At 47.5% G+C, this 57065-nt stretch overlaps 1 protein-coding gene across 1 annotated transcript; it reads right to left on the bottom strand.

The window, feature by feature from the left end:
• Positions 1 to 1674: 1674 nt before the first annotated feature.
• Positions 1675 to 32503, bottom strand: GRHL3 (grainyhead like transcription factor 3). The gene is made up of 18 exons (XM_037382332.1): positions 32427 to 32503; positions 31194 to 31338; positions 30423 to 30521; positions 19584 to 19770; positions 18815 to 18876; positions 16850 to 17186; positions 16473 to 16552; positions 14488 to 14641; positions 13593 to 13704; positions 12754 to 12848; positions 10948 to 11106; positions 10265 to 10343; positions 9738 to 9871; positions 8859 to 8893; positions 8061 to 8149; positions 7831 to 7916; positions 6628 to 6692; positions 1675 to 2314 (listed from the first exon to the last, which is right to left on the bottom strand). Exons 3-18 carry the CDS (start codon positions 30437 to 30439, stop codon positions 2200 to 2202), a joined length of 1806 nt encoding a protein of 601 aa, XP_037238229.1. The 5' UTR covers positions 30440 to 30521; positions 31194 to 31338; positions 32427 to 32503; the 3' UTR covers positions 1675 to 2199.
• Between the last annotated feature and the right edge of the window lie 24562 nt (positions 32504 to 57065).

The following is a 57065-nucleotide window of genomic DNA, read 5'->3' on the forward strand; positions in this document are numbered from 1 at the left end:
CCATAAAATCACACACACAAAACACCCCCCAGCTGCCTGCAGCCCCCCGAGACCAGCACAGCATCCCGCCTCCGCCACCAGGGGCTTTCCCCGGTGCCCCAGCCTCCGCCAGGGCACGGCAGCTCCTTGAGGAGAGCACCAGCACCCTGCAGAAACCTTGAGCGAGCCACCACGGTGCTGCCAGCACTGCCCGTCTGCTCTTTGTACCGATCCCTGGCGTTCAGGCCTCTCCAATGGCGCGGAGGACGCGGTGCTTGCCCTGAGCCACCTGCCCCCTCGCCTCGAAGGGGCTGGGCGCTCCCTCTGCCACAGGCAGTGGGAAGTGTCTGCTTTCACCTGAGCAGCGAGTGCTCTTCACCCTCCGCAGGATGAGCCCTGTGCGCAGAGTCCTGCTGCTGCACGGAGCCCCTGCGCCCACCTGATGCATCAGGGAGATGAGGGGATTCCCGGGTGTCACAGCCATCGATGCTCAGCAGCGGGAGCTCCTGGTGTGCCCACGTTTAACTGGGACTGAAATCCTGCTGTAGCAAAGCTGCAGGTGCAGCCTCACAGCGTGAACGCTGCAGCGGAGAAATCCTGCTGAAAGAGTTTGTGATACGAAGACGAAGGAGCACAGAGTGCCGAGAGATCATCAGAGGTTGATAAGCCTTCAGACTTATCTGAGAGGCCTTCCTCATCGTGATAACGACACTGAAGTGATCCAAAATTCACCAGCCTGATGTGTTTCCACATTGTGAAAACCCCTTCCCAGTGGGAGCGGTGCTGCTCCTTCCCAGTCACGGGACTCAGGTGCAGCTCTGACATGGGCAGAAAAAGCAGAGGATGAAGAGGAAGGAGGAGGAAAGGCCCCGCTTCTCACTGGTCAGAGGGTTAATTAGAAAATCAGTGCTCCCCTTGGTGTTTTTTTAACCTAAATGGGAAGCAGCTGCAAAGCTTTTAGCACAGGGTGAGGGACTGGTGTGAGAGCGAGCCGGTGTGAGGAGGAGCAGCACGTGGAGGGCAGCACGGCTGAGCTGCGCCTCCTGCCAGCAGCAGCAAACCAGGGCATTTTTGACTCACTGAAAATTTCACCAAATCTGTGTAATCCCTCCACCAAAGGGATGTGCCTAGAACCACTCAGGAACCTCCAGCCACCCACAGCACCGTGCCGGCACGTCTGTGGCGGAACGGGGAGAGCCCTGGCTGGGCTGCGTGCGCTGGTGGAAGCAGAGGCGCAGAGGCGAGCAGGTCGGCAGCACTTGCCGTCTCTCAGCCCTTCACAGCTCAGAGGGACAAACCCCTCGTGCTTGGGCAGCATGCGGTGCTCCACCAGCCTCGAGTCCTTTCTGTGCCTCTGAGGTCACCTCCCTGCCTGGCTCCTGCCCGGCCCTTCCCGACTCCGGCCTCCGGAGCTGGGGGAAAACAGGTCACTTTCCGTCTTTGAACCTTTATTACTACGGAATATCCAAAACAACAAAACCAACAACACAGTTACAAAAGGAGTTCACAGAGAAATGTGAAGCAGCCTGTGTTTGAAATGCTGTGTCACCATACTGAGTCAAATATAAAACGATGCATATTTATCCGTATATAAAATATAAAAGGAACAATACATCAGAAATGTATAAACAAGGGCTATGGAGGCCTTTGTGGTATTTACAACCAGAAATACGGCGGGGGGGGGGGGGGGGGGGGGGGGCGGGGGAGCAGGCAGTGTCCGTTTAACAGGGAGTTTTAAAAGCATCTGTGAAAGTCTCTGTGGACAGAGAGAAGCTCAGTGCCGGGCTCAGCCCAGCTGGAAATGGTTTGAAGGTTCTGCGTGACTGGTGGGGTGGGAGAAAGCCAAAGCCCGGGGTGGCAGCAGCCCCGGGCCAAGGCAGACAGCACGCAGCGGCCGTCCCTGCCTCTGCCCAGCTCTGCCAGCCGTGTTAGTGTAGCTTCGCGTTCCCAGCTGTGAAACAGGAGGTCAGGCCCATCGCCAGAAGGGAATAAAATAAAATAAAATAAAAAATAATAATAATAATAAACTCAACAGAGAGAAGTTCCACGTTCACATCGATAACAGATCTTCCAAGCAGTCTCCGGCCTGGCCCGAGGCGGGTCCCTCCCCAGAGGCCGGGGATTCAAGTAAAAGCAACCAGTTGAGGCACGAGGCTGAGTTCTGTTGGGTCAAACTTGCCGGCTTTGAGAGAAGTCCCAGTAAGTGCTGCCTGCGGCTCTTTATAGCTCCTTGAGGATGATCTGGAACTTGTTCTCTGCTTCCACCATGTCCAGGAGAAAGGCCATGTGGTTGCTGTAGTGCTGGATGATGTTGTTGTCCATGTTCACCAGGATCCTACGGGAGAGGGAGGACGGCTGGGTCAGACAAGGCATGTGGAAAGGTTTGCGGAGTGGCTTGCTCGGGAGGGCTGGGTGTCACCGCACACCCGGGATCCCCTGTCACGAGTGGGAAATCACATCACCGGCAAAGCCTCATGGCATGGGGGTGGCCCTCTTTGAAATGCCTCCGCACAAAATTCCCATTAAAACCCGCCGTTAGCACCCTGCTATCGATCAGCGTGGCGTTACCGCAGCCGCGCTCCCTGCTGCCTGCCCACCGGGCAGGTTGGCCGCTGCCAGGCTGCTCCGGGAGTCATGGCCCCGGGGAGGAAGAAGAAAGCCCTGCAGCATCCACCCTCCCCAATTTGAGGGGCTCAGCCACGATTAATTAATTAAAGCCACAATACAACACAAAAGGAACATCCTGCAGAGCTTTTCGCAATTCTACCCTCGACATGCCTAGGCCCAGCGTTTGCTCCACAGGCAAATTAGTCTGGATTATGGCAGGGTGTGAATTTAGAGCAGAATTGCTCACTCCTCGCTTCTTGCCTGGATGCTTGTAGGGCTGCGTTATTCGGAACAAGCTGAGACTGCTTTGGGAATGGCTGGAAGTGGTTTGGAATGGAATATCCAGAACAACCTCCCATGCAGACGTGCCCTGAGCCTTGCCTGGGAGCCCTTTCCGCGAGGAACACACGCAGGCAGGCTGAACTCCTGAATTCCCAAGGGCACACCTCCAGCCCTGCTGCGGATCACACCGCTTCTGGAACCAACTACACGGGAGATGCGGGGAGAAGGAAACATTTCAACAGCTGATTTCAACCTGAGGCTGCAGTTCTGTGCCAGGCAAGAGCCCCTCATCACTGTGATGGGAGTAACGGGGCAGCTTTGCGTCGCCCCACTGTGTTCCCATAAATCAGACGTGAAATTTGTAACTGTTTGGAGGAAACAAAGAGAACAAATTATCTTTCTTTGCAGAAAGCACATCCCCTCCAGGTTCCTGCTGGGGTCATTAATGGGGCAATAGCATTAATTGTGCAATGCTCCACAAGCCAAGATTAAAAACAGAAAAAGAAAAGGCTGAGCATCTAACAAACCTAACGGCTTAACAAGCACAAACACGGGGCCCCGCTGTCCCCCCGAGCAACGCCTCGGAGGTCAGCGCAGCCACACCGGGCTCAGCGACCGGCACCTGCCCGTGTGATCCCAGCGTGCGCGGGCAGGCGCAGGGCAGCCCTGCCCCAGCGTGCCCAACTTCAGGGGGGAAGGTGGGAGCTGTGTCCTCGTGTCCAGCCTGTTCTGGTGTGAGCCACGTCCCAGGGCTTGACGCTGAGACACAAACCCCTTCACCAACAGGCTAGCAGTTCTGTCACGGCGCGGCTGGGGAAGGGCATCGCACCCAGCGCAGGGGGAGGCTGGCACAGGTGCTGACACCAGCCACGGAGCTCCCTGGTGAATCATCTCACCCCCGGCACCGGCCAGCAGCGGTGCTGGGGCTGCTGCGGGGCGAGGGGCCCAGGTCCCCGAGCCGGGGATCCCAGGGATGCCAGCCTCTGACAGTGCGGATTCCCAAGGGTGGGCTGTCACAAAAAGCCTTGCAACAGAGCGGCTCCAGTCATCGCTGGCTAGCTTAGAGCAGGAAGCCGGAGAAGTCACCTGTACCTCCTGCCACCGCACTTCCATCTGATTTCTCAACCACAAAAGATTCAAGGGAGCGTTGATGAGGAATCCGAGCCCTGTATTGTTTTTCTAGACCAAACCTCACCAAGATACGAAATTACTTATTATTGCTCTTGAGTCACCCTGAGACTAAGTTCATCTGAATGAGCTCATCACACGAAGGAGGCCCATGGCTGACAGCAGGTCCTCACCTCTGAAATCCAGGTAGCACCGGTGAGCTTCACTAGCTTACACCAGATGAAGATCTGACCCTCAAGCTGTAATTACCAAGAGAGGATTGTTTAGGGTGGAGCAAGAGGATAAGATATTCAAAGGAAAATGAAATCTGGGGGAGCAGGAAACAGCATCTGACCCCACCATCTAGCAGACTAGAGAAAATCTTGTATGACTCCCACCTTCAGCCATAAGCTGTGGCATCAGTCACGTCCAGCTTTCATTAAACTAGGTGTCAAATTTATTCTTTTTTTTCATCTTCATTTCCAGGTGTTGCCTTTTCTTTGCATTAGACACCTCTCTGCTCCTCCGTTTTGGGAAAGAGATGGAAAGGACATCTGTTTGTTTTCCTTCCCGATCGTTATTAAATAACATTCACTACTTATCAGATCGAGTAATGAACCAAACCAAAGCAAAACAAAGTAGAGGTGGCCTCTCCCCTGAAGCGCTGCCATTTCCTGGTCCACCTGCAAACTCATCCCTGCTTGGATCTCTTGCCATGCAGATGCTCACAATCAGCTGGCTCAGAAAACTGCAGCCCAGCTGGAGTTACGCGAGGAGTTGCCCGCTGACAGCCTGATGACCTGTGATGGTCACATCACACGCCACGCCACAGCTGACACACCGGAGTTTTGGCTCAATCCTGAACCTGTGATAATAAACCATCCACCACCCCCGTCCTCTGCAGTTGTGCTCCGCCACCAGCTGCCCGAGGTGCTCCGCAGCTGGAGGTCTGGGGGCAACCCCTCTCCTCAGGCTGCCAGTGTTGCTTTTTTTCTTTGGGGAGAAAATTTCCATTTCTGGGGCTAGTGGATGAGCAGCATCTGACAACGCTGAGCAGTTCAGGAGCAGGTGGAAGAGCCTCCTGACAAAGTTGGGTACCTCCCTATAGCTCATCCATCATCTTAAAATTAGGACCATATCTAGAACCCCTCCTAAACGGGGGAAGGTTGCTCAGTTGTGGATTTAGAGGCGGGGGGGGGGGGGGTGTTACAGCTTCCCAGTTCAGTGGCACCACATCAAGGCGTGGAGGAGAAGCCACGGCCTCGTCTGCTCCCACCCGGCAGCTGCCCCCAGCCTCACTTTAGCTCCGCTCCACTCCAGGCACACAGGCTGAGTCCCGTGGGGACCGAGTTATGGTGGCACCAAATGAGCTGGAAGATGCCACCCAAGGAGCTTTAGGACCTTCTCACTGCACTGTCACCAGAAAGCAGAGGCAGAAGCAGAACTTTGGACTAACCCTCGGCTCCCAGGGGCTCTGTTCCCTCGTCCCGTTACGCAGGGGACCCCTCGGGGCCGGGGGGCCCAGCTAGTGAGAACAGCAGGGCTTCCCAACGCGGGACGGCACCAGCCCTGCTCTTCTTCTGTCTCAGACTCAAACCCTGGACCGGGGCCAGCAACAACAATGAGTTCATCTCCCAGGCAGTCACCGCTGCTGGCAGAGCCCGATCACATCGCGCTCGCTCTGCAAGAAAGGCTCCAGGTTCAGCTTTATGAAAATAAGCTTGAGAGTTGATGAGTCGTTCGTTCCCTTTCTGTCAGCTGAAGGGAGAACTCGCTGCCAGAGATGGGGAGAACCAGAGGGAGTTCTTACTCCAGAAAACGTTTCTGAAAGTAGCACTTGGCCCCACATCTGGACTACTGCCCTCCGCGGAAGACCAGCAGCTGGTTCTCAGCTCACGCAGACCCGCACCATTCCCTGTCAGCCACGGGGGAGATGCACGTGGATCCTTCGCTGATCAACACCACGAGGAAGCTGAGAAGCCATTTCACATTTGCTGCAGACCTCAGTCACCCCCCAGAGCTGTGCTGGTCTCAGCAGCGCCTGGCAGGCGCCTCAAGCAGGACCTGCATTTCTGTACTGGGGCCGCGCGGGAGCCACCAGTGCCCAGAAGGGTCTGATCCAGCACCTCCCAAAGGGAGTGTGAGGTTTCCTATTGACCTCCCTGGGCTGGGGCTGGGATGGCAAAGCTGGGGACAGACGCCCCCCTTTCAGCAATCCCCTCTCCTCCACCAAGGCCACCCATGCTGCTGTTTAGCTGGTACAGTCTGTTTCTGAGCCAGGGACATTTAGGCACTCGATTTGGAGAAGCAAACATTTATACCTCTCTGATGGCAGTAAGATAAGTTCTCCATAACCTCAGGCTTTTAGACTGAGGCACAAAAGATCACCCATTAAACTACCCAAACAATTCCTCCTTCATCCAACTTCCTTTCCTTGGGAGACTTTACACTCCAAACATATAATACAAACAAGCATTATCCCAAATCTTTAAAGCCCAGAAAGATCTGAGTTTTATATGCTCCAAATAGCACAGAGTCACATGGCTTCACTTTTTATTATCTTGTTAAAAGTCTATTTCAGCCTATGGCAGGGTACCAAAGAGAATGGGGGTTTAGAGGCACAGCATTAAAGCAGATGAGAGATTAGCTTACCCTCTTTTGCATTTTTTGTAGACTTTGTAAATGCTTTCTTCAGGAAGCCCATATTTTTCTGAAATCTGTAAGAGAAAACATGGCAATTCTTTGTACTTGTAACATGAAATTCCTATGATAAAAATCAAAGATAACACCAAGCCAGGGGTATTTGGCAGCAAAGGATTCCCCGTCCCTTTTATTTGAGAAAACCGGGCCGAAGCAATGGCCTGAATGGGCCGATTTGAACATGGCTGTGGCTGGCAGTGGGCGGACAGACGGATGGGCTGCGGCTTGGCCTCAGTTCTCTTTCTGATGGCTACTGCCAGGCCAGGAACCCTGGGAACAATCCTCATTTTCTTCCTCTCATTCCCTGGCCTGTTTGGGCCTTGATGCTTCGCCCTGCTGGGCAAAGAGCCTGCTGAGCTCCTCCTCTGCTGATGCATCCAAAGGTGAGAGAAACTGCAGGAGGTGTTTGGCCGTGGCTGCTGTGGCTGCTCTGACGGCAGCTTTTGCTTTGGCTGATGGCAAAGCTTTCCAGAACTCTCTCAGGCAAGCACAGCTACGGCCTTAGGGTGACAGGAGTTCTGAAGCTTTTTCACACGCATTTTCTGTAGAGGTTTTTTGATTCTTTGTGGTGAGGGATGGGGGAGGGAGAAGATGGCAAAGAATCCTCCGTGCTGACATTTTTCAAACTCTCTATTTTTAAAAGTTTGTAAAACAACAGAGCTTAAAGTGCAGCCATAAAGCCACCCCAAATCTGGGAGGTTTATTGTTTGTTTCCTTCCCAGCAATCTCCAAAGACAGGGGGGTTATCAGAGATGCTGCTGATAATCATCACAGAAATATGTCAGTGTGCTCCTCAAACACAGCACAGGGAATTCCAGCATGAGGCCAGAATCGGCTTCAGATTGCACATCTACAGCCTTGAGAATGGAAAGGATGTTTTACAATGGAAAACATGAATGTGTTTTCACAAGAGGAGACTTACAGTGTGATCTGAACAAAACATCTTGCCATGAGGTGTGTTCTTCTAGCAACACACAGCCTGTGCCAGGAGCTGTGGGCAGAATTCACCTGCTGCTCACAATTTCCATTTCCATTCTCAAGAGAAAGCAGGCACGAGATATAAGCAGACTTATGTCCAGCTTCCTATATACCACGTGGCATTGCCCTTTTATCTGCCATTTGTTCATGTGCCACGAGTGTTTTGATAACACTTACAGCTGTTCTGAGGCCCTGGAGATCTGGTGTCTTCAACATGAGAGCATCAAACACTTCCTCTGACTCCCTCCGCACGTACAACAGGACTGCAAGAGACAAAGCACAGCACTGAACCAGGGCTCCTCACAGCGTGCGCTCAGAGCCACGTGGCCTCACGTCATTCCAGATCCAAGGTTACTTGAATCAAATGGGCCACCGCATTCAAGAAGAGCTCCCATCCCAAGGGCTACCTCTCTGAGGATCTTCTTCCTTGGTCTGTTTTGGAGGTATCGGGTCAAACTCGTCCGTGAATGAGGCCCCACTCCGTTTTAAGGGCAGCCTACGCAAAAGGAATACAGTGCTCTCAAGAAGACTGAACAATAGTAACAAACAAAACAATTCCAGCAATTGAACTTTTGATTGAACAACCAATTACTCCAACAAACATTCAGCAATTAAATATCGGGTTTGTAATTACAGCAACTCTACCAGAGTTGCAACTTCCTGCCTAACACATACAGGGACGTCAGTGCGCACAGGCAGTGGTTTTGGGATCACATCATAATCAAAAGCCTTTTGCACCTTCATGTCATTGTTTCTGTGTTGATATCACCGGACAGCGGATCAAGCCCAGGGCAACTACTGGTTCTCCCCACTCCAGACACATTACAAGTGTGATTTCTGCTTCATTCCAGTTTATTTTACAGCAGTATCTGTCTCTGGTTACTCAAATCCTTCAGTGATCTTCCTCCCCTGCCCTTTCCAACATTGTCTCAATAAGAACAGCGGGACGGTCATGGCCACACTCATGCTGGAGTGGCTCACCGATAGGGAAAGGAATGTATCCGTGTTTCTGCATCCCTTGAGTCCATTCTAGGCCAAAGTTTAACACATATTTTGACACTCAGGGGCATCAGGGAGACACCATGCTATGTTACTTTACACCTGTAGATATATACTGCCCGTGGATGTATATATCCCACATATATCCCATACCCAAAGAACCAAAGCAGCTGGTGGATGGGCAATACAACCTGCTGCATCCTTACCTGTTTGCAGAGTTGGGAACAGCAGGAGGGAGAACCTTGAAATGGAAAGGAAACATCAATCTTTCAGTTTGCACAGTATCATTGTGTGCCAGTGAAGCTGGGGAAGGCAACACGGGCACATTTTAAACATGATTTCCCACCTCCCAGTCCATCAGTTTTCCTATGCAATTAAACCCAAACATCCCTATGTGTTTCTTAGATTAAATTAAACCTGATATAAAGAACCTCCACTGCCTGGAAGAGGCCTAACACATCTAGCTAGACCCAAAAGCAGGTCAAATCTCACAACCTGCTTGGGATCTGGGACCAAGTTCTTTGGTTGTAAACCAGAATTCTTCTAGTCCCTGGTTTTGATGCCGATACCTCAGTACAGCGGCCACTACAACAGGATGCTACAGTGTTGTCAGAGGTGGCTTTTCCCCCCTTTTTGATAAACTGAGACAGTTGTTGCTTGCAGGAATACTGCTGAGCTCTGAAGGACGCTGGGTCTGGGTTTCCTTAGGCTCAAGGGGACAGACTGGGGCAGAGGACAAGTGAGAGATGTCCCACACATGCAGGGACTGAAACAGTCACATTTTTCTATAGTTTACTTTCTGCTACCACTCCAGTCCTCTGGAAGCTGCAGGTGATTCCTGTAAACCACAGGAATATCGGGCTGGAAGGAACCTGGAAGGGTTATCTTGCCCATCACTGTTGCATGACTATCTAGGCCACTCCTGACAGCTACATCTTCAAGTTCACCACATTTCCACAGAAGAATTGTGGTTTGGTTTGGTTTTTTTACATAACACAAGTCATGTCTGGGGGACCGATCAGTTTGAAAATGACAGGGGTGACAGATGAGGGCAAGAGGTTGGTTGTTTTTTTGAAGGGACTTACCGTGCCACACCTCTGCAGGTTTGAAAAATGGACGTTGGGGATAAACAGGACTGGCTGGGTTTCGAGGTCAGTCTCTGGCCTCAGGAACGTGATTTCATTCCCTCTGAAGCCAGAGAGCAAACAGCCTTTCAGACCTACAGATGGAAAGTCCAGTTCATCTCAGTTCAGATGGCATGTTAAGAGGCAACTACATGCAGAGAGGGGAAAGCACCTGCCCAAGGCCGCCCAACAGAAGTATTAAAAAAAAGATGGGACCCTGCAGAACCAGGTCTCAAGGGCTCGCCCAGTGCCATCTCCCCTCGGGAAGGCTCCCTGCCAAGACCCCGGGACAATTCGGCAAGGTTGATTAGTGTTAATGAAGGGCTTTGGTAGGAGCCCAGGCACAGACCTGACTGACAAGCTATTTCTGAATGGTGCTGATTTCATCAGGCTTGGAAATACCCAGGGCCAGATCTTGTGGAAGTTAACGGACAAGCCTACATGGATTTCAACACCCTTCTGATCAGGTAACAAACACTAGCACTGACCATTGTTATTGGAGTCCAGGCATTTTCCTTTCCTTCTGAACTGTTTCCTTTCGTCATCCCGCATTTTCCTCTCTGCTCCCTGCGGGGAAGATAAGGCAAAAATCAGGACGTTGTTCTGACATTGTCAAGAAAAAATCAGTTCTGACATTGGCAAGAGAGGGTGTACTGACCATCTCTGGGAGGTAAGCACGCTAAGGTAAAGGCAGCCTTTATTCAAAACTGCTCATCTCAGAAACCTACAGGCCACCCAGAACTTTCTGATACTTAGAAATGAAAAAAAAACCAACCCAACAACAAAAATGAAACTTGCTTTTAAAAATGAAAGGTGCAGACAAAAATAGCTGAGAGAAATTTTTCTGTGGGAACATATCTGAGGGGAAGAAGCTCTAATGAGATTCTCATCTCTTCTGCTGCTTAAAGACTTGTCAAAAATAGAGTTTATTATGAAGCACAATCCCATGTAGGTCTGATGTGGGGAAAACTTTCTAATGAGACTGTTCTACAAAGCCTCAGCAGTGCAGACACATCCTTGCTGTGCTTACTCAGCCGAGGTGGCTAACCACCTCTGTTCCTCAGCCCTGACTGTTCCAGACTCTCACAACCTTTCTTTTTTTTCTCCTGGAGTCACCACACAGCAGTTTAAAATTCCTCTTGGACAACCTGGTGGAAAAGCGGCGTTCTACCTTATCACAGAATATCTTGATCTGGCAGACGGCGCGGTGCACCAGCTGGCTGGTCCCATTGCCGTAGTCGTAAGTGTCTATCTGGAGGTTGAGCGGGACGCCCTTCACCCCCTTCTGAGAGGAGAAGTCAGTGCTCAAGCAATTCACCCCAATAAATACCTGCAAGTAGGAACAGATTGATACAGCTTGTTGGGGCTGCAAATATTCCTGTCCAACAGCGATGACAGCAGCGGGTAGGGGCAAAAGCAGCTACTGAAACGTCCTCCCAACCCTCACAGCGTCAGCCAAGCGTATGAGCTGTGGGTTTCCCACCCGAGCGCAGCCACCAGCCCTTCCCAGCCACAGGCTCCCCCCACACCGGTTGCAGCTCTCCATCTCTTTATTTTAGGCTATCCACCCCCATCTGCCTGGGGATGTTCTTGCTGATATTTCTGATCTTTCATTTGAACAAGGGACCCTCAGACAGCAACACCCTGGAGGAAGGGAGGAGGGCTAGACTACAGCTTCAGGAATTACAAATCATTGCTGCTGGTGAAATAAATATTCATCACGCACCGGTCTCCTTTATGATTAGGATGGAGTTACCTCCAGTGGAAACTTCTGAAAAAATGCTGAGCACAGATATAATCCCACATTGTATCTCCAAATTATAAATTCATTTGTGTGACCTTGAAATTTCCCCTGGACTCTGGGGACAGATTTGCAGCTGGAGAAGCTCCCACAGCTCCCTCAGCAGGGCTCTGGCTGAGGATTTCAGCCCTGAAACCTAATGTCAGATCTAGTCAGTACCTATATTTAGAAAAGAAAACCACTTCACTGTGGTGTGAAATTTAATTGGAAGAAGAGAAGTAACAGGTGCTACAGACGACCCAAATACCTGACCCCTCCTGTCGCAGCTCCCAGCCCTCACAGCTCTCTGAAGTCTCACCTTTACCTGCCCCAGGCCAGTGCATGCACAGAGTTTCTGCTAAGAGTTAAACCCAGTTTTGCTGAGGTGCCCCCGAGGGCTTGCCACATACCTGACATATTTCCATTTCTGACAACTTTGCCTTGAAGACATTTGTTAACCTCTTGGGTTGTAAAAGACCAAGGTCGCCTTTGGGCTAAAAGAAGGGCTTATTGAGATCCCAAAGCAAACCAGAGTTTTCCCAAGCTACCAGCTTCAGAGAGATGGGGTATCTATGCTTTTCTTTTTTTTCTTCATGACTTCATCTTGTTTTTATATGCTTCTTTCAGTCCACACTAGATACAAAGTGTTAAGGAGAGACTCTGAAGGGATGCAGAAGAGACAGCAGAGCAGGAAAGACGTGGATATAAGCTTTATAGATTTTAAGGTCAAAAGGGATCTTGTGACCTGCCTGGCTCCCTTCCACATCACACAAGCCACAGAAGGGTGTCAGTCATTCCTGCCTCAAAATGCTGCCTTGAAAGAAGGGTCTTTGTTTCCTAAGCTGTGGTTTATTTAAATAGGCTTCACCTACATGTGAGCAGAGCCCTGATCTAGGCTGCCTGCTGCAAAAGGCTTTCTTCAGAGTTATCCATCAGCACTAAAAAAACATCTCTGAGCCAGTCTCAGGTATACCCAGAGTGTTTATTAGCTAATGGCAATGCTTAAACACACAGAGAAGCATGGTGTCCTTCCCGGCTGTCCTGGCAGACAAACACTACCTGGGGCCACTGGAACGGCATTGTTTGGATTTGAAACTCTCTCTGTCTTTCAGCTGAGGCATGGGGGGAGCGCGCCTGGGCCGTCAGAAAGGAGGCTGCAGGTTTGCTTCCCAGATCCCTTCCACAAGCAGTTTGTACCTTTGCTTCTTCGTGGATGTTCCACACGAAGGACAGCGCGTTGTAGGCTAACTCCTCGATGTTCTGCACCGTGTTGAAGTTTTCTTTACAGTCAGCTGAAATGCAATGGAGAAGCAGTTTGCATTCTGGCTGCAAAACTAGTTGCACCCCCTAGGCTTTCCGCGCCCCCAGAACCTGCCTCTCACTGACTCCAAGGCTACAAGGAGCCTTGTAATGTAACAGAGGCCGCCCGTGATACCGCTGGATAAGCCTAAGTGCACATATGTAAGGGATAGGCCAGAAATGAGTCACACGTATTGGCTGGTGACTGCTGTGTGAGTAGTGATGTTATGCAAAATCAATGCAGATTACTTCCAAATTCAAACAACCGTGTGTGTCTCGCTGGGAGCCACAAGCTACTCAGCAGGGTGCTCTGCTGGACAGACAAAACCTTCGTCTGGCCAAGCACAACACGCTGTAAAGCCTGTGTGGTGGCAGTGGAGAAGGACAGGCAGTACCAAAGCCTGTTCTAGCTCAGATTCCTAGATTCCAAGAAGCCATAGCTCACACCTGTAAGAGCCAAAATTGTGTCGCAGTTTCTATCTCTCTGACTGAGGCTCTTCTTGACGTCCCTTGGGCTCCTAGTGCGTGTCCCTACACTTGGCAAACAGCCTTAAACCCGCAAGGGCTCCTCAGCCAGAAAGGCTCTGAAGCCAGCAGACCAGCCTGCTCCTCCCCGCTTTCCCCCAGGCCAGATGCTGGAGCTTCAGCTGCGTTACCGTGTATCGGAAACGCAGTAAAATGGTGCTAGAAGTTATTGACCCCACCCAGCCATCGCGATCAAACAGCCCCGCTCATACCGACATCAATGACTCTCTGCTTGGCTGTGGGCTGGCGGGAATGCCAGTGTTTCCAGAACTTGAGCTGCTCCGTTGGGATCTTTTCATTGTCAAAAACAATCATCACAACGCTCTGTAACACAGCGAGGATATCCCGTATCAGGATACACAGCAGCCTAACGCTTGGTGCCCTCACTGCCCTTTCCATCCAGGGCCAGCTTGGCGTCACTGTTAAAGTTTTATAGCTGGGGAAACTGAGGCAGGTGAGGGAAGGGACTTGAACACGGTCCTGAACACAGCCAGGAGCAAAACTGAGATGCCCTGTATGCCCTCTAACTGCGCTGCCCTTGAGTTTCCGCTGACTCCAAGGCATACAAGGATCCTGCACTGGAGGAATGTTTGCAGTGCTCCAGCAGGTATTAGGCTGGGACAGCCAAAATGGTCTTTTTCTAGACTTTCTCAGTTTCAGGAATCCTTTAGGTCTTGAGATGTCCAAAGTCGAGCCCCTAAATACCCCTCAGGATTGGAGGAGCAGGTTTCTTTGTGGGGAACTCAAGCTCAGCTTAGTCTCAGGGATGGCTCTGGGGCTTGTCCACACATCCCAGGAGCAAGATGGGGAACCTCTCTCCAGCTCAGAAGTCTTCCCACCAGGGCCCCCAGCCAGCCATCGGCTAGGGAGGCCTTTTGTACATCCCTGACCATACCGTGAAAGGTTTCAACTGCCAGGTAACATGAAGGCTGCTGCTCTGCATCAGAGGATTAACTTGCTATAAGTGAATCCATCCCATTCATCGCTTTAAGCCAACATGAGCCACAAAGCCATTACTCTTCACGCTCAGCTCTGTTCCCAGGCCAGTACAATTGCTGGATGTCTGATTACAGCGTGTGTCAGCAAAATTGTCAGTTTGTCTCTTACCTTCACTTTATTTGAGGACAAGTGTAAACATTTGCTGTCTCCAGCTGTCCGCAGCGTGATGGGGTAGAACTGTCCTTTGTTGAGGTAGGCCATGGGAGAGTCCCCAGATTTGATGTGAATGGCTTTGGGTGACCCCAGAGTGTATTCAAAGTCACTTGTATGGAACAAAGAGAGAATGATGAATAAGCACACGCTGCTGTTTCACTCCAAAAGCAAAAGAAGAGACATGCAAGTCTCCACCACTACAGGTTACAGACACTGTACACACAGGAGTCTCTGCCCTATTCCCCATCTCACATGCCCCTACACCATCAAGCACCTCCCAGCACAGCACGTACTGATCCTCCCCAACACCCTGTTCTCAGATATCCTCATTTTACCCTTTAGTTTTGGCTTGAAAAACCCAGCCCTGTAGATTATTGTAACCCCTATTTTTCTGTGGATGGCTACAGAACCATTGCATAATCAAAAGCCTCAACAAACCAAACAAAAATAGGGACCTGTGATGAGATTTTTACAACAGCCTCAACTCAGATTCCTGTCTCTAAATTCACACCCATAAATAGCTGGCCCGGGAAGACTGTGTCCTAATGGGTCCTGTAGGAACAGAACGACCTGCAGGACACTGACATCCACTTGTTTATCCAGGTCCTTAAAAATGGACTTGGAAGCCCGCTTGTTGAACTCACGGTCTGGTGGGCAGCAACTTCAGACTTTACAGAAAAGATTTGTAGTGTTGCACAGAGGAAGGTGTCACTGTTGACAAGCACATTTAAAAAAGGAGCCTGACTTTCAAGAAGCCTTGCTCTTGGGCATTCACCAACACCCATGAGGATTCAAACCATGAGGCTACAGCTCAAGCTATTTTCTTCTGTGAGGAATCCGTGCAAGCCACCAGCTGTACACAAGCCTTCACACAGACCCTTCAAGCGCCCTGGAGCTGAGGATCATCGTATTCCTGTTTAGTCACCAACCCATCTCTTTTTCCTGCTCCACCTCCCCTGCGATGCCATCTCTGAAGATAGGCTTGGCAACTCCTCTTATCTAGAGCCAGGAGTGCCAGAGAATGTTAGTGCACAAATAAACAGCAAACAGCAAAGCCTCTCGCTCACAAACACGAGCTGCTGTCTGTGTGAAAATCCCCACGTCTGACAGCTGAGTCACAGAGTCAGGTGACTCAGGAGGCAAATAAAAAGTGGGAGGTGGAATAATGTTACCTGCTGGGAGGTTTGATGCGGTATCTAGAGCAGGAAAGCTCTGCCTGAGAGAGGGGTGGAGAGCAGGAAGAAACCTCTCGCGCGTTTTAGGAATGACAGGCAGTGGCACCTTCTGAAATCAAGGGTCACTTACAGTGCTAAACCCAAAGCGAGAGCCTAAACCTTAGATTAGGAGGAGGCTGCTTATCGCCCTTATCAACTGTCATCCTCATCTTCTCTGTCATTTACCCCATTCCAAGTAGCTTGTGGAAAAATGGTGCAGGAAGCAAGCAGGGCTCCCTGGGAAGGGGGCTGTAATGCACAGCAAACCCTCTCGTGGAAAACTTGGGTGCAGGTCAAGGTGCTGATGAGACGTGACCACAGCAGTGGGAGCAGTTGGTGCTGGAGGTGCTCTGCTGGTCAAAGTGGTATAAAGCCTGAACCCCACACCTCTCCAGCTAAAAACATGAACTGGCACAACTGCATCTGCTTAACTTGAATGGAAGATTGGGTTTGACTCCTTCTCAGCAAAACATTTCAAACCCTAAGCCCCGCTTCATACTACAAACACTAAAATTCATCGCTGTTTTGTGTCTAAAAAGTCACGGAATGGCAACTTGCTCCTAAGGCACCAGGAGACAACTTGTCTCTGCAAAAGCATGAGATCTGTAGGTTTGCAGTGGTCATCGTCAGGACTGGAGTGGGGCGAGGAAAGGGACGCGGTCTTTCCCGAGGAAAGGGACACAGCCAAGTGCACTGGAAACCCAGAGGCTGTGGATCGGTAATTACCTCTTAACACCGTCTGCAGCGTAAGTCTCAGGGCAAGGTGGCTCTGGCTGGGGTTTGAGGATATCACTGAAGAGCAGCGACTGTAGACAAGTGGAAACAAAACAGTCAGAAGTGGAATCTTTCACCGCTTTGTCCATCCACCTTCTCCCAGACCTTACAACAGAGGCCACAGATAAAACATGAACCCTCGTTTCAAAACCTTATCCTACTTCCAAAATCAATGTAACCCCCCAACAATTCCATGGGAATGGCATCAAGCTTCTAATGCAAAAGCAAAGCTCCCAGTGACTCCAGCACGAGCAAACCCCACACTAGACAGCCTTGTGCAGCACCCCCTGGGCAGCACTGCCAGCACGCAACCCACTAACGGCTCTGACCTCCTGGGGATCCTCTTTGAAAGTGCTGTCTGGCTGCCACCTCTGCTGTGGTGGGGCTACAGGGATGGTCTCGAAGAGGGAGTTCAATGAGCTGTTGTCGTATACATCCCCTGGAGGGACCATGTAGTTGTCTGGGGTGACATCCAGCTTGCTAGTGCCTGGTGGAAGCATGACTGGCTTGTGAGGAGTAGGAATGCCTTCAAGACTTAAGCCGTTCTTCTTCTGTGGCTCACAGTATTCTTGGGTCATGGAAACATTTTCAGACAAGAGCTTCATGAGATGGGCTGAGCCATCAAAGGATGCGATGTCTGGGTCGTACTCCATTCCGTGGCAGTGCCTAGTGGAGAGAGGGTCCTGTCTCAAACCAGGGCAGAGCGTGGGCAACCCCAGCAAGCTGTCACAGCAAGAAGCAAGTGCCTTGATGTGCTGCTGGGAAGCAAACTGCACAGTCTAGCTACCAGGTGACCTTGAGTCAGCTGTGTACATCTGCTGCTTGATACGGGAGATCTGACAGGCCCATGGGTGATCTCCACCCACCCACACACCTCTCAGTGCAATCAGCAAGAGTCAGAGGTGTTCAGCAGATAAGGGATGATCACATGGAACCAGAGAATATGGTTTAGATGTGGTTTGGGGCTGCACATCCAGGGCCTACATCCATTATTTCTTTATTTAGGCTATTAAACACGCAGGGCAGCAGGGACAATAAGAAGGATAACTGCTATGTGGTCTTTCCATCTTAGTCTTTTTAGGGCTCATTGACACTGAAAGCTGATTTTTTTAAACTTTTTTCTTTTCCTTTTCCTTTTTTTTTTTTAAGGAAATCTGATTCTTGTGCAAGTTCACAAACTCCAGGAGCTTAGTAAGCAAAACTCCCAGAGAACATGAGATCAGTGAAAAATTGACAGGGCTGCAGTATTGGAAGTGAGGTGTATGGTCCAGACTTCAGAGCAGAAAAGACTAAGTACAGGAGCTATGAGGCGATAAAAACACGTACAAAACCGCACTCCTCTTGCACACAGAAACCATCCCTTTGTGCAGCACCTCAAGAACTGGTCCCTTCTGCAGCAGTGACTTTGTGACCCTGCTGACTCTGCGTCCCTAGCTGAGCTGGGAAGAGATGGCTTATTGCCCCTGTTACCATGCTCAGAAAACAAACCAACCCCCACATTAGCAACCCGCACACCTCTTGGCAGCGCAAGCTACCCCCAAGGGAAGTAAAGCTGAATGAGTAGCTCCCACCCACTCTGCTTCCAGAGCTTCACCTTCAGCTATATGGTGAAATTTCCACAGTTAATAAAAAAACATGCCACTGTCAAGAATGCAGTGGCCTTTCAGAGAGGAGAAAACAGCTTAACTCAGCTTACTTATGAAGAAGGAATGAAGTATCGTTCAGGAGGCTTATTCTGTCAAGTAGTTAAAAACAGACAACCAGAAAGGGTTGCCAAAGTACACAGCATCCAGGAAGGGGAACTGAACTCATAGTGGCAAATGAGCCATTAATTTAATAGTTAATTATCCAAAAACCTCAAAGGACAAATGGGAGTCACTGGAAGAGAATCCTGGGAGACTGGAAGCAAGTGAAACAGAAACCCTTATCAGCTAAGGGAATGGAAGAGGACTTGGTCATTCCCTTCTTGCTGCCAATGCTTAATCCCTTTCCCCCTTCCAGTTGTCACAAAGTAGGAAATAAAGACAAATTCTTCAGCTGCTGCAAATCAGTGCAACTCCCCTGAACACAGCTAGACAGATCCTCAGTTGTGTAAATGGGTGTAGCTCAATTTATACCTGCTTGGGATCTGGCCTAAAGAATTTTAATATATGTCTCAGGGTTAATAACCTCCACTGTTGTTGGTAATAACACTGTGCTTTGATGTCTATTTTATGCAAGCTAAGAGACCCATCATCCATGCAAGCAGCTGCAGGAGAATTAGACAGCTATAGAGAGCAAAAAATGAAGCTAACCTCTTTCCTAGTTCATTGCGTCCCATCATTCCAGATGGAAGAATCCTCTTCTCCTTTGGGACCTAGAACAAGGCAGAACAAAGAGTTTGTTTATTGTTATATTTTATTAATGGAAAAGAGAGGAGAAATTAGCCTTGTCTGTGTGGCAAGTGAAGTCTCATAGATAAAACACTGGGTGAATAACAAACACCGGGTGAGGACGCAGGAGACCAGGGCGCTCTTGCTGGGCTGCTGCCATGGATTCCCAAGGTAACCTTAGGCAAGCCACATCGTCTTGTTCTGGGGAGGATTTTCAAAAGCACCCAAGTGAATAGGAACATCAGAGCTATCGGCTTCAGTTAGGGCTAAATCATATCCACATTTTTTGAAGCTCCACCCTACAGCAGCACTAGAAAAATAAAGATGCTAGGGGCTGCAAAGCACTTTGCTATCGCAGCTCCATGTCTCTCAAAGCATTGCCGTTTCTTACCTGAAAGCTGTCAGGGGAAAAACCCATCAGCCTGAGACTCAAGACACCCAGGTTCAGTTTTCCACCCTGTTCTGGGTCCCCTCTACGGTATAATGGTGGTTTGTGCCTCAGTTTACCACCTGCGCTACACAGATAATAGTGGCACGCTATACCTGTGGGTGTTATGAGGATCACTGCGTAAAAAACACAGACAGCTCAGCAGATGGGTACCCTCCTAAGGTGGCTGAGCGTGTATTTTACCTTCACGCTTCTCCCCTGGTACAAACTCTCCCAAGACACCCAGCCCCAGTGGGCACATACCATGTAGTAGTCATAGAGGAGGCTCAGGGCAGCCACACTGTCGTCATCTCCATTCACCCTCATCATAGCTTTGGTGGCTGCGGTCAGCGGGTTCTCTAGGTAGGTTTTCCAGGCTTCGTCTTCATTGGTGTAGGGGAATTTCTGGAAGTTCATGGTGTCATTCTTCATCAGACGCACAGATCTAAAACTGAGCCAGACAGAGGAAACGGGCAGTGAAGGATACTGATCTTCCACAGCTATTTCCATGCCACCCAGCTGAACACACGAAGGGCTTCCCAAAGGCACTGCTGGAATGGAGAAGGGATGCTCTGCTGGCTCTTAACTCCCACAGTCGTTGGGATTACCAATTCTTCTGCCTGTAGCTATGTACAAGATTAGGCCTGAGCCTCTCTGGTGGGGCCACGCAGAGAGGCAGACGTACCTCTGCTTCCCTCCTCCTGCCCCAGGGATGCAAAACACCACATCGTCGGCAACTGCTCCTTCATCAGCAAGCGCACACTACCAGGCAGCCAGGTCACCGACCGTCAAGGCGGGATGTTGGTCAGTAAATTGAATGCAATGTGACCAGGCAACTTGGCAAAACTTTTTCCTTGAATTTGGAGCTAAAGGCCAGCTCAGCCCACAAATACAAACAATCGCTCAGTGTTCAGAGAACTTGACCTACCCAGATAAAACCAAACCCCGTCATATTTCTTTGCTGTAGTTCATGGTTTTTTGATTTAGTTCCAGACTAACTTGTTTTTTTTTCAAGCATTTGTATATGATTTTACTTAGAGGGAAGTAGACAGGCAGATCACCACGCACTCCCTTCCACTATAAAATTCCTGACAAAGGTGAGGCTCATGGGACTACGTGAGCTGAGAAGCGACATACCAAAATAATGCCCTGCCTGTCCTCTCTTCTGGCACTTTCTCCAGGTCTCTCCCATCTTATGTTAATAAACTGTCAGACACTTAATTACCCAAACATTGGTCATCTTTCCTTTTTCTCCAGCAAATCCTACTAGCAGCCAGCACAGAAGTGCCTCCGCACAGTCTCTGGGTGCTCTGTGCTGCTGGTTCCCCCCTGCTCCGAGAAGAGGATGAATCGGTGGCCACGCTCCTGTCACATCCTTCAGCCACGTGTATATGGTATCACCACAACAGCTCATACTATTCATCATAAGCAACAAGTTTGTGGACAAAAATTACTATTTCATCAAAATGGAAATATGCAGGAAGGGCAGACTGTTTCTTTATTAGCAGAGGTTTAAAAAAATTGTAAGAAGATTTCTTTAAATATTCAAAGCTGCCAAGCGCAGACTTTTTTTAATTGCTGATTTTTTTTATGGAAAGGCAAAGAAAATCTACAGGAGTTTATGAATGAATGCTGCACTTTAATGGCCTTTCTATAAGGAATATGTTGTTTCCACTAAGCTACTCTCCATGTGTTTATAACAAGTCTTGGGCTAGACTTTTAAGTGAATCATTTGCAGAACAATAATTCCTCTCGAAAGGAATCTGGCATCTCTGAAACTCCCAGTTATTGCTAACCACGACAGATACTGCCAGCCCATTTGGTGCGAGCTGCCCACGCTGACAGGGTGAAAAGCCAGGTGCTCAGCAGATGCTCCTGGGCTGGAAACTAGACGGGCACAGAGGTGGACCTTGGATGGAGTGAAGGATGCTGGTCCATCCTCCCTGAGAGCCCAGCTAAGATGGCTTCACTCCTGGCCATGCACCGATCTCTCACACTGCCACATCTCCAGCAGGGAATACACATATAAACCGTGCATGGATAGTTTTGGTGACGTTCCTGGATCAGACTCGAGAGCTCTCCTTGGCTGAGCAGAGTAGCAACTCTGTGCTGGTCCACAGTCCCTCCCAGAGCAGCCAGGATGAAGCCATCAAGGGCTGCCTCTGCTGTTCTTGTTGACTTTTTATTAAAGAATATGTTGCTTCCACGCAGAGTCCCTCCCCATCTGAGCTGCACAGGAGAGCAGCTGGTAACAGCTTTGCTAACGGCCTCAGGCATCCAATTCCCACTGGTTTCTGTGCTCACGTGGCAGCGGGCTCTGAGCTCAGGTTGGTACAGACACCAGCTGCTTCCACCTTACGGTTCTGGCCACCGCCAGCTTCCATCACGCACTGGTATAACGGAGACGCTGAGTCTGGATTGCACATCGGGATGATCCACTAACACCGGTTTCACCCCGCGCATGAAACTTCACCAGGTGTTTTGCGAGTTTCGTTGTCTTTAGTGTTTCTCACGCAGCCCTCCCGCCCCTTCAGTGCCGCTGCTGTCTCCAAGGGAAGCAATCGGCATGACTCAGATTTCACTGCTGTCGACTTGGCGATGGGCTGTTCAGTCCTGTCTGGACAGGAATCCTCACCCGTTCTCAATCCGATCTTCTCAAGGAAGACTAGGCAGCAACAGAGCTTGCTCTCAGGGTGAGACTCAGCTCCTATCACTCGTAATCAACATAGATAAACACACCACGGTAAGATGTAGCAATAAAGCATTCAGGAGCTGAAAAAAAAAGGGATATTACAAGGAAAAATGCTTCGGAGCTTTATTCTCCCCCAACTGAAGCACTCCTTGTTGTATGACCCCATTCTGCCTCCCTGCCTTGTTGCTTTGGCGTGACACAACCACTGCATGCACGAGAGGCTGATGTTTTACTGTTTTATCACCTGGTCTGCACTCTGGAGGCAGAGTGAAGTTGGAGAGGAGGCCTGAGAGCTCAGCCACTTGTAGCTGTGTCCAGTTTATGGAGAATACAAGTTTGACAAGTGCCCTATGAGCCTGCATCTCATTTTCACATGTGGCTCCTGGCTTTGCTGGGTAGTTCTGGCTGTGCTGCTTGCAGACATCACCACCTCATCACTGCCTGCCCCAGGCCTCTGCTAGGAGAAACTGTCCCTGTAGCAGAGATGGCACAATGGAAAATCTGTCCTACCCTCAGCCTGGCACTTACCTAAAGTCATACGCCATGCCCTGAACTTGAGAGCGCAAAAACGTGGGCATACGCTGCCTGATGGCACTCCTGTTACAAAGCCACAAACACCAGCAGAGAGGAGGGACCGGAAGATTAGGATAGCAACATTTTAGGCTACTCCAGCAAGATTCACTGGAAGCTTCTGTCAGGACCCCGTAGTGCTTAGAAACAGCAAAGTCTTTGAAAGTCAACGAGCCAATGGCAGAGCAACGCAGCAGCTCCTCCCATGCACTGAGAACTGCTTTGGTCCAGGGGAGCCTGCACTGATTCCGTCAGCTGAGGACTTGTACAAAGGTGACATGAAGGGGATTGCACATTTATTCCATCTTGTTTATTCTCCAGAGTTCGTATGATCCCTAGCCATCACTGAAATATATTTGAGTGCAGCCACGTTAATTGCCTCAGATAAAACTCTGCAGCTGGGACAGCTCTGCAGATACGACGTAATGCCACTCCATCCCACCTTACTTTTCCAGAGAGGTCACCTCTACTCTGACCCTATTCCAGAAGGTCAACAGGGCTAACCAATATCTGAAGAAAGAAGGTGATCTGAGAAGATAAGCAGATATGATGACATATTTAGAGGCACCTTTTTGACATCTGATGCATTTCAGTTCATGCAGATACAGGATGATCGTGTCAGTTTGCTTCTACAGCCTGCTTCCGACTCAGCATTAGCAATCTCTGGGAAGCAGAGATGCAGGAAAGAGGTATCTAAATCCAGATCCAAATACACGTGAACTTTACTTTCATCACTCCTTGCGACGCCCCTTCCATGTGACTATGGCATATTTGTCCACTGCAAACTGTCTGCTCTCTGGCAAAACAATCTTCCCTTCTGCAGGTAGTTGCCTTGATGCAGCGGCTCACACAAAGCGAGGATCAGTGAGTGAAACACAAACACGTGGGACCAGCGGCCTCCCTTCTTGTGTGCACAGACTCACCCGGCTGGGGCCTCGGGGTCAGGTGCAAAGCAGCGCACGATTTCGGGAAGGGAGCAGTCTATTTGTTTCCAAACTGTTTAGAATTTGACACAAGGTGATACCAGCCCCCTTTCCCTGCTCCATCCCACCCAATCTCTGTTTCCCCTATTTATCTGCCAAGTCTACCATAACAGTGGCCTCCTGATTATGAATAAACACTCAGGGCTACACTGAAACAGGAGAATATGCCCAGTGGGTCTAGGTGAGGAGATCAGCCAAGCAGGAAAGAAAACGCTTGTATTCCTTTTGCCTTTTGTTGGGTTTCAGTGGGTGGTTTTGCTGGCCTTTAAGCTTTGTGTTACTTGTCTTTGTTCTCCCCCCTATAACCGATTAAGCTTCCAACCTAAATATTAGCCATGCCAGATGCTGATGGCTACAGAGAAACATCACATTGTCAAAGGAGCAGAGAATCCATGGCAACCAGCAGCAGGAATTCAAAGCCACAGAATAGAGCCCCCAGCCTGCAGGACTTCAGAGATACCCCAGGCAGTTCACGTGGGGACCGTCATTAGCTCTGGCTTTGTGCGTGGCACTCACCTCCTGTTGAAATAACCCTGATGTTCCCCAAGAGCCCCGTATCAGTAATACGGGGAAGGATCAACCCTGCACTCAATGAAAAGCGGCACTTACCATGAGCGCTTTCTGGGGTAGAGATTGTAGCCTGTAAACCAGGCCCCTCGGCCAAGGAAGAACAGCATCCCACAAAGCAGCCTCATTACTAAATCCAAACTTCTCAGCTGAATTCTGATTTTATCCTATCTTGGCAAGTTTAATAAATAAGCACATCTGAAGACAATGTGACAATACAGCCACCAGTAAGCATACTGTCACAGGCCCATTCACAGAACCAGGAAAAAAAAAACCCCAAAAACCACAGAAAGAAACATAACACACAGACTAACGATGGGAAACCTTGCCTAGATGCCAAGTACAATACAGTGTCGATCCATAGGCAAAGGCATAGGAGACCACTAATCTCACGGACCCTGACCTGCGCTACCTACAAGACCAAAATATTTTCTCTGGCAGCTGGATAACAATGTGGCCTCTGTCACTGGATTTCTTTAGGGACGTTTCAGCATCACAATCAGCCCCAGGGTAGTGCAGCGTTAGCTCAGCACAACGGCTGGATGTTTCCCAGCCATCCTTCGGCTCTGTTTCACCCACAAAGACAGCACAAGAGCCTCTCTTTTCCTGGGAGTGCTCAGCCTGCGTGGCACATGCATGAGACAGGCTAACCCCACCACAGATGCACACAACAGGTCATCTACTTGCATTTAGTAAGTGCAGAGCAGTAATGTGTGGTGGCTGGGAAGGAAAGAAGAGGCCATCATCAGCATCTGTGAGAAATGGCTCCTGTTTCCCAAAAGGGTGCTGAGAGTCCTCACTGTCGATACAAGCCAGTGGTGCTCAGCACCACCCAGAAGGATGGGTTAGCCGTGGAGCTGGCTCTGGCCATGCAGCGGGGAAGGTGTGGTGCGTCCCTGCGGGTGGGATGGAGGAGGGTGGGGACCGGGGCGATGTGTGTTGTGCTGACACTCGGGGAGATAGAGCCCTGCCAAGCTCTTTGACAGAATCCCCCACCCCATCCCTCCTGCAGAGCTGAAACCAGTTGGAACGGTTTGCAGGCTGAATCCAAAGCGTCCTGGAGCCAGACAAACCTCCCAGGGGCAGGCCCTACCTGGGCGATATAAAGGGAACTCACCCATCTTGGGTTCCTTACAGCTCTTTAGGACACATCAACCCAAGATCTGAGCTCATTATTCTTCAGTTTTACACCAGCCTAACTCCCTGCTTTTGATGCTATTTATTATCACAGGAGGAGAAACTGAGGCATGGGGATTGACATTAAGATAACTTATCCAGAGAACAGAACCAGACCTGAACCTCTGCTATAAATCTCACAGCACTGGACTGTTCCCGCCTTTCTAGCCTGCAGGGTTCCATGAGACATCCAGTGTTGAGTGATGTTTGGGGGACACCAGCTGGCATTGTGTTTCACCTGATAACATCATCCTTGAGGTATCCACCCACACAATCACATTTCACAAAAGATTCGAGCTTTAGTGCCTTCCCTGCCTAACAAAACAAATTACAGCACAGAATTACTTTGCAGTTCAGGAATTATAGCTGACTTTTTCCAGAAGCAGTTTATGACGTTGGACGCTTTAGTTTTGAGTTGCCTTGAGTTTCAGGGTGATCAGCCTCCAAAGGGAAGACACAAAAACCAGTCCCTGAACAGTTCTACCACCTGGTACTTCTAAAATACTGGTCTAAACTTTACTCTCTTTCCTATTTTCATTGTAAGCAGATAAGGACACCTTATGTACACATGTATTCATGAACACAAACCTTCATCTCCACCAACACATAACACACACACACGCACACTGCATTGAAGCTCCCAGTCCTTCAAACACTGTAAGAAAAACTACACATGATGAGAAGCGCTTCATAACTCCAAGAGTTTAGGTGCTTTCAGTTATCCTTTTTTGTTTTCAGTGCTTATGGATTCCACCCCCAGTTTCCACATCTCAAAACCTAACTACTTGTTATTTTATTTTTTAATTCTCGTATATTCACTGACTCCAAGAACTGTGGCTTTTAAATGAAAGAAGTAAAAAAAAATCGAAGTTTTACAAGACTTGGATTAAAAAAAGAACAATGGTAGCAACAAAGAAGTATGCAATCTTTTGTGACAAAGTTTGTTACTTTTCTACTGCTCTTCAGGTAATCTCATTTAAATCTAGTAATCAATTACTGTGGGTTATTTGTACTGTAGCAGGGCACAGAGGCCCTGACTAAGAACAGAGCCCAGTTTTACTCAAGGTTCTATACTTATCACATCCTATCAGAGGATCCTGCAGTAACACACTAAATGATGGTAGTTATTTCCTCAGCGCTCATTGAAGAGAGCAGTAAGAGCAGAGATTAATATTAAACCTCACGAGAGGTTTGCCACTTCAGAGTTACGTGCTGAGTCTCAGGCTTCCTATGTGCTCTGGGAGCCAAGGGGACAATTTGGTCCTCCCATTTGAGACTGGGATGTGCCGATCTCTTCCTACCGCCTGCAAACTCAGCCAGCTAACAAGCTTGGCACCTGGGTTTAAGCTGGCTGAAGGTGGGTGAGGGGAATCCTCCAGCGAGTTGCTCAAGAGGGCACAGGAAGCATGTGTCAGGGCAGGACACTCGACACAAGCTCAGGCGACGCAGCCTGCTCCCCTGCACTACCAGGCTATCCTTGCGCCACATCTGGCAGCAGCTGTACCTTCTTCAGCTGCGCTGTGGACTATGTGCAGACCTGGCAAGACACAGCCTGGGTTGGCTCTCTCCTTCTGTTTTCCTCTTTCTTCCCATCCATGAGGGCCAGATCTCAGCTGCCCAGATCTCCTATAATGTGCTTGGCTGATGTACACTCATGTATTCTGATTCATAGCATCCTCTGAACTCATGTTCCCCAAGGTCAGGCAAGCCTTTTGCTTTACTGTTTAATAATAAAAAAAAAATAATAGCATAATGTGCTTCAAACAATGTTTTTGCCGAACAAATACGATTCATCCCATTCTACCTAAACCCCTATTAAACAATGCATTTCTGGAGAGCAAGTGTCACAGCTCAGGCAGCAAAGACAGAATGATGAAAAGAAACAAAACCATGGCACAGCAGGTGGCTGGCACCCAGGAGCCAAGTGCTTTGGTAAATGACGTCTGGGCTTTTCCTCTGAACACCTGTGGCTATGAACACTCTAGGGACAAGGACTGTTTCTGAATCAGAGCTACCCTCACCCATACCATAATCACAGCTATCAGCCAGAACAACGTAAAACAAAGAAATAACAAAAAACAAGCCACTACATTTTCTTAACTTCCGAGCCTTTGAAACTTGGGTATTAGCAATGGAGTCCCAGCCAGAATATAATTGTATGCTATATAACCATTTCCACTGATTAATGTATTTTTCAGCTGTTGCCTTTATCATCCTCGAGCACATGCGATTCGAGAAGCCGAGGCACTGATCAGGAGCAGTCTCCCTGCCAATCAGCTGAACTGAAGTGCTTGCAGGTGCAATGTAAGCGCAAGTGCATTTTCAGATGAATACTTTACAATTATCAACAATTTAAACACCAGACTGAACAGAGAAGGAGTAGATCCTCATCAGTGTAGCTGTCTTTATTTTACAGATTTCTCTGGAATTATACGGATGTACCAATCAGTTGAAAATGTGACCCAAAGCATCAAAGCAGAGATACTATGTAAATGTTGATTTATCTCTGCTTTGAGTCTAGAGTTTATTCAGAGGGCTTTTACTCCTTTGTTGTGAATTGCATAGCAGTTATTTGATTGTTGTTTCTTTTAATTTACAAATCTCTAGTTCTCTTTACATAACTTAAAATAAAACCCACGTCTCCCTTGAAAGCGTACCTTGCTTCAGCATGGTTATCCCTTGTGTGCTTTACTGCCAGGATTTTATAAAAAGGGCTTTAACTTTTCATTCACCAGGAGCATAACTCAAGTTTTAATAACACACCTTATGCATGACAAAAATTTGCTTCTGGCGATCATGGTTTCGACCACAAAACCACAACTGGGAGTAACTCCTGGTTAACTCTTTCAAGCCCACACATTACAGAGTTAGGCATAAGTTCAATTTAGAAGACTATGGAAATTATCAGTTAGAATATTTTATAATAGGCAAAACATCTCATTCTCTCATGCCACACTAGTCTCTTCCCAGTCGTTCCGTAAAATTAAAGTGGCAAAGGAAGAGATGAGATTATTCTCCCTGTCATTTTGGGTGACAGCACCAGTGCCTGGGGATTTCACAGCTCCCTCAAAATCAGCTACATCTGGGCACAGGCTCACAGCTCAGATCCATCCTCCCAGTGCTCAGCTTGTTGTGGGGGTTGTGTAAAGAACAATGGCTGTGTGAGACACAGACACACACTGCTGCCCTTATCAGATCCTCTAAGCACTGCTCCCGAGAGAGCCAGCCTTTTCCTTCCACTGATGTCTACAAAGCTACACCCGGTATGACTTTGGCCTGCGTGATTAACCAGAGGTTAACAGCTACTACAACAGCCCCACTGCTCAGGGTTGGGCTGTAGCAGCCTCTTCACATGGTTCCTCCTCCTCAGTGACACCTTTTCCCCCTCACAGTAAGCCCAAAAGCCATCTGAAGGTTTCAGCCTTTGGTACCACGGAGTTCCCAGCTCCCTTACCTCCTATCACTGCTCTCCGTCAGCCCCTGGGGAGCTTTTGGGTGAGGCACTCCAGGCCCACTGTGCTCCCTAAGGCTTTCCGCAGGAGAGCTGGCACTGCCTGCCCCTGCCCCTCGACCAGGCACCAACAAGCTGCTGGTGTTACACCCACCTGCCTGCACTCCCCAAAGAATTTCCCCCCCCCCCCCCAGCTGTGGGCTAGCGAACTAAAAATGAAATTTTCACAGAGACTGGCAAATGTTTCCTCAAGTTCAATCTATAGGAAAATGTTGTACTGAGCCTTTTACCTCCGGGGGTTACCACACAGAGCCCCACGCTGAGATCTGTCCTCAGGAGCAGATGGCAACCTCTGCACTTTTATCTGTCTTTGGAGCTGAGATCTGAATCACAAAAGGGATGCTGCTCCCATCAATTCCCCCTTTCTCATGTGAAAGGCACAGGGGTTAACAGTCCGTTAGCAAGAGAAGAGTCAAGCAACCATGTAATTCATCAGGTAACTTAATGCCCCAGACCATAATTAGTAATACATCAATCTAATCCTGCAACGCACCCGTGTACACACACACACTCTGTAGCATTTTGAGAGTAAACCACATGGCCTGACTCTTAAGTTCAAAAAGCATCAACTATAAATTACCCAAAGAGTTGAGAAAGTGAAAATTTGAGTCACTGATTCTTAATCCATCCAAGCAGATTGATCCCCATATTTACATAAAACAATAATTAGTGCTGCACCTTTCAGGGTTAATAGTTAAAGAGATTAGCTGTCACAACACCTCTGTCAGGCTTGTAAACACATACAGGTATGTGTTTTTCTTTCAAAATATATGGAAGCACTGTATCTGTACACAGATGTATAAATACTGACATATATTTCTTTGTAAATTTTATTATATACAAGTACTTCATGCAGGGTTAAATACCTCGAAAACTTTTTAAGACTGGATTGACAGCAGCATTCAATATTCAACCATTGTTCAATATTCTTCCAGCCTTTACTACATCGTGTCATACTAATATGACATTACTGTGATATTATTCCAGAGGTATGAGGCATGGTATGCTGTGCAAATGCATACCATCAGCAAGTGTTAAATGCTTTTTCTTGTTAAAAAAAATAAAATCTGTTATAATTACTCGATAGGATCATAAAGTGGATTCATTTACTTTAAAAGAGAAAAAAAAAAACCTGGAAGAAAAAAGAAAAAAAAAAAAAGACCACCACACAACTCCTGCCCCCAAAAAACCTAGAAACTGGTAAATACTTTGGAAGGTGTTTTCTAAGAAAAACACACACCAGAATTACTGTAACTTATGTTGGATTTTGTTGGACAGAGGCAGAACAGGCTTGCCTCTAGACAGAAAGCCCAGGTGTCAACTTCTAGTCTGGGGGAAAAAAATAAATCATCAGGATCATGATTTTAAACAACTCTTAAATAACAACGCTAACAAGTGATTCCTCCAAAGAGCAGCAACACGTTAGTAAAGAACAGGGAGTCTGAAAAACGCTCCCATCCTGTTCTTTCACTTCCACTTGCAAACAGCTGGACAGGCAGATTAACCCAAGGAGCCCAGCTCATTCAGACCCAAAGCACTTCACAAGCCTCAGAAGAAACACTCAGCAGAGAGGAGTGGGTAAACAGAACAAAACCTCTACTTACTCAAGTTCATTAGACATATTTCCCCACGTTTCCAAATCCTTGCCGCCCGTAAATTCTGATGACTTCTCTCTCCTAGTCGCTGCTCCAGACAGACATTGCCTGCGAAGTGTTTGATTTATGGTGAGGTTTTACGTACAGGTATGCTGCTGACAGGCCGCCAGGGCCGGGGATTGGCTGCCGGCACAGGTGCCCTGGGACAGGTACACCCAGACAGGTGCAGCCCGTAACCCTCCGCCTGCCGGCCCCAGAGGATGGAGGAGAGGGAGGTGGGTGGGGAAGGAGGGAAAAGCCCTCCGGGGAAAAAAGATAGGATAAAGGAGTGGAATCAGTTATTCATCTCTGCGATAATTAGTTTCAGTTTGGTAGACATGTTCCATATACTGCGATGCCAAATAGCTGTCATTTTTATGAATCTGGGGGTTGATTTGTCCTTTGCTGTTTCTTTATATATAAATATTACAGACAAAAATACATACATATATATATAAAGGAATAAATTAGGGAAGAAGAAAAGCCTCTTAGTTTCCTCTCATTCCTAAATGGTGATTGTACTGACAGGCTAACCCTTTCTTTCCTTTTCTCACCTGTTCTTAGCTGCTTGCTCCATAAAGTCTCCCTAAGTGGTTTTGGGTTTCTTTTCCCTTAAAAAAGTAACCTTAAACCCCCTGACTTTAGGTGCCAAGAACATGCAGCAACATACTGGCTCAGGGAATCTTTGCATTACACTGGATAAGAAAGGAAACAGGTCTGTGGGATAACCTTTTTCCTTACCGTTCACACACGCTGCCCTGCCTGCTGTAGCACAGACAAGAGCCTTATTCCAGCACACGCAGGATGGCAGCGGGAAACTCAGACACACGCCGTTTGGGAACAGCTGCAGGAATACCACCCAGGCAATAGCTCTGTAGCAACTCACCTGTAAACGGGGAAAAGATTTATGCAATAGAACAAAACTCATCATGGATTCAAGCACTCTTGTTGGATGGTTTCTGTCATCCGTGTTGCAATGAGGAGGCAAAGGATGGGCTCAGCGGGTGACTCATGTTGGCTGGATTTGGAAGGCAGGAGAGGATTTTAGAAGACATGTTGGTACAAGCCTTAAAACAAAGGGAAAAAGAAAGGCTTCCACCACTCGTTCCCACCCCCCATCACTGCCTCGCTCACTGAATCTGTCCCACTCAGTGCCCTGCGCCAGCAGGTGAATACCAGAAAGCACAAAAGTCTTCCTTCACCTAACAGTTAAGTTCAGCTCTCCCAGCTCGGTGACAAGTGGCCTTAGCAGCCCACTCAGGCAGGCATAAGGCATGTCTACACAGGCACGTGTGAAGACAGAGCGTATTAATTTGGGTACAACACCCTCCAAATACATCTCCATGGCTTGTGACTCAGCGCACGGCCAGCTCGGCGCGCAGGATGAAGGGTGACTGCGGTGTATCTGCACTGGCTGATAAGGACGTGCTGGGCTGAGCTTCGCCTGACCAGCCAGCAACTATCGCCCTCCAGTTCGCTGTGCAAACTCCTGCCTGCCAGGGATCTGGGGACTGGACAAAGTCTGTTTTCTGGGAATGAAAAACAAAGGTCTGGAGTAATACAGACTCCACTGGGGATCACTGGAGAGCGCCAGCTGCCAAGACCTTGTACAGCAGAGGACAGCAGTACACAAAAGTCAGCTGAATGAGAGCTGAAGATCAGAATCCATGCCATAGCAGAGACCATGCAGCGGTGAGAACACAAAAAAAGGAAAGGAAAGAACACCTATGTCCTATCCAGCCAGGGAAAGCACAAATCTTAGGTGATGGTGGCATTAGTTGATCAATATTCTGATTATATCTCTAAATTAAGGAAACCTCGCCCAGTTCACGATGACCAGAGTTGTAGTGCTGGGTGCTCGTCCTTTACCCAGACCCAGGCAGAGAGTATTTCACTGACACTGGGTAGTGCAAGGAGCAGCAACATCCCCTCAGGGGATTTCCAAGTTTCTTTTAACCTTTCAGTGAGACTTACCAGATTCCAGCAACAAAAGTGAAGGAGGAGAAAACACTAGCTGAGCCAGACCACGCAGGGGAACGGCAGGGCACCGGATTCTGACCTCTGAGGGGAAAAACCTGTGTCAAAGAAGAGAGAGGGAGAAATGTGTCCAGCAAAACTGAGCAGTGACAGGCTTGCCTTAGCAAAAGGTGCCCTGCGGGCCTCAGCACCACCATGGCCAGGCCAAATCCACCTCTGGATGGAAACGTTCAGGTTTTCAAACTTGGCCTTTTGCAAAACAGCAGGGATGATGCTGTCTGCTACTCTATGATAGCAGACAGGAGACAAAGCCACCGGACCCTTCTGCCTGCCTGGAGCTAGGCTCTGCAACCAGCACGCTGCTGACAGAGCCTTGTTTCTACCTTTGGGGGTTTAAACCCACCACTGCCGCACTCCCACTTCATGCACCTCGGCTCCAGTGGAAGTGGGGACAGCCAGGGATGATCTGGGCTTACCAGGCTCTTGGTGCTGCCTGCCAGTCGCCGGTGAGGCTGCATGCCCTGCCCTGCGTCAGTGTGTCTGGAGCCTGCCTGAGGAGCCACAAGGTCCCTTGGGAAGCTGGGAAGGGCTGGCAGAAAGGACAGAAACACAGATTCTCCTTTGAACAAACCCACTGGGACTCCAAAAGGACAGTGGTGACTGTCTCCCTGATTTTCACTAATTCTCTCTCTCTCTCTGTTTTTAAGCATGAAGTTTCTTCTTAGCTTTGCTGCCACTGATCCAGGACCTCGTCTTTTTCCTGCGAGGATCTTGCTGCAATGGCAGAATGAGAGACTTTGCCAGGTAGGCTCACATACAGTCTTATTTCTTATGCAATCAGCTACGCGCCTACCCGCAGCACTGAGGCACTCTCCCAGCCTCCAGGAATTATGGCGCTTCTGTAAAATGGTTCACAGCAGAAACCAGCTCCTTTGCGTCAGTAAAGTGGGGCCCATGTACATGTCTCTCTTCTTTACGGTAACACCAGCTGGAGTTTGCTCTCTCAGACACCTTTCCAAGGCCAGGTGAAAATGCTACCAACTCCCTACCGCCAATCGTTCCACAGACAGGACCCTCACAGCCTCCCTCGAGTTAACTTTACTCTATTACCAGTGAAAGAGGATCAGGACCACCCCAGCAAGCACGCGTCAGTCTAGGTGTGATGTGTCCTGGTGGGAAGCAGGGACAGCCAGCGCTGCCTGGGCACCACGCTGCCTCCAGCACCCACCAGCTCCTGCCAGACAGGACCACCCTTGCCCTGCCTCTTCCATTCTCTTGGGCACCTTGTCTTTTTTGTGATAATATATGTTTTATGGCGCCTGGGAGGCCTCCAGGCCTGGACGCCTAGACAATCCCTTTGACTATGATTTCAGTATTTTTAATTATTATTTTCTCTCTTTTTTTTTTTCATTTATACTCCACCCTCCAAGAGTATCTGGTGAGGGGGTGGGTTAGAAAAAAAGAGACCAAGAGATACATTCTCTATGCACAAAACCCTCCCACTTCCCTTCCACTCCCCTGTTAAATATACCTTGGAACAAAAGCCCTTTATGATGCTCTAAAAATAAAGCATGCAGCAGTCAAGACAAACTGCAAAGTTTAAAAGAGAGGGCCAAATTTTGCTCACAGCTACACCCTCTCTAAGGCAACAGGGTTGCACTTGTGTTTGGATTGTTAAACCCTCTTTAAACATCCAGGGGCTGACGGTGATTAGCTGCATTCCGTCAGCAAGAGATCAGCAGCTGCATGATTGACGACAAAATCATTCATTGGGTCTCCAGCCCTCAGATGCCACTGCCCTGTCAGGAGCTGGCTGGGTCTGCATCTGGAGGAGCTGCCCAAGGTGCGGCATGGCCTGTGACCATGCCACCCTGATCCTCTTTCTCCCTCCGCCACTGATTGTGGTGTGACCTCGGATAAGTCATTTCACGCTCACTGTTCCCAGTCTGGCTTCTTTTCTGTATAACTTGTAAGAAACTTCAAAGCAAGGGCTTTAATCCCTTTAGGATACACGGCTTTTCCCACTGACAGCTGTCAAACATCCTTTCCAGTTGTCCTCTGATGTGCCAGGAATTTCAGCTGGTTTTGACCAAAGGTTATTAAAACACTTCAACAATTAATACGCAGTAAGAGGAAGCAGCCTGAAGCAGGTTAAAGTGAGCTGTTCTCCAAAGGGAGATGTGGCTGCTTCAGCTGCTTTTCCAGCAAAAAATATAGCGTGTGCCATGTAAACCTGTAGGAACCTTTGATATCCAGACCAGACACTCTTTCCCAGTGAGACTCCCTCTGCCTCCCAGAGCCTTTTCCTTGGGAAGGCAGAACAAAAAGCTGAACTGGAACTTCCTTGGACTGCAAGTCTTAGTCTGGCAGGACTGCTCTTTTCGCTCTGTTTGTACAACACATAGCACAACAGAGGCTGCAGAAGTCACTCTATAGCGCTATTGTCATAGCAATAATGAGGAAAAGGAAAAAAAGACTTTGTCCTTCTGAAGCGAGAGACAGACAACCCCCTCGCTGACCCTTTCTCAAGCAGTTGTTTTCCAGTTAGGTGAATACCCCTATCTGCAGGGTATCTGGGAAGCCGGTTGGCTCTTCTGTATCCCAGTACCACTAAACAACATGACCTGATGCTTAAATGTCTTTTTAATAGAGTCAGGCCACTTTGTTATTATCTGTTGTAGCCCACGGGGCTACAGGAAAATTCCTGTTGTCTTTATCTAGTTCTACCAGTTTTTACACAGTAACAAGTTTGGGTTGCAAACAACTGACCCAACTAACAGTCTTCAGGGCAGCCACCTTCAGTTTAAATAAACAAACATGACCTACCGTCTCAGCCAGCTCCTCTGTGTGGAAGAAGCTTCATTTTTTCTCCGCGTGCTCTGACCTGAGCTTGTCCCATGCTCTCACTCTGGAGCTTTCAGTACATACATTTAGCTGACACCTGTCAATCCAAACCCAGCTAGAAGAAACCCACAGCAGGGAATGGACATACCAGTTTAGTCTACAGAGGGAGCTGATTGCAGATGTCACAAGGATGTTTTCCATTTCAGCTAAATTTGCTGGCCAGGCTTCTTGTGATATTCAGCTACAAGTATCTACAGGGGAGGAGTTGGGGAAGGTTTCACAGAAGAAAACTGGGTCTTCCTTGAAAGGGGTTTCAGACTGGCCTCAAATAAACTTTGTCTTCTAACCCCAGCGCCCAGCAGTGTGAGCACATGCTGCAGCTTTTCAGCCATAGCTAATTCACAGGACTTCCCTCCTATCAACTGCATCACACATGCAAGTCGAAACACATTTCCTCTTGCAAAAAAATACAAGGAGCTGAATCCCCCCAGCAAATACCATATCAGGAGCAGAAGGTGCTGACAATGACGCCACCAGTGCAGGGAAGGGCTTAGGGCTGGGCCTACAGTTACCACAGTGCTCTGACTCCTCACTGAGAGAAACTTATTTTTAAACATGAAAACAGTTTTTTAAAATGGACCAGATGCAAAACATCAGGCATTGCTCCTAACCATTTCCCCCACTGCTGCAGCTTGATCAAAGCTGCCTCCCTTCAGGAAGTTATCTGATGTCAGCCAGTGACACTATAGCAGAGATGAGCTTGGTCTCGGATACCTCAGTTGACTCCATTCATGATTAATCAGCCCTTTATGAGCAGAGATATGGAAATGTCACTGGCAGAGGTGTCCCAGGCTGCTCAGAATAAATTACCCTTATCAGCCAGCGGGCTAGATCCCGGCAGCAGAGACTAGGCTCAGATTCAGACTCCAGCTGAAGCACAAAGTGTGTTTGGATCCCGGCGTCTGCTTGGCTCACGCAGTTGCAGAAATGCCAGTTCCAACTCGAATCTAAGTACGGCACAGCAATGGGATTTCATTCATAAATACCTAAGTCACAAATTTAAAAAAAAAAAAAAAAAAGAAATATTATGAACTAATATCAGTCTGTCCCGGCGGACTGTAATGAATCCACTCGTTCACAGAGCCTTGAAAGACACCTTGACGTGACAACTTAAGTTTCTGTAGCTAATTAGAAAAGCTCAGGCCAAAGATACTTATCTGTGTGCAACATCTGGAACTCACAAGGTCTCAGGTTTGCCAGCTTTCATGGTCTCATTACAAATCTGCTGATACTTGCTGTTATTAGCTTATTTAGTTGCCATTTTAAAGCCTGACTTCCTGTAATCACATCGTCATGTGAAAGTTTTCTCTACATAAAAACTCTGTCCTTCATGATTGTTGCAGAATGCCTCAAAACACAATCCCTATAGGCTCAGGAATGAAGAGACAGAAATGAAAACAACTCCTTCACACCCCACACAAAGTTAAGCAATTTTAAAGCCAATCTTACATCCACCGGGGACCTGGCTTGTGGTTTCTAAGCCAGCCCTGTGTTTGGCAGGACCATGGCTCACGCCGTATTATTGCTAAGGCTGGTCAGTATTGGAATCATCAAAGCACTCTGCAAATTTTAATTATTTCTCACTTCTGTTCTACACCTGTCATTACTCATCTGAATAAGTCATGGGATACTGGTACAGGGGATGTTTTGGGATGGCTAGAATTGGCACACAGCAGCAGTCGTCCTGCCTTTCTCTGTCAGCACTTTGGCAAGAGCTGATTTTCCCACAATAGCTTGAGAAGACAGCTGTTGGACCTGATTATTTATAGAGAAGCGGAAGAAGAAATTGGCTCTGCAATCTTGATTTGACTCTAAAATTGTCCCTAGAGTTGGGATTTCATGCTTAGATCCTGGGCCTGGTCTGGAGACACCTTCTGCTCCCGAAGCATTCAAATGAAAAGGCAAAACGCAGAGGGAGGGGAGAAGAAGCAAGGCTGGGCAGGGGCTTGGTACATCAACTGTGGGAACTGAATCTCATTTCCACTGAGAAAACTGGAAACCCCTGCCAAAGGCCCTGCATGAGTCACCAAGCTATCGCCTCGCTGGCTGATACCGCGCAGGTCACACAGCACAGACTTCTCAGCAACCTCATGTGGGAGAAGCAGCCGGCACTTGGAGCTCTAGTTCTCAGCTCTTCACCGGCAGGGAGGGATTTCCCTTTGAAAATCTTCTGCAAACAGGCCCAGCGCTGGCCCTGCTCACTCCCCCAGAGCTCCAGCTTTGTCATGCTAACATGCAGCCATCAAAGGAAAAAGGAGAGCCCTCTTCAGGAGCCTACCCTGTGTGGGATGCTGCAGCAAACCCCAAGCAAAGCTGACAGTGCTGAAGCCTCTTGTAAAAATTACAGTTCTGGGCTGGAGAAAGGGGAAACTTGAATTTTTGGACTTTATCTTCTTTTGCAAGCAGAGCTCGAGGGAGTTGCTGCAGTATGCCATCTTCATCTGACAGCACAAGGGAGTCAGTGGCTCTCTGGCTTCCCGTTGGTGCTGCACACCACTGCTGTGACCAGCACTCTGCCAGCACAGCTAACAGCAGGCAAAGCTTTATCAGGGGGTCATGGGACCTTCCAAGTCTCTCTGGCAGCCCCTCAGCTGCATAGTCCTCCTCCATCCACACTGCAGCTGCACCCACTCTGGATGAAGCTCTGATCTGGTGAGGATACAGATAATCACAGCCGTGTACCAGGTCTTCACCTGCCGGAGCCCCCACAACACAGCCCAGCTCCTGCTGACACCTCTGTCAAAGAGACCAAAAGCTGCAAGGAACCGGGGCTTTGCTCTTATGCCTCCCTGTCAGGGCTACAGTACATGAGCAGGCACATGGCAGCTCGGAGGAGCCCTGAAACTCCACTGGCATCGTCTCTCCGAACACCCTCCCCAAGACTGAAGTCTAGGAGAGAAAGGAAAACCGATACCCACCTACTCCACCCTCTGGCAGTGGCCAAGCTCTCTTTGCTCCCTAGCTGGCACTTGTCTATCATATTTGATACCATACAAAGGCCCACTTAATTCTGACTTACTCTACCTGCTCATATTGCTCACTTTTCCTGGCCAGGCCATAACCCAACACCTAGGGTGAAAAATCTTGCCATCCTAATTGAAGCCTAAATTCAAATCCTATCAGTGCATCGCCTTCTCAGATAACAAATCTAACCAAACCTCGTAAGAGCTTATTAGATTGTTTGTAGATTGCCCAGCATCTAGGTCAAATGTATAAATCCACGAGTCTTCCTGCACAGCAAATCCAGATTACTTTTCATCAGGCTCTGTAGGGCTGGAACTCCCTTCTCAGGGCAGGTTGTTGGTGGGGGATTAAGAGAAAGTTCACTGCAGGGTACCAGTTATCCCATGGAGTGGAAAATATCAGGTAGTTTTGCAACATTTAAAGAGATGCACCAAGAACATCTTGGGTGGCAGTTAGCACATAAGGGCTGCTGGCCCTTAGGGGCTTGGAGATTTTCCTTCCTCACAGAAAATGCCTCCTGCAAGAAGCGCATACCTCTTACAAAACAAACTGTTGCTTTGTCTTTGCTAAATAAATCAATCAATCTTCTTTTACTTCAAGTCCTGAGAATCAGCCTCCCTTCTATGCTGATACTTCCATACCTTCCCCACAAATACTACACGGCACCCAAACATCAGGCACAGGTGGCTAGGTCAGCCTTCTGAGAATGGCAAACCCCATCTACCTGCAAAGCTCTGATGCTGGCTCTGAGCAGCAACAGCACTCAGCATTGATATTCAGGGAAGATCTGTTGCCATCACTTGTCTCTAAGGCACTGACATGGAAAGCAGGAGACCAAAGGGCTGCTCGCTGCACGTCACTGTGCCTGAGCTTTGCCTCTCACAACCTTTGTGCCTGTTCCAGTTGGAGACCTGTTTGGGCAGTCCCTGCACTAAGCACTTGGAGAGATGCCGCCCCTGGGGCTCTCATGGGATTTGCAGCCATGACCGTACTGCAAGTAATTTTATGCGAGTCTTAGAAAAATTTGCCTACCTTGAGTGTCTAGTCACCCACGCAAACCACTAGTGGAGATGTGACTTATAGCAATGCATTTTTACCCCAGTTTGAAACAAGATCAAACAAATTATACTGCACCAGCATAAACCGTGTCTCTACTGGAGCCGGAACTGGTACTTGTGGCCAAACCCCAAGTACAGATGAGTTCTAAAAAGGTGCAAAAAGGAAGCTACAATTTTACCTGAACCTGAAGGATTTATAACCTTAACAATGAGACCTTTTCCTGTGCGTTCCTACAGTAGCTTTAGGATTAATCGCTGCCAGTGAAATCAGTGCCTGCTGCTCTGATTTTCAGCACAGAATGAAATCATTTTAGGGTAAACTAGAAATCTAAGTCAGACCCAGGAAGAGCCAGATTCACAGCTCAGTGGAGAGACAAAGCTGAAGACCAGGTTCAGGTGAAGGATGCCAGAAGGTCCAAGAAAGCCTTGTTACAAGAATTTAGATGTATTTTAGCCATTCTTGAATAAAAGGTCAGATAAACGAAACGTGAGGCTCCCACCTGGCCTACTTGCCTCTCCATTTAGGTTCCTGCATTTGGAGGTGCTCAGCAGGAAGGCAGGGATAGGTTTACTCCTTGTCTTAAGTCTGCACTTTGCATTCCAGCTGATGGGATTAATTGCATTAGGCTACTTTACCTCAACCACAATTTGGAAGGAGCAGGAGGACCATACATGGGGAAGACAACACAACCTAAGGAGGCCTCCTTGCACCCAGCTAATTAGTCCCACTATATGAGATGACATTTGGGGAGCCCAGCCAGCTGTCTGGAGCCAGCATTGAATCTTGAGCATAGACAAGTACCAAACAGGGCCGTGCAGGGCCATTGCGAGCCTTCCCAGGGGACATTTTGGATTGTTCTTTTCTTCCACACAAGAAAAACTGCTCTTTGCAGAGCCTTGTGGTGCAAGTTGGCATTATGTGGCAGCAGGCAGGCAAGGGTATTTGGAGACTTTCCCCCTTGACCTGAGCATGACATTTGGCTGACATTACTACAGAGCCCATCCCTGCAGTATCAGATCCTTTCTCCCTGTGATCTCCAGTGTCCTAAAGACCCCAGGCAGCTCCCCTGGCTAACAGGAACCCAGATCGAATTCTGGCCATTCACTGCCTGAGGTCAAGCTGTAAACTGAACAATCCAAAATTGCCCCGAAAGGCAGATGTACTAATTAGAGAAACCTTGGGTGGCAGTTCTGAGTATGATGCTTTTAATAACTGCAGGGATGTTGAGAAGCAAATAAATTATATGATGAAAGTCTACCAGGCTGCAGAACCCAGATATGTAATAAGCAAGACTGGCACCAAGACTGAAATTTTGCCCCCTGGGCTTGGCATTTTGTCTGATTGCCTTTCCAGATGGGAAGGTATCTGGAGCTTCCGGTCCTGCCGACTGCTTGGCAGAAAGGTATTTCTCAACAACCACCTGGGGAATCATCTGGGAAGGCTGGAATTAGAGAGCCAGCCCTCACTGGCACCCAGGGAAGTATGGCCAGGTTTTCACCAGGAATGAGCGACCAAGGTTTCTCTCCTGACTTCTGGACTTAAAAGTGGACAGAAATCATATGGAAACTTTAAACGTGCTTAATATTGTAAAAAGCTACCTGGTTAAGGCTTGGAGTTCCTCTCTTTGCCAGTGCACAGATAAAGAGGCTCTGGCAGCTCTAGGGGTCTGGCCTGTTCCCTGTCTGCCTGTGGCCTCTGATCCCATCAAGTGCCCCACTCTCTAATTTCTTTATCTTCCCAGCACTCTTGTGACACCGGGAAAACCTCTTCTCTCTTTACAGAGGTCCCCATGAAAAGAGACACAAATTGTTCATGTCTGCACAGGACAGCCTACACAACTGGGCTTGCCAGCCTAAAGCCACACGCAGTGAGTTACATGCACGAGGCTCTCCTGTTTCCAGCCTAAGCCCATTCTCCCAGCCTCAGTGGCCTCTGCAGGGCCCGTACACCCAAAATGCCCAGCACAGGCTCATACAAGGGATCCCTGCAGAGCCAGGGCCCTGCACACTCAGTTACGTGGCAGTAGGGACAGGAGGGACACCCACCTTCCTGGTTTTGCCCATCCATGGTGTGCAGCAAGGCTCCTTGAGTCACTTCCCTCCCTCCAGCTCAGGATGTTACACCCTCCCGTGCTTCCTTCCATCACTCTGTGACCTCTCTGTACTACATTTGGGCCATCTGTGCCCACCTTCCTGCTGAGCCCTGCCACAACAGCCTGGCCCACACTCCTCCCTTGGCTGGGATCTGCATGCACCCATTGCCTCACCCAGCACACACTAGGAGCACCCATTGGCCTCCACTGACACTGGGCTCTTTTCCCATAACCCCACCTTTGTGTCTTGACCAACAGCTCTAATAAATCTTGCAGATGCGGGTCCACAGTTACAAGAGGTTTATGGCTCCCTGACAGTCTGCTTAGTCCCACAGGTCATCAGAGCTTTCCCCCAGGGTGGACCTTGCTTGCAAGCAAACTCCCCCACATACACAGACCCACTTCAGATGTTTTGACCAGCAGAGCCTATTGCTCTCGCTGACCAGGAGCATCCCCAGCCCATAACTGCCCAAGAAAGGAGGACACCAGTGTCTGTATCACGCCTGTAAAAGCTCCCATTCACTCACAGGCTGCTACATGTCCCAGACAAGCCACACACAGTTATTTTCAATGGCAATTAAAGACTAGCTCTTGTTTCAAGGGCTGGACAATGAAATTGCAGAAAGAGCTGCCCTGACCCAGCAACCATTAAGTCAATGAATACGCTGGACTGGGAGATGCTGACGCTCATCTCAGCTCCAATCCACTTTTAATTCTCCTGGCCTGAAACCCTGCAGGAATAATATGGGGAGCTTGTAGCCATTGCATGGGGATTTAGGACCAGCACCTGTTTTAGGAATAATCAGCCCAGCAGGAGGAAAGTTTCTCTCTGCCAGTCTCAGAGTATTTACGTTTTTGACCCCTGTCTCGGCATGATAATAGTGCACTTTGTCAATCTTGCACAAAACCTGGCAGGGCTCTGTGACTGGTTTGTCCTGACTCCTGCATGGCTCTATTATGATTTTTCAAAAGACCTCCCATAAGGGTTAAATGACCTCACATTAGTGCTAATTTGGGGCTAACTTTCCTATTCAGCACATAACAAAGAAATTGGTGTTTACCCAAGTCCCATAAAGTGACAGGGACCACACACAACCTAACTGCACTCAGCCTGGACACAGACAAAACTCCACCCCAGCCCTTTCATAACCATTGCCATTTTGAAAGGGGCGGGGGGTGGGTGGGGGGGGGGGAGAGAGGGAGTAAAAAATAAAAGAGGCTGACTGAAAATCTTTACCAAGCCCGTGCCCAAAGCACAACAGGCTGAATTAAGCACCCAACAAGTCAACCTGAAGCAGCTCCACTGCTGTCCCCAACAAGACTGCAATGGGAAGCGACAGTGGCCATCCCTTCCATTCCCCTATGTGGCCTAATTGCAACCTGCTGAGTCACAGACCCACAAAACACTTGGCTGCCTCATTCCTTAGCTGCTTTTCTTCTCCACAGGCTCCTTGTGAATTTAGCTCGTATTAATTTGAAGCCAGTAAATCACCCTGAACAGCTAATAAATTAAATGTCTCATTGACCCTGCTTCTGGGAAAGGAAAGGTTCGATGGAAAGAAAGTGGCGCACAGGCTGACTGCAAACCGAGGGCTGTGTGACTGTCACCACAAAAGGAATTGCCAGTCTGGTCCCCATCCCATCTACCTCTCCATGATTAATGACAGTGCAAAGTAGGGCAGGCTGAAAATAACAACAAACCGTGACTGATGTTCCCAAGCACAGAGCTAGACACAGATCTTCAGCTACAGTGAACTGGTGTCACAAATGGAGCTGAACAGCACATTTTACACCAGCTCAGCTTGCGCTGCTGTGATGCAACAAGACCCAGCAACGCCAGCCAAGGATTTATTCAGTACATCATTTCAGTTAATCAGAGACCATATATTTGCCCCCTTCCCATTGCAATTAAATAAGGTCAAAAAAAAAAAAAAAAGGAGGGAACACAAACATGTTATTGGCCGAGTGAGTAAACATTTCAGGCTCTTTTGCAATCATTAATGATAGTACAAGGCGTGTGTGAACTTCCTGCACACTGCACTGCAGTTCATTCTGAATTCACCAATGCAATTAGGGTGTCTTTTATGCAAGAGCTGAAATTCGTCTAGATTGATTTAACGAGTATAATTTCCTCTTTGGAACTGCTGGAAATTAATCATCACTTCTCCAAGCTTCATCTGGAATTCACTCCGTCAGCACAACACACAGCTATAATGGTGGCACCTAAAGAGAACTGCATGCTGACTACACTGTTGTTGACTTTGTTCAAGTATTTCCTATACTTAGAATGGGAAATATCTCAAATATGCAGCAAAGTCAACTATCCCAGTGCAAACTGATTTTTTTCTCTAGTGACAACCATCACACTGACAACAAACCAAATTCTCTTCTTGCTCTTACTAGTTTTCATTGAAGCAACTGCACCAATTTAATTGGATTGACCCTAACTTGCAGCAAGTGAAAGCGGCAGAAGAAACTGATGGACTGTTTTAAAGAGAAGCGAAATAAATACACCTAACCAGTTACCATCTCTAAGAAGCTGCACTCACACATAAAAATGTCAATTTGTGCATCCAAGTCAGGTAACTAGCCGCCTAATTCTCTATTTTCATGGCTACCTGCCCGATTTGGGTGTACAACTGTAGAATTTGAGAACCAAGAGCAGTGACACCTCTGAGAATGCGCCAGTGACAGAATTATCTGGGCTGCAAGAAATCTATTCTTTCTTGCCCATATCAAACTCAATAAAAACCTATAAATGGAATCAGACAAAGAAAAACCAAGGACAACTTCACAGCGTACGGCGACACTGCTTAAGTGACTAGCAGCTAAACGAATAGAATGCTCTAGAAAGAAAATTGTTTTGTTTATTAAAACAATTAATACAGCTTAAAAGGAAGAGCACTGAAGTAGGTGTGAATGAACTGCCCTTCTCAAAACTGAGGTGTGGCTGCTCCAGAGGTTTTCCCAGCATTTTGGTGTCTTTTGATGTAAACCACAGAAACTAAACTACATGAATTAAAATCAGAGCTCCTTAAAATTCACTAGTTCCAGGATTACTCTTGGGAGCTGACCCATCCCTAGAATACCCCACAGGTGTACAGTCACAAAGGAACTCACATGAAAGTTCAAGCAAGTCTTTGTCGACTTCTTCCACCCCGGTGGTGACCCATTTCTAGCCATCAGTAGTTTTCAGCATTTTTTGGATGGGAATCTGTATAATTTTTCCATTCTTCTGTATATAAGCCATTTAAATCAACTGACAATAAGCTTCCTTTTCTCACTTACCATCTGCAGACCCACTAGAGGTCATGCAAATCCCTTAGGAGTCTGTGGTTAAAAGGAATTGATCCCCATCCCTTTATTGCTTCTCCAGCTCATCTCATACCCTTTATTCAGCCTCTCGGGAAGAGCCAGAATTTACTCCAGCATATTTTTTTTTCCTCTGGACAATAACAGTTAGCTCTGCCACAGAAAGCTTTGTATTGGAAGTACTCTACAAGGACCATCTAATTAAAGATTACAGCATCCCTGGGAGATATACCAACCCATTTGATTTTGTCTATTGATAACTGGGGAAAACAGACTTAAAGCTGAAGTGCCTTGCCCAAGAACACAGCACAAGAGTGCAGCAGACCTAAGATAACAACAGGCACTACTGATTCCTGCCACAGTGTTTTCAGATTTTAGTCGGGACTAAGAAAAAAAACCTCAAACAGCTCCTAAAGTCTTCCTTTGCTAAATTTCTGCCTCTCTGGAGCAAGGACAGCTGGAAAAGAAATTAAAATATCTTGTCTTAGAAGACCTCTATCCAGTTTTGCAAATAAACAGATAAGCAGCCACCCAGTGGGGGAAAAAGATAATAACTAGCTGGGCTCCGGGATGCAGAAAGGAGTGTAAAAATAGAAAAAAGTTTCAAGGATGGTAAGATGGATGTGTAGGAGATGGAATTACAGACAATCCTAATAAGGGAAAGCAGAGTTTGAACTTCCTGTGAAAAAGAAAAACCACAAACAAACCTGGGAGATTCTCAGAGCCATGGAGAAGGGAGTAGGGAGAGGAGAGGCAGGGTAAAACTACACGAAGTAGGAAACTGCCACAGAAGACTTTGAGCTTTAAAAGTCTTCCCTTTTATCTAGAGAGCTTTGGGGTAAGAATGGAGCAAGAGGGAGTAATAAGCATAGGTGCTAATTGCATGGAGCATCTCCATGGAGCTTTAGATTAAAGACTCCAGCACCTCGGGGGGTAAAGGAATCTGTTGATCTTGGAGACAGTATATGGGGCAGGCAGCTGCACCCTTTGTTACTAACCTGCCTCCCTTCCCCATCTGATCATGTAAATGAAAGCTACAAATGCTGGAGTTTACAGCATGCAACATCTGAGTTGGGATCTCTGGAGAGACAGGGATGGATTTATTTACATGCTCTGAGTTATCTGCAAATGATCTAACAGGGGCCCCTTCACATCTGTAGAGCCCTGATGAAAGTAAAAACATTGTACCCAGGTATTTGTGTTTGTGCTTGTGGCACTGGAGACAAAAGGGCCAGATTCTCTGCCTGTTCTACACCCTTTAGCACTAACATTCATTACAGTCTGCTCCTGCAAAAGCATGGCATGTCCTTGACATTGAATGTGTTTCCAGGGGAAGAACCAGGGCCAGATTCAGTCTGATTTGCCAGCTCTGCTTCAGATCTCCCCCAGGTGCCAGCCCAGCACAGCTGATGATCCCCGCTCCCCTAGAGAAGCCGCATGGCAGCAGTAACTTCTTAGAGGGACCTCCCTGCCACAGCAAAAGGCTGGGAGGGTGGCAGAGTGGAGGACAGGCCAGATTAGCCATAATCCAAGTTATGGTGAAGCTCTCCCCATATCCCTACCACCAGGGCCTCAGGGAAAATGACTTCTCCACCTGCAATCCAAGTGTGGGTGAACCTGGTGCTTGGCAGCAAAGATCAGCCTAGGTAACTGTAATCCTATTTGGAGCCAAGAGGAAGGCAGGAGGGAGAACAGCAATCCCTCTGCTCTCCTTTGCCAACAGCAAACAGCAAAACAATAAGAAGCAAAGCCTCAGGTGTTGGAGGAGCAGAAATAATTTTTTTGCATAGACACTGGGCCTACTTGGCATAACACCCCCCATGCTGTGCCTGCACTGTCGTTCCCAGGAAGATCCAAGCAGAGGAAAAGCAGCCGCAGCCCTCAAATGCGGTACCCATTGTATTCTGTGAGTTGCCTGCCTGCCCTGCAATGTTTAAATACCTTCTCTTGCTGCAGGATGATGGTAGCCCAGGACTGCTGAATTCACCATTTTTCACATGCTTCCATGCCTTCTATGTGGCTGACATCACATCCACTTTACTGGCAGATTTTGGTTTTGAAGAGTAGATGCTCATATATTAACCAAGCAGTCCTTCCTGTCAGCAAAGCAAGCCAGAAGGGCAGCAGGGGAAGGGGGGAAGCATCAAATAAACCAGGGGTCCTCAAACTTTTTAAACGGGGGTCTGGCGCATGGATTAAGTGGCAGGAAGTCATCTGCAGCTGCTTGGTTTCGCCCCCCCCCCCGGGGGGGGGGGGGGGGGAGCAGCAGGGGGTTCTATAAATACCAGGCACTGAATTGAGGACCGGGGGGGGGGGGGGGCTGGCCGGCCAGCCAGCCAGCCCGCCCGCCCGCCCGCCTGCCCGCCCGCCCGCCTGCCCGCCCACAGGCTGTAGTTTGAGGACCCCTGAAATAAACCAACCCATGAATCAGCCTCTGGAGCTATTTGTAACAGATGCACTGGCAGGTGTGTAATTGCCTTCCTACCGTTATCAGCTGGAGCTCATGCAGGCCCCACAATCACCTGTAGCTCTGCAGCAGGGATCCCCTGGGAGCTAGCTTTTGCCTCCACCCAAGTGCACCAATCACCTTCCTTTAAGTGTTGAGCCTCTTCCCAATCTGGTGCTACCCTGCAGACTCAGCGTTCTGTGTGAGAATGAAAGCGATTATTGCTGAGGACCATGGCTTTGTCTTGGACCCACTATGAGAGCTGTGCAGCAGTTATTAAATCTAGAAGCTCAGGAGATAGATGAGAAACAAGCCTCTGGATTCCTAGATCTCTGGATCTCTTCCTTTTTTATATAGCATCCCATTGCCTTCCCTTTCATGTAGATTACTGCAGAAAAGTATCTGCTATAGAGTAGTTTGCACCCTTCCCTACCACATTCACTACAAAGAGTATCAATGCTGCCTTAGAGGTCATACCACATTGTGAGAAAGCAACTTGTGCTTTGCATTTTACCAGAGTAGCCACTCTTGGACATCTTTGTAGATGATCTTGCTTTCAACAGTATTCATTCTTTGAAATAAAAAGATTTCATATGCTTTCATACAGCCCCAAAGCCTGCAAACCTCTTGGTTTGGGAGAATCTGCGTCATTTGAAAAGGAGAGGGAAGTTCTCATCCTTGCTTATTGGAAAAAAATATAAAACCTAGAACCAAAGAACAAATAAAACTAATTGAGCCCCACAATTTCTACAGTGCAATTCCTGATTTTTGAATGCTCATTTAAAGAGCAACAAAGATGGGTGGGGATACCATCAAATTTCCTTGGCCTGTGCTATGGAAAGATGATTCAGAGAGCTCTCAACAGGGCTGCCCTGCTTGTGGAGGGCATTGCAAAAACTGCACCCTTTGCTAACAGAACCGCAGTGATGAGCAAAGCAAACAGCTCCTCCAGCCTGGCCTTGCTAAGGGGGGGCTATTTGCTCCACAGCTGTGACTCCCTTTCATACCTGCGCATCTCTTCTTGAAGTCTTGCTAACTCTAAGGAGAGCACTGATCAGCAAGCTCCATCCTGTGAGGTGCTGAGCACTCTCAGCCAGACCCTGTGGGAAAAAGCGGGCTCTGAGTGAAATTAAAGGGCAGCATATGGCGGGCTCCTAAAAGGAAATAGCTGTGTCCAGTGCATAGCACAGCAGAGGAATTTGCAGCCGCAGGAAGGCAACTGAGACAAACAATGTTGACTGGGTTTCAAACTTGAGTTGGAAAATTTTATGACTGTAAATAACACTGGCAGTCATATAACCCAAGGGAAAAAAATAAGGGTAATGAAACCTCCTGCTTCAGGGCATGAGCTGGTGGCCTTTAGGGACAACAGAAGAATTTTTTCTCCCATTCACAGCATTGCTCAAGTAGCTGGGTGCATTCTGTAGGTGTTTCACCATCCATAGAAAAACCAGGCATCAAGTGCTGATGGTAAAAAATAAAAAAGATACTGCACCGGACAAGCCACTGGCTTGATTTGGTAAGGACATCTAACAAATAAGTCAGGCAGCAATATTGCCATGAAATAAAAGGGACACTGGATCAGAGTCCAGCCCTGGGGTCCTAAGGAATCAAAAGGGATGCTCCTCAAGGACCAGAAATGAATACAGCAGACACAAAGAAAAAGAAAAATGCAGGCCAAACCACTGTGTTTTGACTCTAAGCTGGAGCAGACTACCCAATACTGTTATGTTGGCCAGCCAAATAATCTGTCTGTGGAACTGATTTTAAATTCCCATCTCTGGTGGCTAAAGAATGGGCAGCTGGATCCGTTGTTCGGTCTGGACTCCTGTTCCTCCTCAACACTGCCAATCTACTGACACAGGGAGCGGAGGATGTTTGCTGGATGCCTCCAAAATGTGTTATCTTTAGAGTCTACTCATTGTTAGTCTAAAACAACCCAGGGCCACTTTAGATTTACTAATTTTTATGTCAGTATTGTCCTTCCTCTGAAATAGTTCTAATTTTCCCAGTGTTCACTCTTGATACGTTTACGGTGAGTGACCATATTCCCACTCAGCGGGGTCTTTGCTGGGTCCAGAGCCAGCCCTTGCAGGCTGGTTGTTCTGGGACCCCCACTGTGAACCTCTCACTGTCAACCCACCTACCACTGACCGCTGATAACTGCACTTATAGACATTGTTTCTGGTGAAGTTTTCCCTGGCTTTGTGCAAGGGCACTGGGACTTCTCTAGCTCCCCTGCTAATACTCTCTTCCCCCATGCATCCTCATATCACATTTAGCTTTCTTTTACTTCTGCTTCTCTCCCCACAGCTCACAGATCTGCTGCGATCAGTTAGCATAGCCAGGTCCTTCTCTTCTTTATTTCCACATGAAACACTCACTATTTATAGCTGATTAGTTAATATTCCCTGAATGCACTAATTTGCATTTTGTACTTTGAATGTCATCTTTTTTTTACTGCTCAGGTCCCAAAGGTCACACTGCTCTTTTTGCAGAATGCCCTGACCCTCCCTTGCTTTCGATGATAAAGATGAGAGTGATCAGTTTCTATCAGTACACACTTATCTGTTTCTTCTGAAAAAAATGGGTGAGATTGAGCCCAAAATTGATTCTGGAAGAACTCCTCTAGTAACCTCCTTCCTGCCTAGTACTTCAGCTTTCAACATTTACCCATGGGGTAAGTCCTGCCTCAGTTTTCTTGTCTGCTTCAAGTGAATTATCATGTCCAGATAGAATCTCATTTTTACAATGTCTCAGACATTGCTACACACACAGGCACATGTGCGTGCGCATGCACGTGTGCTCACTAAGGAACCTGCAAGGAAGACTTTTCTCAGGGGAAAAATGACGGTCTGTGCAGTCCTGAAGTGGTACAAACCTCAGCTTCCAGGAAATCTTATTCTCAGATCTAAGCAGGCTCAGAGCCACTTCGTAATTCACTCCCAGCACCCCCATCATAAGTAGCTTAAAATCCCAGACATCAGGACTCGTGAGTCTAGCAAACGGGCACAACAGCATCTTCTCCCCCATAACACTTTCAGCAGCTCCGAAGGTGCTCGGATACGAAGGGATTAGGTGGTTTATAGGACCAAAGCTTGGCAGATTTCCCTCCAGGGCCCCCAGCCATTTGCTCTGTTGGTCACCATTCCTGTCAGGCTAGTTCAGAGTGTCTCTGCCTTTACTCTTAGTGGATTAAGGGGTGGTTGAGCAGTTATTTTCACCTGCTTTGTTGCTTGGAGATGGGGCTGCAGAGGGGAATGAATTACATCAGATAAATACATCGAACTGTCACTCTGAGAATTAACTGGAAACCCTAGTCCCTCCAGGAAAACAGTAGAAATGGCAAGAAAAGAAAGTGCCGCAGAAGGCATCTCTACTGTCATTCACATGGATGGATCAACACAGACATAATTTTTCTTCCCAGTAATTAATTTCAGTGTATTATTAATTGTAATAACCATCAATTTCTAATGAATACACCAGGCCTCACCAAAATCCTGGCACTTAGTTGCCACAATTAAAGTAACTGTAGTATGCCCTGATCAGCGGGCTCAGTCCTTCCATCTACTCCCGCTCAGATCAGAGTCCAAAGCAGCCAGGCGATTGCAGCATTATCCCAGAACTCAGGGTCTCTGCTGCAGATTTTCTATAGGACTTTGAGGAAAACTCTCTTCACCTCCCTCTCATCCAGTCATTAACATCAGTCCTCTACTGCACTCATTTATTGGGAGGTAAGCTTGTTAAAAAAGCAGGGATGATTTTCAGATATTTAGATAAGAGGATCCACAACAAACTGTCTGCTGAGAAAAAAAACATCCTAGGAAATCCTGCTAAAAATGCCTCCAAAACCAGACCCAAGTCAGGTGCTGAAGTAGTTTAAGTCAGTATAAATTCCATGTCATATCAGGAGACAATTACACTAGTTGAAAGCTTAATCCAGACTCACAGAGCGACAGCAACATGAGTGTTTGTCATTTCCTCTGCACAACTTCACCAATTAGAAACAAAACAATGGATTGCTACACATGCCATTAAGCTTATACTTCTTACATCAGAAGCACACTATAATCAAATATAAAGAGACAAGTATTAATTACAGCATGAATATCTTAGTCACTATCCTGATCAAAACAAAATCTAAGAATTTTATCATTAACCATTCTTTCAAATGAGAAGCAAGAAAACTACATGAACGTATTGATGACACACCCCATGGTAGCTGTAGTCCCTTTAGGACAGGGACTGCCTTCTGTTCTGAGTTGGTCCAGCACTTAGCACAGGGGTCCTGGGATTGCAGACACTACTACAACAGCAATTAGATTTCCCATTAAGACGCGTGTAGCTCATTATCAACAGGTAGTAGTTACCATTACTATAGCAAAATACTCAAAGGCAAGTTAGTGAATGTATCAGTTAATTGTTTTCTTCCATTTCACCATATTCCTTAAAAGAACATATTCTGAGAATGGCATAAAGGCTGTAAGAAACATAACAGTTTAAAAGTTCAGTAATTTTCAGGTTAGAGTTAAGGACGTGATGTGACATTAAAGTACGCTTCTCTATATAGCGGAAATCCTGACTTTGTGAAGCTGCATGGGGAACTCCTACAATACCAAGATTTCCCCGTGTCAAGGTAAGATTTGCGGCAAGGGACATTATCCTTTACCACTCCTGCTGATGGCAGTGTAATCAGGATTTCACAGTGTGTTTAAGCAAGGCAAAGACTTGTAGTGAGAGGCATTATCTTTTACAAACCAGCTGCTATAGCTGAAAAAAACAGAGGTGCTTTTCAGCACTCAAAAATGCATATAGGTCTGATTCAAGAGCAACAAATTTCAAGCTACATTCAGGCCAAGAAAACGGTCTTTGAGTTTAACAAAATTATGCTGTTCAATTAGACAAACAGAGAAAAAGTGGTGAATGTTTGTGACAACTTTTTGCTCATTAGCACAAGTTCATGTGATGTTAATAAGGCTAATGGACTTCCAGGCTGAAACAACTTCATATTTCGTTGGCTCAGGGCATGGACAGATGAGATTCATGATTACTTGGCCTGTCCATGTAAATATGGCCTGAGATGTGGGAAGTTATTTACTTAGTCACTTCCGTGCTCTGACACGATCACGATTTACAAATCCTGTAAGTACATATAATGTTATCACCTAGCAATGTTTTTTTAATGAAAATTTTTAATTCTGGACTATGACCCAGCTAAATGGTTTAGAACAACAGGTGAATCTCTGGATCTCTCACTGTTGTAACCTTCATCCTCCCCTACGAGTCTCCTCCCCTTTGTTTACTGCAGTTCTTCCCTTGCACTTAGATTGTGAGATCCTGCGAGCAGGGCCCTATCCAGCCTTTGTTCAGACTGTGATATATAAACAGCTATTTGCATTTAATGGGAGACTTACCTGACCCAGGACTCACTCAGAGTGGTGGGATCAAGATTAAATACATTTACATACATGTAAATTTTTGCCATTTGCTGTGCAAAAATATCCTGTCTCTGAGATACAGGAAAATATGGTTCTGACTCAGAATTGATGCTATCTTTCCAGTCAAGATTGGAGTCTAAATTGTGCAATCCAGCTTAACTCACAGTATCAGTTGCTATGCAAAAGACAGTGTTTCATACAGAGGTGTGGTCTTTCCAATGATTGCAACAAATACAGACCACAGCTGGCTTGTCATTTAGATCAAATACAATTGGAAAGCACAGCCAATTTTTCAGGTTTGATCCTAAAAGAAACTGATTATTACTCATAAGTTGAAGACTGGCCCTAAATCATGATGAAACTAGTGGGATCAAGAGCTTTTGAATGCCTGTGAAGAAACTGTCCCTAAAGACAAAAACCAGAAAAGGTGAAAGCACTTTAAAAAAAAAAAGAAGAAAAAAAAATCTTTTTTTCCCACAGGAAACTTCCATCACTATTGTATCTTCCCTAAGGACATTTCTGTATCTGTCACTAAAAATTACTGCTGTCAGCGGTAATGCACCAGCACAAATCAGAGGGCTGGGCTTTGGTGGTCTGAAAAGGGATGTAAACCACAGTTGTTTTTAACCACCAACTCACCTTAGCTATAGCAAACATATTTATTATTCAATAAATCCAATTTTGTCTGGAAGAAAAATGATGTTGCAAAGAAAAATCGTGTGTTGTTTTCACAAGTGCATTCCCGGTGCCTAATCAAGGCTGAGAGACATTTCACTCACAGAAGGCTGAGCAACTGCCAAAACACAGGTAGGAGAAAGGTACGTGATAGGGAAACAACTGCAGATGAATGCCAAAGCCCTTCAAACCCCTGAAACAGCAAAACTGCCTTCCATCAAAGCCCCTAAACAAATGCCTTACAATTTCAGTGGCAAAAGAAACAAGCCTAAAACAGATTTTCCCCATAATGTGAAATAACACCCTTGAAAATTGCACTACCAATAAAAAGCTAATGAAAAGGTCTACCGGGAACAGTTTTGCCCTACAGATAACTTGTCCCTCCTGATCTTAATGAATTCACTTGCAATTTTGACATGCTTTTATTACAGTGGCACTCAACGCCCTAGAAATCTCAGTGCTAGGTGCTGTTCAAAGAGATGGTCTTTGTCCCAAGCAACATGATGTAACTCTTAAAAAGGCAATGATAGAGGCTGCTAATTATTCATTGTTTGCACAGGGAATAAAAAAGGTTTATATGGAACTAACGTATGGGTAAGTGTAAGTATCATTAGTAGTAATTATAGTAACTGCCTCTATGATCCTCCTCTGTTATATTTGAGGCAGACTTCATTTCATAACTACGGGGTTGTCTGCTAAAAATCCTCTTTCACAACAGACAGCTCATTGCAAGCTGATGGCTGCTTTCATGGCTCCTGTCACTCTGGTCGAGCTGTCTTCCAGCACAGAGTGGTCTCCTTTGGGCTCAGGCTAGAGGAAAGCTGCAGCAGATCGGTGCTACATTTCTCTTCTCAAAGGTGTTTACCAAGGGCTTTGCATGGAGCAATTTAATGCCAGAAATGTGTGGGTTGTCGTATCATCCAAGGCAAGGGACAGTGGAAGGCCATGACCCTCTACTTTTTATGCAGGTAAAATACCATCTTACTTCAGACTAGCATTCAATAGGGAAGCAGAAGTGCGAGGAAGGGTGTCTTCTGTCTAAATGGTTGTTGCTGGGTAAAGGCAGAATTAAATAGGATGAAGAGGGTGTGGACTGAAGATAGGGAATAGGATCTCTCGTGATGCAAGAAGCATCTTTGTGTAATGGCACAGTCCAAACTGGAGCTCACAGGCTGCGGCAAGTGTCCACCCAGGCAGAGGTTCAACACCATCCTCCTGCCCCAGAGGGAGAGAGGTTTCCTCACCGTGCCTAAAGAAAGCCAGAAGAACCATGGGTGAAATGGACTTTAATGCCTGTTGAGAAAATGCAATGGTAAAAGTACTCTGCTCAGCACGCGCTCGCTGCCGAACCCACGCAGGCGCTCAGGGCGGGTCTGTTTGTCTCTTCAGGGCCACAGAAACCAACAAACAGCAGCGGGGAGAGGAGTTACCACTGCCGCATCCTCATCACACCCACGCGCCCATGAGTGGCCTTCTTTCTGCCTAATGAAGTGAGGATTAATTAGAGGAGGTAATGGGCTTCTTACGGATGGCATTGTCAAGCACTGCTTATTGCTGTTTGTTGATTCAGCTAGGCATTTTGTAATCCTTCACGTTGTTTTGCAGTGACTACGGGAAACAGGTAAAAAAGACACATTTCCAGGTTCAAGGCACCTCTGCAGACCCTAGAGGTTATGGCTGCTGCTGGATAGTACGGTGCAACAGCACACATATATCAGTACTCAAATAGCCCCATTCATACCCAGAAGATGGTTAACCTATAACACATTAGATGGGAAAAAACAAAAAGATATTTTTTTTCTATTTTTGTTTAAAAAGAGGGGGGAAATTTAAAGGGAAATTGTCTTTGGCACTTACTTCTTTTATATAAAAAATGATTTTACCTTAAAATTTTCTTACTGACACACTTTATTTAATGGTGGAACTACTGCTCAGAGTGTGGTGACTTGCCCAAAAACAGAGTGCAGAGGAAAACCCAATGGTTCTTGCTTTTCTCCTTGAATACAGTACACCCCAGAGCCTGACTTTTCTTTGCCTTTTGCCATGTCCAGGCTTTTGTACCCATAAAAATACAGTGTGCAATGGCACTAGCCCTTAAGTAATGCTGCCTGGCAGTGACAGTTCCTCAACATGTAAGGCATCAGCAAGCCAGCCCTTGCCCTTCCCATGCTTTCCATACAATTCTGCTTTCAGCTGGGCCATAAGCTAATACAGAAAAAGGCCTTCCAAAGTTTTCCCTGTAGAACCACCTGGGGTTGAAATAACTCTTATCTCCCTGGCCAACCCACCTGGATGTTAGCAGTCACTCTCCTGTCATGTAACTCAGTCTGGAGAGTATGAACAAACATTAGCAGGTTTAAACTGCCACATTTCTGTATTTGGGCTAAGCAGAGCTCAGGGCAGAGATCCAATGTTGTCTTTGTGTGTACAAACCCACCTCAAAAAACAATTAAAGCACTGAGTCCTCATTTTTCCCCCTTAGTTCCTTTCAAGAAAGGTTAGAACTTCACCTGTGCACTGAAAATTTGAGGCCTCTTTAAAAACTCCCCCTGGATTATATTTGCCTGCCCAGCAGGATAGATGACACATTAGATTTCATTTCATTTTCTCAAGACGTGACATTTTTGTTGGCTCATGTAAGGGGAAGGTATCTCATGCCTTTCTGAAGATCTTCACATGCATGAGTACACCACAGAGCAGACAAAGCCTTTGCCCTTCCCAAGAGAGATATTTTGAAGAGGGACGTGCTATGACGGGGAGACAAGGCTTCCCTAAGCAGTGCCCATAATGAAGAGAAAGCAATCATGGTGGGCAGAGGTTTTGGCCCATTTGCTACATAGATCCCATGGGATCTATGTTGACAACAAGAGCAGAGTGTGAGTAGCTGTGTCCTGTCCTGCAGGAACAGCCGCTGCAGGCTGAGGTGCCAGCAGCTCAGCATTTCAGGTGGGAATGTCCAGGAGAAGACTGGTTAGCAAGTTAGGCTCCTTTCCTTTTCCTCATTTTCCATATCTTCACCCCACAGCCAGATGGTGCCAGGGAAAACATGCAGCTTGATGCAAGCTGTTATGGTTTGAGGTCCAGGCCGTGTGAGGCACAGGCACGTTTGGTAGCAGCACTACCAGCATGCTGATTTGCCACTTCAGACAGTGCCTGAGTCAGCTGAGGCTGTTCCTAAAGGACAGGTCCAGGAAATCCCTGCCTGCCCTAAGGAACCAGGAAGAATGACCTCCATTCGTGAAGGATGCAACAACTCCTGCATGCCTTCAAACAGGCTGAGCAAGACCCCTGCTCAACTATCGCTCCACTCATCTTTGGCCACAGAGGCCAGAGGAACTGTCCCTTTACTTTCATGGAGAAGGAAGGAAGATTCACTGTGTTGAAGTATTTCCTAACGGTCATGCCAACAGCCTCCTCCACTCATTGCTTCCTCACTCCTCTCCAAAGTAGCTGAAGGCTATAAAAAATGCTGGGGGTCTGGTGAAGTCATTTCAGATTGATGCTGAAACTTCCAGATCCTGTCTATGTGGTGGAAATTCAGGGTAATCAATTTGAGTTCATGAATGGTAATAACTTAAAATAGGTCAGTAAAATGGCAATGAACTCCCATGCACATGCCCTGGTTCAGAATCAGATAGCCTTAATTTAGTTATTTGATCAGCAATCACTTTCAATTAAATTACAGTAAATCCAAAGAAGGCCCCTTTAATTCTAATTCAGTCTGTATGGACCACTCTAATTCTAAT

This window comes from Falco rusticolus, chromosome 3, assembly GCF_015220075.1.
Source record: "Falco rusticolus isolate bFalRus1 chromosome 3, bFalRus1.pri, whole genome shotgun sequence".
In the NCBI taxonomy this organism is placed as follows: Eukaryota; Metazoa; Chordata; class Aves; order Falconiformes; family Falconidae; genus Falco; species Falco rusticolus.

What these genes read in the sequence shown, in the direction of transcription:
- GRHL3 (XM_037382332.1), bottom strand. An exon ending in CGCAATGAACTAGGAAAGAG is followed by an intron (nt 17,187 to 18,814) that starts GTTAGCTTCATT and finishes TCTCTCCACTAG; the next exon opens with GCACTGCCACGGAATGGAGT. An exon ending in ACATCCACGAAGAAGCAAAG is followed by an intron (nt 11,107 to 12,753) that starts GTACAAACTGCT and finishes TCCTACTTGCAG; the next exon opens with GTATTTATTGGGGTGAATTG.